Raw genomic sequence first — 72,089 nt, 5'->3', positions numbered from 1 at the left:
ATCGTCATCACCAACACTCCTCTCATCGGAGGGGACTCGTCACCATCAACATCTTCATCAGCACCATCTCATCTCCAAACCCTAGTTCATCACTTGTAACCAATCTCCGTCTCGCGACTCCGATTGGTACTTGTAAGGTTGCTAGTAGTGTTGATTACTCTTTGTAGTTGATGCTAGTTGGATTACTTGGTGGAAGAGTTTATGTTCAGATCCTTGATGCTACTCATTACCTCTCTGGTCATGAATATGATTATGCTTTGTGAGTAGTTACTTTTGTTCCTGAGGACATGGGATAAGTCATGCTAATAGTAGTCATGTGAATTTGGTATTCGTTCGGTAATTTGATAAGTTGTATGTTGTTTTTCCTCTAGTGGTGTTATGTGAACGTCGACTACATAATACTTCACCATTATTTCGGCCTAGAGGAAGGCATTGGGAAGTAGTAAGTAGATGATGGGTTGCTAGAGTGACAAAGCTTAAACCCTAGTTTATGCGTTGCTTCGTAAGGGGCTGATTTGGATCCACTAGTTTAATGCTATGGTTAGAGCTTGTCTTAATTCTTCTTTCATGGTTGCGAATGCTTGCGAGAGAGGTTAATCATAACTGGGATGCTTGTCCAAGTAAGGGCAGTACCCAAGCGCCGGTCCACCCACATATCAAACTATCAAAGTAACGAACGCGAGTCATATGAACATGATGAAAACTAGCTTGACAGAAATTCCCGTGTGTCCTCGGGAGCGTTTTTTCTCCTATAAGACTTTGTCCAGGCTTGTCCTTTGCTACAAAAGGGATTGGGCCACTTTGCTGCACCGTTGCTACTTTTGTTACTTGTTGCTTGCTATGAATCATCTCACCACACAATCACTTGTAACCGACAATTTCAGTGCTTGCGGATATTTCCTTGCTGAAAACCACTTGTCAGATCCTTCTGCTCCTCGTTGGGTTCGACACTCTTACTTATCAAAAGGACTAAGATTGATCCCCTATACTTGTGGGTCATCATACCTCTTAGTCACACGGAGTGACAAATCCCGATCTCGATTCGTACCAACCCAACAGACACTTTCAGAGGTACCCGTAGCGCACCTTTATAGTCACCCAGTTACATTGTGACGTTTGATACACCCAAATCACTCCTACGGTATCCGGGAGTTGCACAATCTCACAGTCGAAGGAAAAGACACTTGACATTAGAAAAGATTTAGCATACGAACAGTACTATCTAGTGCTATGCTTAGGATTGGGTCTTGTCCATCACATAATTCTCCCAATGATGTGATCCCGTTATCAATGACATATAATGCCCATGATCAGGAAACCATGATCATCTATTGATCAACGAGCTAGCCAACTAGAGGCTTGCTAGGGACACATTGTGATCTATTTATTCACACATGTATTATTGTTTCCTGTTAATACAATTATAGCATGAACAATAGACGATTATTATGAACAAGGAAATATGATAATAACCATTTTATTATTGCCTCTAGGGCATATTTCCAACAGTCTCCCACTTGCACTAGAGGCAATAATCTAGTTACATTGTGATGTATCGAACACCCATAACATTATGGTGTTGATGATGTTTTGCTCGAGGAAGAGGCTTAGTCAACGGGTCTGCAATATTAAGATCCGTGTGTACTTTACAAATATCTATCACTCCACTCTGGACATGGTCCTGGATGGAGTTGTAGCGGCGTTTGATGTGCTTGGTCTTCCGGTGAAACCTGGGCTCCTTGGCTATGGCAATGGCTCCAGTGTTATCACAGAAGAGTGTCATTGGACCCGACGCGCTTGGAACCACTCCAAGGTCGGTGATGAGCTCCTTCATCCAAATTCCTTCATGAGCCCCTTCTGAAGCAGCTATGTACTCCGCTTCACATGTAGATGCTGCCACAACTTCTTGCTTGCTGCTGCACCAGCTCACTGCCCCACCATTCAAAACATACACGTATCCGGTCTGTGACTTAGAGTCATCCGAATCTGTGTCGAAGCTAGCATCGATGTAACCCTTTACGACGAGCTCTTCGTCACCTCCATAAACGAGAAACATCTCCTTAGTCCTCTTTAGGTACTTAAGGATATTCTTGACCGCTGTCCAGTGTTCCATACCGGGATCACTTTGGTACCTCCCTACCAAACTTATGGCAAGGTTTATATCAGGTCTGGTACACAGCATGGCATACATTAGAGAGCCTACGGCTGAAGCGTAGGGGACAGTACTCATCTTCTCTCTATCTGTTGCCGTGGTCGGTGACTGAGTCTTACTCAATCTCATACCTTGAAAAACTGGCAAGAACCCCTTCTTTGAGTTTTCCATATTGAACTTCTTCAATATCTTGTAAAGGTATGTACTTTGTGAAACACCTATGAGGCGTCTCGATCTATCTCTATAGATCTTGATGCCTAATATGTATGCAGCTTCTCCATGGTCCTTCATTGAAAAACTCTTGTTCAAATAGGCCTTTATGCTCTCCAACAACTCTATATTATTCCCCATTAATAATATGTCATCCACATACAGTATGAGGAAAGCTACAGAGCTCCCAGTCACTTTCTTGTACAGACAGGCTTCTCCATAAACCTGTATGAACCCAAACGCTTTAATCACCTCATTAAAGCAGATTTTACAACTCCGAGATGCTTGCACCAGCCCATAGATGGAGCACTGGAGCTTGCACACTTTGTTAGCACCCTTAGGGTCAACAAAACCTTCTGGTTGCATCATATAAAACTCTTCCTTTAGATTCCCGTCAAGGAATGTTGTTTTGACGTCCATTTGCCAAATTTCATAATCATAAAAAGCGGCAATTGCTAACATGATTCAGACTGACTTCAGCTTCGCTATGGGAGAGAAAGTCTCTTCGTAGTCAACTCCTTGAATTTTTCGAAAACCCTTTGCGACAAGCCGAGCTTTATAAACGGTCACATTACCGTTTGCATCAATCTTCTTCTTGAAGATCCATTTATTTTCTATGGCTCGCCGATCATCGGGCAAGTCCACTAGAGTCCATACTTTGTTCTCATACATGGATTCTATCTCGGATTTCATAACCTCAAGCCATTTTTTGGAATCCGGGCCCGCCATTGCTTCTTCATAGTTTGAAGGTTCACCGTTGTCTAACAACATGATTTCCATCACAGGGTTTTCGTACCACTCTGGTGCGGAGCGTACCCTTGTGGACCTTCGCGGTTCAGTAGCAACTTGACCTGAAGCTTCATGATCAGCATCATTAACTTCCTCTTCAGTTGGCGTAGGCGCCACATGAACAATTTCCCGTGCTGCGTTACTCTCCGATTCGAGAGGGGGTGTAATTACCTCATAAAGTTCTACTTTCCTCCCACTTACTTCTTTCGAGAGAAACTCTTTCTCTAGAAAGGATCCGTTCTTGGCAACAAAGGTTTTACCTTCGGATCTAAGATAGAAGGTATACCCAATAGTTTCCTTAGGGTATCCTATGAATACACATTTCTCCGCCTTGGGTTCGAGCTTCTCTGGTTGAAGTTTCTTCACATAAGCATCGCAGCCCCAAACTTTAAGAAACGACAACTTAGGTTTCTTGCCAAACCACAGTTCATACGGTGTCGTCTCAACAGATTTAGACGGTGCCCTATTTAAAGTGAATGTTGCAGTTTCTAATGCGTATCCCCAAAATGATAGCGGTAAGTCGGTAAGAGACATCATAGATCGTACCATATCTAATAAAGTGTGATTACGACGTTCGGACACTCCGTTGTGTTGCGGTGTGCCAGGCGTCGTGAGTTGTGAAACGATTCCACACTTCCTTAGGTGTGTGCCAAACTCGTGACTCAAATATTCTCCTCCACGATCAGATCGTAGACACTTAATTTTTCTATCACGTTGATTCTCAACCTCACTCTAAAATTCTTGAACTTTTCAAACGTCTCAGATTTGTGCTTCATCAAGTAGATATACCCATATCTACTCAAATCATCGGTGAGAGTGAGAACATAACGGTAGCCACCGCGAGCTTCAACATTCATTGGACTACACACATCAGTATGTATTATTTCCAATAAGTCGGTCGCTCTCTCCATTATTCCTGAGAATGGAGTCTTAGTCATCTAGCCCATCAGGCACGGTTCGCATGTGTCAAATGATTCAAAGTCAAGAGACTCTAATAGTCCATCAGTACGGAGCTTCTTCATGCGTTTAACACCGATATGACCAAGGCGGCAGTGCCACAAGTATGTGGGACTATCATTATCAACTTTACATCTTTTGGTACTTACACTATGAATATGTGTAACATCACGATCAAGATTCATCAAGAATAAACCATTCACCAGCGGAGCATGACCATAAAACATATCACTCATATAAATAGAACAACCATTATTCTCTGACTTAAATGAGTAGTCGTCTTGCATTAAGCAAGACCCTGATACAATATTCATGCTCAAAGCTGGTACTAAATAACAATTATTAAGGTTTAAAACTAATCCCGACGGTAGATGTAGAGGTAGCGTGCCGACGGCGATCACATCGACCTTGGAGATATTCCCGACGCGCATCGTCACCTCGTCCTTGGCTAGTCTCCGCTTATTCCATAGTTCCTGCTTTGAGTTGCAAATGTGAGCAACAACACCGGTATCAAATACCTAGGAGCTACTACGAGCGCTAGTAAGGTACACATCAATAACATGTATATCACATATACCTTTAAAGCTGTCGGCCTTCTTGTCCGCTAAGTACTTGGAGCAGTTCCGCTTCCAATAACCTTTTCCCTTACAATAGAAGCACTCAGTCTCAGGCTTGGGTCCATTCTTTTTCTTCTTCCCGACACCTGGATTACCGGGCGCGGCAACGGCTTTGCCTTCTTTCTTGAAGTTCTTCCTACCCTTGCCCTTCTTGAAACTGGTGGTCTTGTTGACCATCAACACTTGATGCTCTTTCTTGATTTCTACTTCTGCAGACTTGAGCATCGAGTACAACTCGGGAATGGTCTTCTCCATCCCTTGCATGTTGTAGTTCAGCACAAAACCTTTGTAGCTTGGTGGGAGAGACTGGAGGATTCTGTCAATTATAGCATCATCCGGAAGTTCGACTCCAAGTGAAGTCAGACGACCGTGTAACCGAGACATTTTGTGTATGTGCTCACTGACAGAACTGTTCTCCTCCATCTTACAGCTAAAGAACTTGTCGGAGACTTCATATCTATCGACACGGGCATGAGCTTGAAAAACTAGTTTAAGCTCTTGGAACATCTCATATGCACCGTGTTGCTCAAAACGCCTTTGGAGCCTCGTTTCCAAACTGTATAGCATGCCACACCTAACTAGGGAGTAGTCATCACTTCGCATTTGCCAGACGTTCAGAATGTCCTGGGCTGCTGCGGGAGCGGGAGGGTCACCTAGCGGCACATCAAGGACATAAGCCTTTTTAGCTGCTTCAAGGATGAGCTTCAAGTTGCGGACCCAGTCCGCATAGTTGCTACCATCATCTTTGAGCTTGTTTTTCTTAGGAATGCGTTGAAATTGAGGTTGACGTTGGCCATCTACAATATTTATAAAGACAACTTTTAGACTAAGTTCATGACAATTAAGTTCATTTAATCAAATTAAGTATGAACTCCCACTTAAATCGACATCCCTCTAGTCATCTAAGTGATACATGATCCATGTTGACTAACCCGTGTCCGATCATCACGTGAGACGAACTAGTCATCATGGTGAGCAACTTCATGCTGATCGTATTAAACCATACGACTCATGTTCGACCTTTCGGTCTCTTGTATTTGAGGTCATGTCTATACATGCTAAGCTCGTCGAGTCAACCTAGGTGTTTCGCGTGTGTAAATCTGGCTTACACCCGTTGTATGCGAACGTTAGAATCTATCACACCCGATCATCACGTGGTGCTTCGAGACAATGATCCTTCGCAATGGTGCACACTTAGGGGAATACGTTCTCAAAATTTTAAGAGGGATCATCTTATTATGCTACATCGTTCTAAGCAATAAGATGAAAAACATGATAAACATCACAATGCAATCATATAGTGACATGATATGGCCATTATCATCTTTGCTCTTTCGATCTCCATCTTCAGGCATCGCATGATCATCATTGTCACCGGCGTGACACCATGATCTCCATCATCATGTCTCCTGAAGTCGTCACGCAAAATACTACTATCACTACTACTATAGCTAACCGTTAGCAATGAAGTAAAAGTAGTAAGCACATGGCGTTGCATCTCATACAACAAATTAAGACAACTCCTATGGCTCCAGCCGGTTGTCATACTCATCCACATGCAAGTCGTGAAACCTATTACAATAACATGATCATCTCATACATCATACATGCAACATCACAACTTTGGCCATATCACATCACATGTCAAACCCTGCAAAAACAAGTTAGACGTCCTCTAATTGTTGTTGCGAGTTTTACGTGGCTGATTTGGATTTCTAGCAAGAACGCCTTCTTACCTATGTGACAGCCACAACGATGATATGCCAAAGCTATTTACCCTTCATAAGGACCCTTTTCATCAAATCCAATCCGACTAGAGTAGGAGAGACAGACACCCGCTAGCCACCTTTATGCACGGTGTGCATGTCTGTCGGTGGAACTAGTCTCACGTAAGCGTACGTGTAAGGTCGGTCCGGGTCGCTTCATCCCACAATACCGTCGGAAATGAATAAGACTAGTAGCAGCGAGAAATTGACAAATCATCGCCCACAACCTTTTTGTGTTCTACTCGTGCATAGAATCTACGCATAGAAAACCTGGTTTGGATGCCACTGTTGGGTAGCGTAGCATAAATTCAAAAAAATTCCTACGCATATTCAGATCTTTCTATGGAGAGACCAGCAACGAGAGAGGGGTGAGTGCATATTCATACCTTTGAAGATCGCTAAGCGGAAGCGTTACTAGAACGCGATTGATGGAGTCGTACTCGCGGCGATTCAGATCGCGGTGTGATTCCGATCTAATGTCGAACCACGGCACCTCCGCATTCAACACACATGCAGCCCGGTGACGTCTCCCGCACCTTGATCCAGCAAGGAGGAGGAAGAGGTTGGGGAAGATCTCCAGCAGCATGACGGCGTGGTGTCGATGGAGAGACGAGGTCTCCCAGCAGGGCTTCGCCAAGCACCGTGGGAGGAGGAGGAAGGAGGGGAGCAGGGTTGCGCCGGAGGAGAGAGGAAACGGTGTGCAAAACAGCCCCAAACCCCTCTCTATTCATAGGAGGAGGGGGGTGCCACCCCTAGGGTTTCCCCCCTAGGTGGTGCGGCAGCCCCCCCCCAGATGGGAGGTGCGGCGGCCAGGGTAGGGGAGGGGGTGGCGCACCCCTTAGGTGGGCCTTAGGCCCACCAGCGCCTAGGGTTCCCCCCCCTCCACCTCCTGCGCCTTGGGCCTCTTGTGGGACGTGCACCAGCCCACTTTGGGCTGGTTGCCCTCCCCCTTTTGGCCCATGCTACGTCTTGGGCCTGGTGGACCCCCGGGACCATTTCCGGTGGTCCCGGTGGTCCTGGTACGCTACCGGTGACGCCCGAAACATTTTCGATGTCCAAAACCATCCATCCTATATATCAATCTTTACCTCCGGACCATTCCGGAGCTCCTCGTGACGTCCGGGATCTCATCCGGGACTCCGAACAACTTTCGGTAACCTCGTATAACATTTCCCTATAACCCTAGCGTCATCGAACCTTAAGTGTGTAGACCCTACGGGTTCGGGAAGCATGCAGACATGACCGAGACGCTCTCCGGCCAATAACCATCAGCGGGATCTAGATACCCATGGTGGATCCCACATGTTCCAAGATGATCTCATTGGATGAACCACGATGTCAAGGATTCAATCAATCCCGTATACAATTCCCTTTGCCTGTCGGTATAGAACTTGCCCGAGATTCGATCGTCGGTATACCTATACCTTGTTCAATCTCGTTACGGGTAAGTCTCTTTACTCGTTCTGTAGCACGTCATCTTGTGACTAACTCCTTAGTCACATTGAGCTCATGATGATGTTCTACCGAGTGGGCCCAGAGATACCTCTCCATCACACGGAGTGACAAATCCCGATCTCGATTCATACCAACCCAACAGACACTTTCAGAGGTACCCTAGTGCACCTTTATAGTAACCCAGTTACGTTGTGACGTTTGATACACCCATAGCACTCCTACGGTATCCGGGAGTTGCACAATCTCACGGTCGAAGGAAAAGACACTTGACATTAGAAAAGCTTTAGCATACGAACAATACGATCTAGTGCTATGCTTAGGATTGGGTCTTGTCCATCACATCATTCTCCCAATGATGTGATCCCGTTATCAATGACATCTAATGCCCATGATCAGGAAACCATGATCATCTATTGATCAACGAGCTAGCCAACTAGAGGCTTACTAGGGACACATTGTGATCTATTTATTCACACATGTATTACTGTTTCCTGTTAATACAATTATAGCATGAACAATAGACGATTATCATAAACAAGGAAATATGCTAATAAACATTTTATTATTGCCTCTACGGCATATTTCCAACAAAAACAACGGTGCTTGTGACCAAGGTTGCACGGATTGTTTACCTTACGGATAGTTCGTTAATGCAGTTGTCCCTTGCTTTGAGTTTACACTTTGGGTGGGGCTTGCAACTTAATACCGGAGAGATGTTCTGGATAGATATCTCAAGGTGGATGATTAGTAAGTAGATGCTGATGAATAAACGGTCTACTTGTCTTTGCGTATTGCCCATTACTATTGAAGCTCATACTATCAAGGAGCATAGTTAGCATCGCGATGCGATCATAATTCTATCAATTGCCCAACTGTGATTTGTTTACCCTACCATAGTTGTTTATCGTCTTTTGGGAGAGAGAGACATCACTAGTGAACATCATGTGACTCCGGTCCATATCACCATCATTGTTTACACCTCCATCATTTACCGCTTTCATTTACTTTTCTGTTGCAATCACTATTACCTTCCCGCTTGTGTTTTGACCCTTTGCAAACTACAAGGCCGGAGAGATTGACAACCTCTCTGTACTCGTTGGGAGCAAAGTTATTTGTTGTGTGTGCAGGTTCACGTCTTCTGCTAGACACGGGCAGCGGACACCTACTTGTTGATCCTAGGAGTCCTCCTGGTTCGATAAACCTTACAGTCTTTGTGTGAGGGAAATTTGCCGCTGACTACATCTCCACCTTCCACTTGGGGTCCAACGAGGGGCGAGAAGTATATACATCAACTCGTCATCAACGCTCCAAGCAAAACACATATCATGTGGTGAATAAAAATATAGCCTTGAGTAAATTTACCGATGGATTAAAGATGAAAGAGGGGATGCCTTTCGGGGCATCCCCAAGCTTAGGCTCTTTGGTATCCTTTCATATGACTTGGGGTGCCTTGGGCATCCCCAAGCTTAGGATTTTTCCACTCTTTATTCCATAGTCCATCAAATCTTTACCCAAAACTTGAAAACTTCACAACACAGAACTCAAGAGAAAACTCACGAGATCCATTAGTATAATAAAAACAAATCACCACTTTAGGTACTGTTGTGAACTCATTATTCATTTATATTGATGTAATGTTTATTGTATTCCAACTTCTCCATGGTTCATACCCCCCCCGATACAACCCATAGATTCATCAAAATAAGCAAACAAAAGAAAGAAAACAAAATCTATCAAAAACAGAACAGTCTGTAGCAATCTCATTACTTCGAATACTTCTGTATATCAAAAAATTCTGAAAAAAAATAGGAAAATCTGAGAAATTTGTAAACCAATCTTGTATTAAACATTCACATCAAAATCACCTTCCAGTGAATTTATAAAAATTCCTGGACTTAGAGCGAAAGTTTGTGTTTTTCAGCAAAATCAACTTGCAAACACCATGACTATCCTAAAGGTCTTACTAGGCTCAAACACTAATTAAAACAAGAAAACAAAATTATTACAAAGGTAATAATATGTGCATCACTCAAAAACAGAAACAAAAACAAAAGCAAAACAAATAAAATTGGGTTGCCTCCCAACAAGCGCTATTGTTTAACGCCCCTAGCTAGGCATAATGCAATAGATATAGGTATTATCATCTTTGGTATGCAATCCATACGTAACTCTCATAATAGATTCATAAGGTAATCTTATTTTATTTCTAGGAAAGTGCTCCATGTCTTTCCTTAATGTAAACTGGAATCTAATATTACTTTCTTTCATGTCAATAATTGCACCAATCGTTCTAAGGAAGGGTCTACTAAGGATAATAGGACATGTATGATTGCTTTCTATATCAAGAACAATGAAATCTACGGGCACATAATTCCTATTAGCAACAATAAGAACATCATTAATCCTCCCCGCAAGTTTCTTAATTGTAGAATCCGCTAGATGCAAATTTAGAGAACAATCATCAAATTCATGGAGTCCTAATACATCAATAAAGTTTTTGGAATTGTGGAAACACTAGCACCCAAATCACACAAAGCATGGCACTCATAATCTTTACTTTCAATCTTAATGGTAGGTTCCCACTCATCATGAAGTTTTCTAGGTATAAAGACCTCCAACTCAAGTTTATCTTCAAAAGATTTCATCATGGCATCCACAATATGTTTAGTAAAGGCTTTATTTTGACTATAAGCATGCGGAGAATTCAACATGGATTGCAACAAAGAAACACAATCAATTAAAGAGCAACTATCATAATTAAAATCCTTGAAATCCGAAAGAGTGGGCTCATAGCTATTTAAAGTTTTGACCTCTTCCATCCCACTTTTATCAATCTTATCACTAAGACCTATGAACTCCGAATCATTGGGACGCCTTTTAGCTAAAGTTGACTCATCTACAGTCCCATCTTTTTAAAGATTTATGCTAGAAAACAAAGATTCAATAGGTGTCACACCAATCACTTTTAGATCTTCATCAATGTTATCACGAGAAAACACTTTTTCAAGCCATTCACGCTTAGCACATATTCTAGCGATCCTTTCCTTGCACTCATCAATAGAAATTCTCATAGATTTTAAAGACTCATTAATATCATGCTTGGGTGGAACAGAACTAATTTTCAAAGAATCAATCTCAAGAGAAATTATATCAACGTTCCTAGCCAATTCATCAACCTTGAGGAATTTTTCTTCAATCATAGCATTGAAACCTTTTTGAGAGCTAATGAAATATTTAATATTATTCTCAAGATCAGAGGGCATCTTATTATAATTTCCATAAGAATTGTTGTAGGAATACCATAATTATTAGAGGGGTTACTAGGAAACGACCTAGGATTAAAATTATCTCTATACGCGTTATTGCCAAAATTGTTCCTACAACCAAAATTCACATCCATAGGTTCATTATTATTTCCAATCAAAGAAGACAAAGGCATATCATTGGGATCAATAGGAGCACTCTTACTAGCAAACAATTTCATTAATTCATCCATCTTTCCACTCAAAGTATTTATTTCTTCCATAGCATGCACTTTTTTACTAGTAGGAGATCTTTCGGTATGCCATTGAGAGTAATTTTCCATAATATTATCTAGGAGCTTAGTAGCTTCTCCTAATGTGACTTCCATAAAGGTAACACCCGCGGCTGAATCTAAAAGATTTCTAGAAGGAAAATTCAATCCTGCTTAAAAAAATTGTATAATCATCCATACGCTCACGCCATGCGCGGGGCAATTCCTAATCATTAGTTTCATCCTCTCCCAGGATTGTGCAACATGTTCATGATCAAGTTGCTTAAAATTCATTATATCGTTCCTAAGGGAGATGATCTTAGCGGGCGGAAAGTACTTGGAAATAAAAGCATCTTTACACTTATTCCATGAATCAATATTGTTTTTAGGTAAAGATGAAAACCAAGTTTTGGCACGATCTCATAATGAGAAAGGAAATACTTTAATTTAACAATTTCATTATCCACATCTTTATTCTTTTGGATATCACACAACTCAACGAAAGTATTTAGATGGGATGCGGCATCTTCACTAGGAAGGCCAGAAAATTGATCTTTCACAACAAGATTGAGCAAAGCAACATTAATTTCACAAGATTTCGCACTAGTGGCGGGAGAAATCGGAGTACTAATAAAATCGTTATTAGTAGCAGTGGAAAAATCACATAACTTGGTATTCTCTTGAGTCATCGTGACAGAGCAAGCAATCAAAAAGACGAACAGAAAAAAGGGCGAGTAAAAAGGCAAATCTTTTTGGTATTTTCTGAAAATATTTAGAAGTGGGGGAGAGGAAAACGAGAGGCAAATGGAAAATAAAGTAGATGCAAGAGATGAGTTTGTGTTGGGTACTTGGTAAGCGTGATCTTGCTATGTATCCTCCCCGGCAACGGCGCCAGAAATCCTTCTTGCTACCTCTTGAGCTTGCGTTGGTTTTTCCTTGAAGAGGAAAGGGTGATGCAGCAAAGTAGATAAGGATTTCCCTCGGTTTGTTGAGAACCAAGGTATCAATCCAATAGGAGGAACAAGCAAGGCTCCAATAGTAGTGCCTACACAAATAATCAAACACTTGCACCCAACGCTATAAAGGGGTTGTCAATCCCTTCAGAGTTATTTGCAAGGATGAGATCTGATAGAGATGGGTATACAATAATAATAGATCTGAAAGTAAAACAAAAGTAAATAAATTACAGCAAAGTATATTATGTATTTTTGGTTTATAGATCTGAAAATATAATATGAAAAATAGACCCGGGGGCCATAGGTTTCACTAGAGGCTTCTCTCATAAAGGAAAATAATACGGCGGGTGAACAAATTACTGTTGAGCAATTGATAGAAAAGCGAATAATTATGAAGATATCCAATGCAATGATTATGCATATAGGCATCACGTCCGTGTCAAGTAGACCGAAACGATTCTACATCTACTACTATTACTCCACACATAGACCGACTCCTGCCTGCATCTAGAATATTAAGTTCATGAAGAACAGAGTAACACATTAAGTAAGATGACATGATGTAGAGGGATAAACACAAGCAATACGATGAAAACCCCATCTTTTTATCCTCGATGGCAGCAATAAAATACGTGTCTCGCTACCCTTACTATGTCACTGGGTGAGGACACCGCAAGATTGAACCCAAAACTAAGCACTTCTCCCTTTGCAAGAATTACCAATCTAGTTGGCCAAACCAAACAAATAATTCGAAGAGACTTGCAAAGATATGAAATCATGCATATAAGAATTCAGAAGAGACTCAAATAATATTCATGGATAATCTGAACATAAACTCACAATTCATCCGATCTTAACAAACACACCACAAAAGAGTATTACATCAGATAGATTTCCATGAAGATCATGAAGAACATCGTACTAAAGATCAAAGAGAGAGAAGAAGCCATCTAGCTACTAGCTATGGGCCCGCAGGTCTGTGGTTAACTACTCACACATCATTGGAGGGGCAATGGAGTTGATGTAGATGCCCTCCGTGATAAATTCCCTCTCCGTCAGATTACCGGAAAAGGCTCCCAAATTGGATCTCTCGGGAACAGAGGCTCCCCGCGGCGTAAAAGTATTTTCGTGGCTCTTTTTGGCTATATGGGAATATTTGGGAATTTATAGGCCAAGAATTAGGGTTAGGAGACCTATAGGGGGTCTAGAAGCCAGGGGCGCGGCCACTCCCAGGGCGCGCCATGTAGGCTTGTGGCCTCCCGGCATCTTCCTTGCCCCTACTCCAAGCATGTTGCGTGTCTTGTGGTCCAAGAAAAATCTTTCCAGAGATTTTTTTTCCGTTTGGACTCTGTTTAATATTCCTTATCTGCAATACTCAAAAATGTGGGAAAAAACGGAAACTGACACTAGGCTCTGGATTAATAGGTTAGTCCCCAAAATAATACATAAAAACAACATATAAATGCATATAAAACATCCAAAACAGATAATATAATAGCATGGAACAATAAAAAATTATAGATACGTTGGAGACGTATCAACCATCCTAAGTCTTCACATGAAAGATGGGTATCTTATGTGTGTTAACAAATTATGCGTTTCCTTCCTTGTTTATTGATTTTGCAAGAATCTCACGGTGAAGGACTCATGGGTCACTTTGGACGCGACAAGACACATGCCACACTCTCCAACAAGTATTTTTGGCCAAATATTTTTCGTGATGTTGCACGCTTCACCAACCGATACTCTACATGTCGCAAAGCTAAGTCAAAAGCTCAATCCCATGGTCGTTACATGCCCCTTCATATACATTTTCAACCTTGGGAAAACATTAGCATGGACTTTGTGCTCGGTTTGCCTAGAACAAAGAATGGTCATGATTCCGTGTTTGTTGTTGTGGGCCGTTTTTTCCAAGATGACTCACTTCATTCCATGTCACGAGATAGACGATGCTTCACATGTTGCGAATCTCTTTTGTAGGGACATCTTGAGACTACATGGCGTCCCCAAGACGATTTTGTCAGACTGCAGCGTCAAGTTCCTTAGCTACTTTTGGAAGACTCTATGCGCCAAGCTCAGAATCAAGCTCCTATTCTCTTTGGCCTGTCATCCACAAACTGATGGCCAAATGGAGGTGACGAATCGAACACTATCAACTCTCCTACGCGTGTTGATCAAGAAGACTCTAAAAAAATGGGAAGATTGCATCCTCATCGCCAAGTACGCCTACAACTGTGCAAGACACTTCGCCACCAGCAAGTCTCCTTTTGAAGTGGTCTATGGCTTCAACCCCTTGTCCCTATTGGACATCCTTCCTCTACCGCTTCAAGAGCGAGTGGACATGGACACAAGTACAAGGGCAAGCTGTATCGATAAGTTGCATGAAGATACAAGACACGTGATTGAATGTCAAGTGGAACGCATCACCAACAAGCGCAACATCAACAAACACCCCATGGTGTTCGACACCGGTGATCTTGTGTGGCTACACCTTCGAAAGTACCGCTTCCCCAATGAACGCAAGTCCAAGTTGCTACCCCTAGGGGATGGACCTTTCAAGGTGTTGGCACGCTACAACAACAATGCCTACAAGCTCGACATTCCACGCGACAAGTACAACGTGAGCGACACATTCAACGTCAAGGACCTATCTCCTTTCCATGGTGACGAAGAACTTGATCCAAGGACAAATCTTTCCTAAGGGGGGAGATGATATGGAGCATCCCACGATCATCCCCATGGCAAGTGGTCCCATGACAAGAGCCCGCACACGTGCCATTGAGACCCAGGTGACATCTCTCCTTAATGACTATTCCTTTGATACAAATGGAACGTGGGTGCTACCTCAAGCGAAAACTCTTTGCATGCTCAGGTACCAGGATCAAGGTCTCTAAGACACTATGGGAATGGACTCAAAGACGAACGAGCGAAAGGATCAAAGGAAGGACAAGTCTTCCGGAGGCCAGAACTTCTGGTGCCCGGAACTTCCGACCAATGTGCTACTCTGCAACCGCTGGCCTCGACACCTTTCTATGCAGACCGGAACCCGCCCGGAACTTCCGGCACCTGCTCAACCTCGACACCTCAACCAGCGACATCACTCGGGAAAGCCCTGAACCAGCCCAAAACTTGTCCGGAACGTCCGGCGCCCAAAACTTACGGCCTGACCCAGAACTTCCGGCCTGCGTGCGCGCGGTCACTCGGGCCCGAGAGCCCATGTACCCCTTCGGCCTCAATTTCCAACCTAGACTATAAATACTCTTCCCATACCTTCGCTTTGTGGTTAGCTAATGTTTAGACAACCTTTTGTTGAGCCTAGCTCCATCTATTATTCTCCTCCCACGAAGATGTCCTCCATGTGAGAAGATCCATAGTGATGCCAAGGCCCCTAATATAGGGAAGATCCCCTCGTGGATACAAGGCCCCTCTCGCAGGGAAGACTATTGTTACGTGTATCCTTTTGTTGACTTCGGATCGTGTATCCCCATGTGTTTATGTGGATCTAATGGATGTGTGATTTGAGGATTGTTTTTGAGTTCTTGTGTTTCTCTTGATTTTCCTCTCTTTTCCCCTTCAAGTGTGAAAAGATCGACCACCGCGGGTGTGCCCCGTATCACTACCACCACTCGAGGCCCGCCGTGCATAGTCAAAATCAAGTGATTTAAGGGGATTGTCATCAATTTAACCCTCTTGTAGTCATAGTCCTTCCTAATCCCTTGTACATACTAATCTAACATGCCCTAAATCTATGCCTAAATCGATGTCTCCTCGTTTAATCGATGGGTAAATCGATGTCTGCATCAATACTTGAGAAGGCATGAAGAAATGACTTACAACCATTGAAGCAGGTTGGGCAGAGAGGTGCGTCGTAGAGAGTGGAGAGTGAGCCGCGAGAAAGGGTGAGTGGATTCATGGCGGCGCATCGGTAAACAACAATCGTCTTCCCGTGTCCCCATGCGTATGTAGTGCCATGCATCTATGTGCGGCTGATTGCATCGCCCGGGTCTCGCTCACTCAGAACGACCGATTCGGCCATTCCTCCACAGCCAGACCCAAAGGTGCTTTTAAACGTTCCATCTTGACACACATCTGGTCGTGTCAGTGCCAACATCCACACATGTTCCATGTACGCATCATTGACTTGCACACACCCGTGTAACCGCAAGGGCTGGCTCGGATACCAATTGTATCGTCCCGATCAAACCCACCTATGTGCGGTCGTTGCATCTTGGATCTAGATGGATCCCACACATCAACATTAGTTTTTTCTGCACACGTGAAATCAACTTCAAACTAAACACGCTTAAATTTAATGTTTCTCGGTTCCTAAAAGTATTGATATGAATAGTTTCTCACTTCTATTAAGTTTGGGATATCACAAACGCCCAAATGTATGCAGAGGGATGATGAACATCTCACTACCTCCGACGTGACAAGTAACACATAATTTATCACAATGTAGTGCTAGGGTTATTTTTTAATTTATTGTGTTTTATGTTTAAGATGCAGCGTGCCGTTTAAACTTATGCTGTGAACAACTTATGTGTTTATTTCATATTTCTTGCTCTTTAAAATTTGGAAAACTCTTACCTTCCACCGGTGGATCTAAATAAACTGTCGACCGCTTCCTCGTCCGTCGGATCTTACTCCATCTAACCCCGCGTCAAACGATTTCTGGAACTGGGGCACAGTTTCTGAAACTGGGCAGTTGTTTCAGAGAAACTGTCCAGTCCGTGCCTCCGCCCCGACGACCTCGCGTCGCCGGCCTGCTGTGGCTCGCCGCCCCTTCGCCGTCGGCTGCTGCAGCCCCGCCGCCCCCTCTGCCGTCGGCTTGCTGCGGCCCCGCCGCCCCCTCCGCCACCGGTCCCGTATGCCCCGCCGTGGTGCGCCGCCGCCGGCCGAACCTGCCGCCACCGGAGCCCCAGCCACCGGCGCCGGAGCCCCCAGCCATCGCCGTCGCGTTCCTGCGGCCGGCCGACTCGCGTCGGCCCTGCCTCCCCGCGCCAGACCGGATCCCGGCTGGGGTAGTGCTTCTGCAACTTGACTTTGTTTGCAAAAATTCCTGAAACTCGACCGTCGTTGCAAAAAATTCTTTCATAAAAATACCTATGTTACGGATAGACGAAGAAAAAAAATTCTGCAACAAGCAAATTGTTTTTGAAACTCGACCGTTGTTTCAGGAATTAACGGATTCAAAGTTTATTTCTTCCAACAAAGCAAAAGTTTTTGCAACTCAAACGTCTATTCAGAAAATAACCACTGACCATGCGGCGGGATGCAGACGCGTTAGATCAAACGGGTGTTAGCTCGGACATCCGACGGCTAGCTAGGTGACGGATTATTTTTAGAAATCATCCGTCGGATGCGTAGCGTTCCCCTTAAAATTTTGGACTTCAGTTTTTATCTGTTGGAGAGAGAGACTTTTGTGAAGACCAAAAATCTTCTCCCTCCATTCCTAAAAGGGAAAAGCTAACCATCAGCCGACAGATTATAATGGCCGCATCAGCCACCTCCTCCGCAAGACACACGTCCAAATGACTATGCGGTTCTGCAACAAAGACTATGTTTCTGAAACATATACGATGTTGCAGTGGTCTACTATAGATTTATGTTCTGACCATCCGGCTGCCACCAGCCGCCCATGAACGTTGCAAAAAATTTCCGCAACTTAACTTTTGTTGTAAAAATTCCTGAAACATGACCTTTGTTGCAAAAAATTCCCTCACAAAAATACCTATGCTGCAGAAAGACGAAGAAAAAAAAATCCTGCAACAAGCAAATTGTTTCTGAAACTCGACCATTGTTTCAGGAATTAACGGATCCAAAGTTTATTTCTTGCAATAAAGCGAAGGTTTCTGCAACTCGGCCATCGTTTCAGGAATTATGGGGTGCCTGACCGGAGCAGAACCGACGGACACGAGTAAATCGGAGGACCCTTCAAGTGGTGCACGTGTGGATGCGTTCCTAAAATCAATTTTTGGTCTCGAAATTTGGAGATGCTGTAAGTGAAAGATGAGTGTCCCCTTCCGTGGAACAGAAAGCGAACAGTCTCCGCCTGCCGCTTCCGACTTGCGACTCTCCGGACGTACGCCGCTCCGGGAGGTGGCGAGAAAATGACGCAGGCGGCGGCATCGGCCGACATTGTCCTCCACAATGCGTTTGTCGTCACCATGGACGGCGCCCTCACGGTCCTCCGGGACGGCGCCATCGCCGTCGCGGGCAACCGCATCGCCGCCGTGGGCCCTTCAGCGGACGTCCTTAGCGCCTTCCCGGGCGCTGCGCAGACTCTCAACCTCGCGGGTCGTATCCTCCTTCCCGGTTGGTACCCGCGCGCCTCTGCTTGACGAATCTTTTCCCCTTCCAGAAATTAGTCAGTTTGCAGTGACGCTTGTGTTTGTTGCTTGGTTGATTGGATTGCTAGGGTTTGTGAACACCCACGTGCACACGTCGCAGCAGCTGGCGCGGGGTATCGCCGACGACGTCGACCTGATGACGTGGCTGCACGGGAGGATCTGGCCCTATGAGTCTCACATGACGGAGGAGGACTCCTACGCCTCCACACTCCTCTGCGGCATCGAGCTCATCCGATCTGGGGTGAGCCAATTGTCCACTGGCATCAGTTCCACAGTATATTTCTCTGTTGGTAAACTGGGCCAAAACCGTTAGAGCAACTCTAGCAGACTCGGCAAAACACACAGACACGCAAAATTCCGGCGAGTACGCGGGCTTGGCCCAATTTTCCGGGCAGAACAGAGCCCGCATACTCGCCCGGCCCGCAATTTTTTTTGCCGCGGCCCGCAAACCGCACGCTCTGACCGCTATATCTACGGTTCCGCGGCTCGTTTGCGGGTCGAAACCCTATCCCCCGCCGCCGCCGAGCCCCCGCGATTCCCCACCCTCTTCTCCACATTTCTCGCCGCCAGTGACCACCTCCCCGCCTCTAGCCGCCATGTGGGGCCGCATGTGGAGCTCCGGACGCGGCTCCGGCAGCAGATCCGTCGGCGGAAGCGACCCGGAGTGCGAGCGGCGCGAGGAAGCACGGGCCCGGAGGTGGACCAACCGCGGCATGTCGCCGCCGGCGAGCTTCCGGCGGAGCGAGACGGAGGAGTACGACCGCCGGCGCGCGTCCTTCTCCTCCGCAAGATGTTCGTACGCCGGGAGCTCCTCCTCCGGCGCGGGCCTTCTCCCAGTGAGGAGGGAGTGGTCAGAGGACGAGGAGGAGCCGGACGAGTTCGACTTCGTCCCCGTCAAGGAGGAGCCCGCTCCGCTCGGCCGCCGCGGAGTCGTCGGGCCGGAAGACTCGTCGCCGACGTCGATGCTGTTGCGACCGCCATCTCCGAGCGGAGCGTGCGCGAGGAGGCGTCACGCCGAGGAGCTCGAAGACCTCGAGTGGCAGTAGGCGGTCGCCGCCGACCTCGCCGCCAAGGAGAAGTACGAGGAGTGGCACTGCATCCGCGAGGAGCAGAGGGCAAAGTACATCGACCTCTGCACCTCCGGCGAGGAGGATTGAGCGTCCTTCTCCTCCACGGCGTCGTCCATTTGCCGCGACCTCGCCGCCGTCAGATCCGACCCCCTCTAGTACTAATATTAATGTAGTATGTAGTATGAACTATGTTTGTAGTGTGTTGATCATGATCTATGTAGTATGTGATGAACTACTCGCGTCAACGAGGTGCAATTTCTCCCACGAAAGTGTTTTTTCAAATTATGCAGTTCTAGATACGGTTTCTGTTCGGCCGCGCTAGTTTTCGACCTGCAAACGCGATCTTCGTGAAACCGCAAACGCGTTTTGCGGGTCAAGTTTTTGCGGGGTCTGCTAGAGTTGCTCTTACAACACGCCCAACGAGAAGGGCACCCCGGCTGACCTGACACCTACAAGACCCACACACATCACCGAGGCGACGACACCGTCAAGATTTCCAGCAATGTCATCGTCATCACCTCTCCCCGAGCAAGCGACTCCGACTTCAGCGCGGACGACCCGTCAAGGCCCCTCCGAATGAGCGACACGCGGAAACCATGTTGGCCAAAGCCAAAAATCGGTCGGTGACGACGAAGACGAGGCTACTCCGACCTTGATGGCGAGCATCACAGGGGAATAGGGGCACGTCTGGCGCCGACAGAGTCCGAAATGCCCATCACCTGTCATTGTTGCCGCCGTGTTGCCCCGCAACGCCGCAGCTCCGACTTCACGCTCAGGAGCAGCCCGATTGTCGAGGAACAAAGACCAACGACAACCCTGCACAACTTGCCACCATCATCGTCGCCACACAAGTTGCGACGTCAAAACCTCGACACTGCTAGTCGGGCACCTGCCGACTGCAGCGCCGTGAGCGTCTAGCCCATGAAGAGCGGAAACCGGATCCCATGACCTTCAAGATGACGCCCCAAAGGGGGGAAGCGACGATGCCGACGCCGACGCCCAGCCCGACAGGGCTTTAGGTTTTCACCCGAAGACCTGGAACCGAGGGTGTGCAGGGGATGGACTCCTCGGCGGCGCCTCCAAGGAGGTGTAACGACGTCCGCGGACGTCGCCGTCGCCGGCCAGCAAGCTTTCGCCTGAAGCATCATCCAACACGACACCCCCACGCGTCGCACCTCCGCTAGCCCGCACACCTCCCACAAAGCCGCTGCGCCGACAACACGCGGGAACCACCGCAAACCGACGCCGCGCCACCGCCAACCCTCGTCGCCGGCAGCCGCAGACGAGCCGGAACCGATCGAGAAGCAACCGGATCTGGCACCGCCTCCATGCAGCACCGCAACAACCCCCATGAGTCAGCAAGAAGGTGACCCACGTGGAGACGAAGGACCCGAAGACATGGAAAGGGGGGGGGGGGAGCCACCCCACCCCCACTCGCCGGGCCGCAGCCCCAGATCCTGCCAACAACGCCACCGCGGCCGCCACCCGCCGGAGACGCAGTCTCGGGGCCCCACTCGCCGGAGCAGCAGCGCCGCACAAGGAGGTCAACCAACCCCGCCACGAGCTCCCGCAAGGCGCCAGATCTGCGCCGCCGGAAGCCCCACGCACCGAGCCGCGCCCCGCGCCGAAGCCCTGCGCGCCCAAGCTGCGCCCCGCCCCGCGCGCCCTCCCGCGATGCCCCGAACGCAGCAGCCCACGCTAGTACGCGCACTCGCGCGAGCGCCGCGTCAAGCTCCTGCCGGAGCGGACAGCCCGCGCCGCCCCCGTCCAAGCTGGAGGAGGGAAGGACCCCGCCGCTGCCGAGCCGCGCAGGCTTCGGCCGGCGACGCGCCGGCGGCGGCGAGGGCAGGAGAGGCCGGTGGGAACTCGCTGGCGGCAGCTACGGTTGGCTCCTGGGCCGCTCGCGGGAGCGACCAGGGGAGCGCCTCCGATGTGCCGGTTTGACGCAGCTATAGTCTAGCAAATTCAGCCTCAGACAGACTGACTGATGATACACACTATATATGTTTGCTCAAGCCTGGAATCCTTAATTCCGCCACCCGGTTGCGTTTGCATTGGTGGAGATGTTACGGAAAACACAGTGAGAATTGAGCAATTTATACAGTATATTCCGTAAGGATTTATTGATACGTGCAAGTACAAGTGCAAGTAGGTGCCCAGCATTTTGCATCTTGGGTTGGTTGATTCCGAATGTTTCTTTTACATGAGGAAATTAGGATTTTGGTACTTGTACAGCTCTAATGCTCTATGGTGACTGGTGAGGCATATTATCTTTTCAGGTGTTGTGAGGTTATGCATCATAGAGGCATGTTTGTCATGGAGGAAATATAGAGTTGGGTCCATCTGCAGACCAAGCTTGGTCTGCCTCTTGATTGTACAGTCGCTGCATACAAACTGCAAGGAACACTCTGTTATTTCTTAGTGTCGCATTGTGCTATTTGGACCAAGCTTGATACCATGTGAACCAAGTGTGGTTTCATTCCACCAGCAAAATGTATGTGGTCTGTGGTGTCTTCTCTAAGAACTCGCCAAATCTTTTAATAGCATTGGCTTCCACTCCCACGTGTGGATGAGAACCCAGGGCAGGGGTGACCTTGTAGTTGTCTGATACTCCTATCCCATTTGACCAGATGGAACCATTCTTAGGGCTCCCAACTATCCTTTCGAGTTTTGAGGCCTTTGGGGTGCCTCGAGGTAGACACGATCCATTTGTTACTGGATGATTCTCACTCCTTCCTTATCCCCGACAGTGTGAGAGATGTCTTTAGTACCGTTTTCATATCTTATATGAAAGAATGTCGTTGTTTGTAAGTTGAATCATGCATATTATGTGTACAGATCAAATTCAACAGCTTTTTTAGATGAGTTTTTTGAAATATATGTTCATAGTATAAATCTTTACATGTTACTTATTGTTGCTGCTGAAACAAATTTATGCATGTTGATATGTCCTTTTTGCTTCTTTTTGTTACTTAGAATCTCGTAGAAAGAGTGAAGAATATATTATTTGCATCCTAAAATCCTAACAAATTTGGAGCACTCAGCCATCTAACGATTGCTTACTGTCTGATCTGTATGCCGTTCATATGTTGAAGTGGATTCTCTACTCTGTTAGATCCAGGGTTTCGATTATTTAGTAGTTGATCAAAACACACAAGTTTTTTGTTATCCTCAGATCTAGAAGTCTCATTTTTCTTGTATTCCTCCTATGGCACTGGAATATAAAAATGGTGGCTAGAAACCAATTTCTAAGCTGAATAAAGTTCAGTTTGTTGTGCTATTAATTGTAAAAATCCTGATTTATGGCTTCAGGCTTGGTTAATCTGGTAGTATGCTGTTTGAATATCTTCACAGATTATAATTGGTTACTTGTGTATGTTTGGGGTAAAGTTCACTAGCACTTCTGTTCATTTTATTGTTACATCATGTATATTTTTTGATGGCTTATGGATTGATCTACATTCCGAAGGTGTGAACTAAAGATGGAGATATTTCTTAAGAGTTAGGCATGCCTTAGGCGGATCTGGGCAAAACCTTTTAATTCTGTGTATTGTTAAAATCAGTGTTTAATCTTTATATTGTGTTCACCTAGAGCTAATTTAGAAACAACGAGGAAGTGAGCCTAGCTCACTTGGCTAGTGGAGTGGATGTACAACCCAGCCACCCAAGTTCAAGTCCCCACGGGCGCGAATTTGGGTTCTTATTATTTCAAAAAAAAACTCGCTGTGGGGGGGTTCCCTTACAGTTTTCCTTCAAAAATTTTTTAGAAACAACGTCACATATGTTCTTTATGGTATGGTCAGCCTGTACTCAACTTCCTGAATAGATATGCTCAAACCAGCAGCAACCTGATGAATTCTACTGTCTTAATGCACCTAAACATTTTTTTTATTTGTCATTCAATGGCAGGTAACATGCTTTGCCGAAGCGGGTGGTCAGTATGTTTCAGAAATGGCTCGGGCGGTGGAATTGCTGGGATTGCGTGCATGCTTGACAAAGTCAACAATGGACTGTGGTGATGGGTTACCTCCAAACTGGAGTTCTTGTTCCACTGGCGACTGCATTCAGGTTTGTCCTTTCCATCGGGATCACTTTCTTGAACATTGTCACCTGATGCAGTTCTTTTGCTTTAACTCAATTTATATCCTGGACTCCAGCCTTTCCATGGAACACATAACACTTTTTGTTCTCTTATTACCCCCTAGTTTGATCATATCCAGCATCTGATGTGTTTATCGAGTTGTTAAGTTTATCTCCTCTATTAGTTAGCATTATTTTCTAGTACAGCCCTATTTATGGCACATCTGATGCATGTCGTAAGCAGAAATCAGTTAAGCAAAATTAGCTCCTTATGTACTGCTATATTCTTTCCCTTAACCGGCTGTTCTAATTTAATTTCTCCCCTAACCTGAGCCCTCATTCGCTTACTGCAGTTCTTTCTCGAATTGTTTCTGTCCGACCTATTGGATGTTTATCCCTGTTATGTACCAGTGCACATGACACATGTTGCATTTTCAATAGCAACAACTTATAGAGCAGATTCCATTGTGTCGATATCTGCACATTGCAGTACACGAGTCCTCAAGTAAGAACAGAGTTACTCTAAGAGCATGTGGTATATTTGATACTACTATGTTTATTGCTGAAGTTAGACAAGCGTTGTATAACACCCCTCCTTGTAAGAAGGAATGTTACCACCAGAACACAAAGAAAGCCTAACATGCTCGTGGGAAAAATCCGGCAGCACCTCCTTTGTACCGTCGGACATCAACAACAGGCAATTGAATAAACAGAGTACATATAACTCAAGCAGAAGCATTCAACAAGCTCATATGAGCCATATAGAGCAAAGTGATGAAGCCACAAACCGTCATGCTACACCAGAAGAAGAAACCATACGTTCCAAGCACACATGAGTACTAGGTGGGAACTAGCAAATTCCAGTAAAGTAAACGTAGTAGTCAAGGGAACAAACCGAAGCAAAGTTCATACACAACCAGACAAGCTCATATGACCCATATAGAGCAAAGTGGTGAAGCCACAAACCGTTATGCTACACCAGAAGAAGAAATCATACGTTCCAAGCACACATGAGTACTAGGTGGGAACTAGCAAACCAACCCACCTTGTAAAGTAAACATAATGGTCATGGGAACAAATCGAAGCAAAGTTCATACACAATCAGTAGATCCTAGCTATCAAGAGTCATGAACCAAATTATGAGGGTTGTGTCGTGGTATTTGTGCGGCAGATGCCAGGGGGTGGCTTAGATTGTGGTTTGGGGCCGACGGACGCCGGCGGCGTCTGGGAATGGGTGAAGGCGCAAGACACATAACACCGATCTATACAGGTTCAGGGCCCTCCGGTGAGGTAAAAACCCTAGTCCTGCCGGTGTGACTATAGGTGATCACAATACAAGGGTGTTCCTCGACCTGTTCGTGAGGAAGGAGATGGAGCTCTCGCTGTCGGTCTCGTTGCCTCTGTGGGGTGTTTTAGTATTCAGATGCTGGCCAGCCCCTCTCTGGGGGCTGGGGTTCGGCTTTATAGGCTAGCCGGAGGTGTACAGTAGTGGGGGAAAGGAAGGGGTGGGGCCCGGTTGCCAGCCTCTCCAGTTGGCCGCGGGGCCCGCCGGCTATCGAGTCTTGTCCGGCGCGGGGAGTGGGTAGGAGCAGGTTTGCTACAGGGCCGCCTCGCCTGGTCAGCCTCGGAGTGACCAGTGGCCCTGTAGCCTTGCCCTGCTCGCATCATGACGCCTTGTAGCATCGTCGGGCCTGTCAACGTGCACTTTAGCCACGTGTGCTCCTGCGTCGTGGGTCTGATCTGGTCGTCGTACGCTGGTACGGGCGCTGACCCGCTGACCGTCGTCGGGGCCAGCCGGACGGGCCGGTTGTCGCCAGCCGTCCAGCAACGCGACGGCCAGACGGGCCGCCTGTCGCCAGCTGGCTCCCAAATGTCTTCGAGTGGGGTTTCCCCCGCTTTGGTATACCGAGGGGCCATTACCCCGTCAGTAGCCCCCGAAGCCGTTGCGGTCCGGAGGCCTCCGGACGAGGGGGGCCAGCGGCTTCCCCCTCCCCGCCGGAAATCGGTCATTGTTGGAGTTGACGAGCCTGTCGGCTCATGTCTTATCGCGGGTCGGCTGGCGTGGCAGCCGGCTGAGGGCTAGCCGGAAGCCGCGGCGCCTGGGGTCTCGCGACGACGCTTCGGGTTCGACGCCGGTCGGCGCGTGCCACATGTGACCCGGTCGTGGGCGGCGTCCCGCCACTATGCGTGCGACGGGCCGCCGCCGCAGGCCTAGCCCGCCATGCCTTGGGCGGGATCTTCTGCGGTCTCGGGCCGCCGGTTGGATGCCTCGGGCGATTAATGCGTGCAAGCGTTGTGGGTTAGTGGGGGGCGTGGGCGTAACTGATCCCACGCTCCCACGTCTTCCCGGGGCTTTAAAAGGGGGAAGAGGAGAGGCCGAGGCTGCCATTGCCTTCCCACTCGTCTCCCACCTTCCGCCAGTGTTGATCCGGAGCTTGCAGCTGTTCGTCCTTCCTCCTCGCGTCCGCAGCGCCCTCGCCACCTCACCTTCGTCCCCGCCCCTGCAGCGCTCGCTGCCGTCGTTCCTCCCTTGCGCCCGTAGTCCTACGGTCGGTCCGCTAGGGGGCCGCATCTCCAACTTCTTCTTCGCCCCACCGTCGACGAACGCCGAGATGTCCGCGCCACCCGCCGACTCGTGGGAGGGCTCCGTGATCACGGAAGCCCACATCGAGTACCTTCGGCGGACGCGCAGGATCTCGTTGGCCGAGCGGGTGGAGGTGCGCGTGCTGGGGGATGAGTGCGTGCCGGAGCCGCGCGTCGGCGATTGCGGAGTGTTCGGGACACACTTCATCGTCGGCTTTGGGTTGCCGGCGAGCCGCTTCATGCGCCAGTTTCTGGAATTCTACGGGCTCCAGATGCATCATCTTGGGCCCAACTCGGTGTTGTACTTCGCGTGCTTCACCACGTTGTGCGAGGGATACTTGGGCTTCTGGCCCTTCTCTTGTTCCGGCTATTTTTCCACTTCCGCGCGCAGAAGAACGAGGAGGTGCCGTACTCCCGCGGCGGCGCGGTGGTGTACGCCGGGCAGAACGCGCTCTTCCCGAAAATGAGGTTGATCGATTCCTTCAAGAAATGGCAGCGGTCCTTCTACATCCGCAGCGTCGGGGAAGGGCGAGACTGGGTCAACCTCCCGCCGTTCATCGACGAGCCTCTGACCAGCGCGAACTGGGACCTCAAGGTACGTAAAGATGAGGTTATGACGGTTATGGGCCGGGTGAAGCAGCTCAAGACCACTCTGGGGTTGATGCCTGCGGACCTGGGGGCGGCCTTCATCTCCTGCCGGGTGCTGCCACTGCAGGAGCAGCCGCATCGAATCTGTGACATGGGTCTTCGGAAGGACCCCTGCCGGCTGTCGATCGTCGAGCCAGCGTCGGGCAAGATCGCCGCAGAGTGAACACCATTACCCGATTTGGGTTGGATGTGGAGGGGTGGTGGTCTGGCATGGAGCCATTCTGCCGCAGCAACCGTGCTCCACCGGTAAGTTTCGCCCGACTGAAGTTGCGTTTGGCTTCTTGTCGTGGTGACTAACGCTCGGTCGTGCTTCGTTCAGCTTTTCAGCCGGCATCTGACGACGGACGGTCCGAACCCGCAAGTCTTTGCGCCGGACCGAGAGGACTCCGACCCCGAGGACTACAGTCGGACGGGGACGACTCCGCGCCCCTGGGGACTCGAAAGTGCCGGAGGCGGAGGAAGATGTGAGGCGGAGGCGCCGCCAGCGGGGCCGGAACATCTGGTGAGTCCCGCACCAACATGACTTTGAAAGATTGGACTGATGATGATGACGATGATGTGTGCATCGTGGACGCGCCGCCTGCGTCAACGGAGCCGCCCCGGCGTCGTTGGCGAGGGGGGAGCGAGGAGCTCCTGGTTGGGAGCCATCCGGCTGCGGGGCAGCCGACCCGTTGCCAGACGATGGAGGAGCGGTGCAGGGAGAAGTGGTCGGTTGAAGGGCCGCCAATCGCCCTGGTCGGCCACGCTGCTGCCAGGCACTCATTCGCCGGCGCGGAGGGCGCCAAGGCGCGGTGGCCATCCGCTTCCCCTCGTTTCGGGGTAAGTCTCTTCCAGAGCTCGTGCTCTCTTTTCTGTTCTGCTTCTGATTTGCCATACTGAGCTCGTGCCCTTTTCTTTCTTCTTGGCAGCGAGGCCATTGAACTCCCGCCGTTGGCCCAGTCGGTTCCCAGGGTTGAGGGTGCTGCGAAACTGGCCGCGGAGCACTCGGCGACGGCGCGGCTCGACAGGGAGCGCGTCGTCGAACTTCGTGCGGCCAAGACGGCTGCCACAACGACCGGTTTGAGCGGCCCTTCAGCCAGGGCGGCAGCGGCACCATGACGCCGGTGACCCCCAAGGCTTGTGCCTCAGAGGTCTAGCTGGTGCGCACGGAGGCGCATCGGGAGCCGGCCTCGGAGATGGAGGTGCCGCGGGCTGCGTACCCGATGGTGGAGGAGGTGTCGAGTTCGGAGTCCGACCAAGAGCGCCGGGCCGAGTCTGAGATCAGGGCCGGTGACGACCGGGCCCTGGTCACCTTGTCAGCGCGTCCGTCAGCCATCTTGCCATCCTCGACGCTGGCGACCTGTCGGCTGCCATAACGGGCATCCGACTGGCCAGTCTTGCGCTTGCCCTGATTCGGCTGGGATCGGCCGGCTGCCGGGGCGGCAGCCGGTTTGGCCAAGGTTGGCTTGCCGGCCATGTCGACGAGCACCGAGAGCTTCATGGAAGACTCGGCCATGTCGTACTCATCGACGACGGCCATTAGCTGCGCCAGGGTCGCCGGTTCCCGGCGCATGAGCTTGTGCTTGAGGAGGTGCCGTCTCGACAGCCGTCGATGAAGTACTGGATCGCCTGTACTTCATGGACGCTCTCGTAGGAGTTGCGGAGCTCGGTCCACCGCGTGAGGTAGTCGCGGAGAAGCCATGTCGGGCTCTGTACGCATAGGGCGAGCTGGTGGGGCCGGTCAGGGCGGTTGTATGTGCCGGTGAAGTTGCGCACAAACGCCTGCTGGAAGTCCAGCTAGCCGTTGACGCTGTCGGCCGGTAGGCTGTTAAGCCAGGTCCTGACCGAGCCGAGTAGCATGAGGGGTGCGTAGCGTACTGCCACGTGCTTGTTGCTGCCGTCGATGCCGACGACGGTGGTGTAGTCGGTCAACCAATCCTCATGCTTGGTCGAGCCGTTGTACTTGGGGGTGTCGCGCGCCAAGGTGAAGCCCTTGGGGATGGTTCCTTCAGGATGCGCGCCCCGAAGCAGGGCGGGCCGGCAGTGCTCTCCTCGACGGCGTAAGACTCCGTGAGGCGTTCCAGGCGAAAATAGGCGTCCTGGTCGTCCAGCTAACGTGGGCCGGCACATTCGGCCACCGGGCGACGAGCCGCCGGCCGCCCAGTCGCGGTCTTCGCGGTGGTTGCTTCATGCCGGCTGCCCGGCCGCCCAGTCGCGGTCTCCGCGGTGGTTGCTTCGTGCCGGCTGGTAGTTGCCCTGGCCATTCGGCTCGTTTGTGCGGCTGTTGACAACCGACAGGCTGCGGTCTCGCCGACCGCAACTGCCCGTATGTCGACTGCCGCGGCGATGGTTTGCATTGACATGCGAAGATGCCTGGTGCGTGTCCCGCCGGCCAGTCGCGGGCCGGCGAGGGTCAACGAGGTCGTTGTTGGTCCTCGAGCGAGAACCGGACGGGTCGCGGAACGACTGGGCCGGCTGCTCCTGCTGCGCGTTGGCAGCCTCCACAATAACGCGAATGCACTCCTGCTGCGCCTCGCGGGCCGGCCCCTCGAGCTCTCCTAACTCGCTAAGGGCAGCCCGCGCGGCTCTAATGTTCTTGACGGGGGTGTCATGGACGGGGCGGCCGCTGGTGCAAGCGAGATAATCATAGCAAATACATAAACGAGAATGACAAATAGGGCATACATCTGCCATCTGACATAGTATAATATAAGGTTTACATCCACACAATTATTCAGACAAGTTAATCCCGCTACGGACTACATGAAACAAGGAAAAGACTATGATATCCCGCATGCTGGCCCACGATCACGACCACGGCCTCAGTCCTCCGGATAGTTCACGTACAGTCGGTCGTTCTCCTCATCGCACTGCCACGCCAGCTGCGTGCCATCTGGATCTCCTGCGTCGGGCGTACTTGTACCTGTTGGGGTGTTGTAGTAAACTGTGAGCCACGGGGACTCAGCAATCGGATGACCTTGGTACCGAAACTAGTCAAGTTATTAGGTGAGGAAGGTTTAGTGTATAGGTTGCAGCATCCTAAGCATATATGGTGGCTAACTTACGAAGATCAGAGTTATTGTATTGGTGGTCTACGCGAGCGGTCGAAGTCTAGGTGATCACTAAGTGATCCTGAACACCTACTTACGTCAAACATAACCCCACCGTGTTCCCGATCAAAGAGAGGTCTTCGAAGGAGACAGTCACGGTTACGCACACAGTTGACAGTTTTATTAGAGTTAATTCAAGTTATCTAGAACCGGATGTTAACAAATTATCCATGTTTGCCACATAACCGCGGGCACGGCTTTCCGAAAGATTAAACCCTGCAAGGGTGCTCCAACTAGTCCATCACAAACGGTCACGGGCCGCAAAGTAATCCTCTATCACGAATCTCGTGATCTCGTCGGATTCCTTAGAGGAAAACCTCAACTTTAAGGAGACACAAAGTTTCACCGGGATTCCTATACGCAAGATATATCGCTAAGGTAAGACAAATCTAGCAGGACTTCTCGTCGTGTCGACTACCCCGATAAGAGCCGCGTATCTCAGTCTCAGGACACGACAGATGAGCTAGACGTCGGGTTGGCTAAACCACTGGGTGACCAGGGGGCCCCGGACATCGCTCAGGTGGGACCAACACTCATGAGGAGCATGTTAGACCTTTCAGCCTGAGCATTGATAGTTGTGGATGACACTAGGAGAGTTGGGACAATTTTCGTTGGTTTATTTCTCACACAATGCCATGCCAACCTGAGAGGTTGGAGATACATATTTATAGGCTGCTAGCCAGCCAAGCATATGCTAAGATGCTAGTCTAAGATGCTAGTCTAAGATGCTGCTAAGATGCTAGTCCAAGATGCTATCCTAACTGCCAGTCCTTGATGGTCAAGGATTCTATCCTAACAGCCACAAGGACCATGTGCTGCAGCCCCACAAAGGACTATGTGCTGCAGCCCCACAAAGACCATAGTACATAGACTTATCCATCATTCTCCCCCTAAGTCTTGTACGTCGTCTTGTGGGAGAGTCGAATCATCCCAATCCTGGAGCAGAGTTCGAGGAACTTGATCCTCCCAAGAGGCTTGGTGAGCAGGTCTGCGAGCTGGTCTGTGGTGTTGATGTAGCTCGCCTCGATGCTCCCTTCTTCCAAGCAGCTGCGGATGAAGTGATACCTCAATCGGATGTGCTTGCTCCGTTCGTGGAAAACGGGGTTCTTTGCCAGAGCCAGGGCGGACTTGCTGTCCACCAGGAGCTGCACCGTTCTGGTGTCTCGGACGAGGAGATCACCAAGCAGTCGAGCGAGCCAGAGCGCCTGAGTGCAGGCGGTGGAGGCCGCTATATACTCGGCCTCACAGCTGGACAGGGCCACCACCTGCTGCTTGACCGATTGCCAGCTCACGAGACACTTGCCGAGGAAGAAGAGGATCCCGCTCGTGCTCTTGCTGGTGTCGATGTCGCCGGCGTGGTCGCTGTCGCTGTACCCGACGAAGTGTGCCGCCCCCGGACACCTAGGGTAGTGGAGGCCGTGGTCGAGGGTCCCTGCCACGTAGCGGACGATCCTCTTCACTGCCTGCTGGTGCTCCGACGTCGGTCGCTCCATGAACCGACTGACATAGCCGACGGAGAATGCCAAGTCCGGCCGTGTGTGAGCAAGGTAGCGAAGGCTCCCCACAAGGCGTCGGTACTGCGTAGCGTCCACTTCCTCCGTCGTGCTGTCGCGGCTCAGTTTCAGCCTCTCCTCCATCGGAGTGAGAGCTGGGTGGCAGTCGGTGAGCCCAGCTAGCTCAACGATGCGCTTGGCGTAGGCGGACTGTCGAAGCGCGATCCCGGAGTGATCCTGGTGCACCTCGATCCCTAGATAGAAGGAGAGGAGCCCCAGATCACTCATCTGGAAGGTGGCCTTCATGTCTTCCTTGAACGCCGCCACCTCTGCATCTTTGATGCCGGTGATCACCAAGTCGTCAACATAGACGCCCACCAGCAGGGCATTTCCTCCGCTGCCCCGTCGGTAGACGGCCGCCTCATGCGGGCTTTGCTCGAAGCCCATCTTCTTTAGCGTGGAGTCCAGCTTGGCGTTCCACGCCCTAGGTGCCTGCTGTAGGCCGTAGAGGGCCTTACGCAGGCGGAGTACCTTGCCCTCCTGGCCAGGGATCGCAAATCCCGGTGGTTGATGCACATAGACTTCCTCCTTCAAGTCGCCATTGAGGAATGCCGACTTGACATCCATGTGATGGACACGCCAGCCCTCCTGGGCAGCTAGCGCAAGGAGAAGTCGCACGGACTCCATCCGTGCCACGGGAGCGAAAGCGTCGTCGAAGTCGACTCCTTCCTGCTGCAAGAAGCCTCGAGCCACCAAGCGAGCCTTGTGCTTGATGATGGCGCCGGCTCCATCCCTCTTCAGCTTGAACACCCACTTAAGGGTGATTGCGCGGTGACCACGAGGGAGGTCAGCGAGCTCCCAGGTGCGGTTCTGCTCGACCGCATCCATCTCCAACTGCATCGCGGCGCGCCATGCCGCGTCTTTCTCGGCCTCTGCAAAAGACCGAGGTTCGCCGTCCTCACACGCGAGTTGTAGTTGTGCCTCCAGGTCGCGTGGCACCAGTCCCGGCACCGGCTGGTCGCCGAGTAGATTATCCATCGTACGATACCGTAGCGGTTCGCCGCTATGATACGCGTCGATGCGCTCCTCGTCGTGAGTGAGCGGGGAAGCGAACTTCATCGGGTTGTGCTCTGCGTGAGCTGGTGCTGATGAAGACGAGTCCGGAGTGGTGACTGTCGGGGCTGGAGTATGCGGCGTCGCCGGTTGTGGTGCCGTCGGCGTAGCAGGCACCGGAGTCGATGTAGTTTTGGGGGCTGGGGTAGACGTGCTCGGCGAAGAGGAGCTGCTTGCTCCCCCAGCTTCCTTGAAGTGGACGTACTCGACAATGAAGTCGTCATACGTCGGCGTCGAGCCGTCGTCCACCGCCTTGTCCCATTTCCACCCTCGCCCTTCGTTGAACACGACGTCTCGCGCCGTGCGCACACGCTGTGTCTTTGGGTCGAGGATGCGGTAGGCCTTTGAGCCCTCCGCATAGCCGATGAAGACTCCCGGAGTACTCCTGTCGTCGAGCTTGCCGATGTGGCCGAGCTCTTTGGCGAACGCAAGGCAGCCAAAGACCCGCAAGTGAGAGACCGCCGGCTTCCGCCCATGCCAGGCCTCGTACGGCGTCCTGCCGTCGAGTGCCTTAGTAGGCGAGCGGTTGAGGATGTAGACGGCCGTTAGCACCGCCTCTCCCCAGAAAACAGCCAGCATCCCTCTCTGCTTGAGGAGAGCCCGAGCCATCCCCACAACCGTCTGGTTGCGGCGCTCGACGACGCCGTTTTGCTGCGGGCTGTACGGCGCGGAGTAGTGGCGCTGGATGCCCTCATCAGCGCAGTACGACGCGAATTCAGCCGCCGTGAATTCGCCACCGTTGTCAGTGCGCAACACGCGCAGTTTGCGGCCGCTCTCCGCCTCCACAGCAACCTGCGCACGCCTGATGGCGTCCGGCGCCTCTCCCTTACTGCCGAGGACCATCACCCACATGTAGCGAGAGAGGTCGTCGACGAGCAGCAGGAAGTAGCGTCGACCTCCTGGTGTGGCTGGCGTCACCGGGCCGCACAGATCTCCGTGCACGAGCTCCAGTCTCTCCTTGGCCCGAAAACTCGCCTGTTGGGGAAAGGGGAGTCGTCTCTGCTTCGTCAGCACACAGATGTCGCAGAACTGCTCCACATGGTCGAGGCATGGCAGGCCTCGCACCATCTCCTTGGCACTTAGACGCTTCAGGGCCTCAAAATGAAGGTGCCCAAAGCGCTCATGCCATTGCCACGCCTCGTCGTCCCGACGGACAGCGAGACAGACCGGTTGTGCCACCTGCACATCAAGGACGTAGAGTCGATTTTCACCTCTGGGTACCTTGGCGAGAAGGCGGCGCTGGCGATCCCAGATGCGTAGGACCCCATGCTCAATCAGCACGCGTGAGCCGTTCTCATCCAGCTGTCCCAAGCTGATGATGGAGTTCCTTAGCGCGGGGATGTAGTAGACACCGGTGAGCAGCCGGTGCTCTCCCGTCTTGGTGGTGAAGATGACGGAGCCGACGCCCTTAATTTCCACAGCTGAGGCATCCCCAAACTTGACGGAGCCTCGCGCGTCGGAGTCGAGCTCGGCGAAGAATTCCCTTCGACCGGTCATGTGGTGGGTGGCGCCGGTATCGAGGCACCACCCCGCAGTCTTGTCCTTCCCGGAGCCATCGCCGAGAAGAGCGTGTGCTTTTGGCTCGTCGAGGTGGAGGGGAGCCTTTGCGACTGGTGTCGCTGAAGGTAGCTCGATGCTTGCATGCGCCATGAACAGAGCCGTCTCCTCCTCCGCCGCCTGTGCGACGTGAGCCTGGCCTTGTCGTGGTTGGCGACACTCATTGGCCCAATGGCCAAGCCGGTCACAGTTGTGGCAGCTGTTGTCCTGTGCCGGCTTGGGCTTGCCAGCGACGCCGTCCTTGGCGCCTCCGCGGGCGTCACCTTCGGCACGTCCTTGTGCCTTGCCGCCCCTTCGCGCCTTGCGCTGCTTGCCGCGCTTGCGGCCGCCCGTCGTGGAAGAAGGCTCCCCCTTCTTCTTGTCACCAAGGCTGGCATCCCACTGCTCCCGAGTTAGGAGCAGCTTCCCGCCGGTGGTGATGGGCCCCGAGGGAGGCTGTGGCTCGTCGGTGTCGACGACCTTGAGGCGACCTATCGCCTCCTCGATCGTCATCGTGGAGAGGTCCAGCAAAGACTCGATCGAGCGAGCCATCTGCTTGTACTTCTCGGGAATGCACCGGAAAAGCTTCTCGACAGCTCTCTCCTCGGTGTAGGTGGCATCGCCGAACTTCACCATCTTCTGCAGTAGAGTGTTGAGACGGAGAGCAAAGTCATCAACGTCCTCACCTGGCTTGAAAGCCAGGCTCTCCCACTCCTTACGAAGTGCCTGCAGTGTGGACTTGCGAGCACGGTCGCTGCCGATGCGTGCCGCGTCGATGGCGTCCCAAGCCTCCTTGGCAGTCCGCTTGTTGGAAAGCGAGAACTGCATCTCGGGCGGGACTGCGGCGACGAGGGCGTCCAACGCCCGTCGATCTTCTTGGTGGTCGACGTTGCTGTCCTGGACTGCCTCCCACAGCCGCCGCACCTGGAGCCTGATCTTCATGATCGCGGCCCACTCGACGTAGTTGGTTTTAGTGAGGGTAGGCCACCCAACACTGGGACCAACATCCCTGACCACAGTCCGGACCTCGTAGAGGCCGCGGTCCTGGTCGTTGCAGCCGCCGTCGCCGTGCGCACCTGCACCTGGAGCGCGGGCGTGCTCGGCTGCCCACTGCGCTGTCCGCTCTTGCGCCACTTTGGCACGGTCTGCGTCGGCACCGTCGTCCGCAGGCGCGGAGCCGTTGGAGCTGCCGGAGCCGACGCGGAGTGCCTTGGCACCCGCTGTAGCCTCACGTGCTGCCTCCGCTGCTGCTGCTGCTTCTACCTCCGCCCTGGCTGCTTCTACCTCCGCTCTGGCTGCTGCCAGCTCCGCTGCAGCCAGCCTTGACACCCTTGCTGCCGCAGCAGCTGCTGCTACAGCTGCTCGCTCACGCTCCTCTGCCACGGCGCGCTCGGCCTCCTGCTGGCGCCGTATGCTCGAGGTAGCCGTGTGCTGAGAGCGACCTGCAGACATGGCTCGCTGCAGGGGGGCTGTTGCGTGAAGAGGAGGCTGTTGCTGACGAGCTGCTGCTCGACAGTCCGGAGGGAGGGAGGTAACTAGGGGCAGTCGGAGCAGCAGCTGCTACCGGCTTAGGCTGCTCAGCTCCCGGTGAGAGAGGTGAGCAGGAAATGCTCAGGGTGCAAGATAACCTGGCTCTGATACCACTTGTTAGACCTTTCAGCCTGAGCATTGATGTTGTGGATGACACTAGGAGAGTTGGGACAATTTTCGTTGGTTTATTTCTCACACAATGCCATGCCAACCTGAGAGGTTGGAGATACATATTTATAGGCTGCTAGCCAGCCAAGCATATGCTAAGATGCTAGTCTAAGATGCTAGTCTAAGATGCTGCTAAGATGCTAGTCCAAGATGCTATCCTAACTGCCAGTCCTTGATGGTCAAGGATTCTATCCTAACAGCCACAAGGACCATGTGCTGCAGCCCCACAAAGGACTATGTGCTGCAGCCCCACAAAGACCATAGTACATAGACTTATCCATCATTCTCCCCCTAAGTCTTGTACGTCGTCTTGTGGGAGAGTCGAATCATCCCAATCCTGGAGCAGAGTTCGAGGAACTTGATCCTCCCAAGAGGCTTGGTGAGCAGGTCTGCGAGCTGGTCTGTGGTGTTGATGTAGCTCGCCTCGATGCTCCCTTCTTCCAAGCAGCTGCGGATGAAGTGATACCTCAATCGGATGTGCTTGCTCCGTTCGTGGAAAACGGGGTTCTTTGCCAGAGCCAGGGCGGACTTGCTGTCCACCAGGAGCTGCACCGTTCTGGTGTCTCGGACGAGGAGATCACCAAGCAGTCGAGCGAGCCAGAGCGCCTGAGTGCAGGCGGTGGAGGCCGCTATATACTCGGCCTCACAGCTGGACAGGGCCACCACCTGCTGCTTGACCGATTGCCAGCTCACGAGACACTTGCCGAGGAAGAAGAGGATCCCGCTCGTGCTCTTGCTGGTGTCGATGTCGCCGGCGTGGTCGCTGTCGCTGTACCCGACGAAGTGTGCCGCCCCCGGACACCTAGGGTAGTGGAGGCCGTGGTCGAGGGTCCCTGCCACGTAGCGGACGATCCTCTTCACTGCCTGCTGGTGCTCCGACGTCGGTCGCTCCATGAACCGACTGACATAGCCGACGGAGAATGCCAAGTCCGGCATTGTGTGAGAAATAAACCAACGAAAATTGTCCCAACTCTCCTAGTGTCATCCACAACTATCAATGCTCAGGCTGAAAGGTCTAACAGAGCACTGGCCCGGGTTGTTGATTAAATCTTCGGGGTAGCTATTCCCTATGCAAATTTTTATTAGGTGATTAGCAAATTTAAAACCAATGTTGGGTCCTGCCGGACAAGTCTTAACACTACACGATTTATCAAGGGGGTCCTCATAACAACCCCGAACGTGTTAGGAGCGATCAGTTATGGAATCAAACAACGGTAACCGAAAATAAGGCGGCAATAACGGAACAAATCACTCGGCAAAAGGCTAGGCCTTCCGTCATTTACCAAGTATATAGGTGCATTAATTAAATAGCAGTTTAATCATAATGATATCAAGATACTCATGTTATCACATGAGACAGCTGGCACTTGCAACTAGCAAAGCTATACATTAGAAGCTGAGCAAGCCTACTTAGCCAAACAACATCAGCTAGGAGGGGAAGGTGTTTGGGTTTCATGTCAATGTCAGGAGGCAATTACATCAAGTGGTAGGCAACGAGCATATATCGAAGGAAGCGTGATTCTAAGCATAACAAAGCTAGATACGGTATCAAGGTCACGGTCATCTTGCTTGTGATGTCTTCAGCTTGGAACTGCTCTTGATCGTCCTGCACGTATTCTCCAGAATCCACGTAGTCGCTCTCCGATCCCGGTGCTATCCAAGATAAAAATAACAACCAATGAACACCAACACAACATGATGCAACAATCAATATGATGCATGAGATGAGAAGGAAGCATGCATCACTATTCTAATCACTTTCATATGCATGGGATGAGAAGATAAACTTCTGGACAGAACTTCACACTAGGCTATCTTGACATGCATGAGGATGGCATGAACAGGTGCATCACGAGAAAACGATGCAAAAACATATAAAGAACGTAGGGAACGGAGCTACGGATCAAACGGAAACTACGAAACAAGATATGGAGTCCTACGGTTCAAATCCACCACAAGCACACTCCAATGGCACTCTTCTGGTGTTTCCAGGTTGCCACATGATCAAACAAACAAATATAGGTGGAGTGGTGCAAAGAAACTCACCACACCACCAACAATACTCACACAAGCGTCAAAACAACTAAACCATGCAATCTGATCTAAACAGCATCATAGCAGTTTGTCTACAACATTCAAAGTACCTACAGCCACCCAAATGAGCCAAACAAGATATGTGGCAAAAGCCATTCAAAAGCTCTACAAGCCTGAGCAAGAAGCTACTGCAAAGGCATCACACATGAGAAGATCTATGGACACAAACTTGGACAAAAATAACAGATTTCTGGGACTTAGTGAAAATCTCAGATTTTCACCAGCTGCTTATGCTCTGAAGCATTTTGACAGTCTCCAAAATGATATCTACAGAAAGTGAAAGTGCATGAAATTTAACAGAGAGCTAGACAAACCCAAAAGCTCACAAACCTTTGCATGGGCTGATTCCCAACACATGAGCTTGTGCAACCACATCAACAAGGGAGAAAATAACAGCAGTTTCTCAGACTTAGTGAAAATCTGAGATTTTCACAACGCTGACTATTTCAGCCAAATGTCAACTTTGACAAGGCACAACAAGTGCATACAAACTCATATGTATAAAACAAAGACTCCATGTTGTAGAGGGGTTCACCCACTACTGCCACATCAAGGATTCATCCTCATAGGCCCAACACACCACATGACACTAAGCTCTAATCACGGCATCAAGACAGAAAAATGACCGTTTATGAAGTTGCTCTAAAGTGAAATCTGATTCCACCAGTGGATTCCTGGGATGATTCTACCCCAAATCCATATATAATACATGGGTACTTGCATGGAACATGTAGGCACAAAGCTAGCTCGAAAATCAACCTAGAAATCACTATAAGCATATACTCCCTCCTTCCATCTATATAAGGCCTAACCCCAAATTTCATTTTTCCATCTATATAAGGCCAAACGAGGTAACCGATGCGTCTTCCATTTAATTCCCTCTCACAGGTTGCGCGCTCCACTTTTGTTGGCCAATGCATGAAGTCCTAGAGGAGTTATTGTTGAGCTGCATGCAGAAAAAGGGGAGAGGGGGTTGCATGCGAGGGATTAATCTCGGCACCCCAAAAAACTTGCATGCGATTTGGTTGGCCAAGTGCTATTCCCAACATTTTCTCCTCTTTTTATTCAACAACCTTGGTATGAGAGATTCAGAACTTAGGCCCTACATAGATGGAAGGAGGGAGTAAGGGCATTATGACATGTGATTCAAGCATACATGGCATCTCTATACCTACCTATGCACACACACAAGGTCATACACCACCTCAACAACATAAGGGCAAGCATGAGGGGTTTGTCCTCATGCACAAGTGCATAGGTGCACTCATGCTCACACACACACATGCATGAACACCTCACCCAAATATATACTCACACACACACACCACCAAGGGGTGCATCAAGAGGGGCTGCTCTCTTGCACATATGCATGTGCAACCATATGCACACACACACCCTCATAGGTGCACATCTACTCATGTGCACGCTCACACACTTACACACATGCATATCCACACACACATGCATACACTCACAACACTACCACATACATACACTCACACACCCTAGGGGTTCAAAAGAACACCCCATGTTTACTAAGGCAACCATGAGCACAATTGCTCATGTGTGTGTGACACACACACACACATACACACTTGCACACACTAGTGCATATGCTCTCATGCACACATACACACAAAACACCCACATACACACGCCTCACTACACACACACACATACACTAAACATGTGCACCTCCACACTACTCACCACATATACCACAAGCTAAAATAAAAGGCGGGGTGAAATCCACTGGTTGTGATGTGAACACAATCTACTTGCTGCCCAAGCAAAGCCAAGTGAAACCACCATGCAAAACAACAAAAACAATATAAAGGGGGTGCACTGGGTCGAACCCAGGACCTCTCTGATATGCAGCAACACCACCTACCACTGGGCTAGCACACATACTTCGACAGAGAAGGGTAAACAAGCAGGCTAAGCTCTGGTGTCGAGCCACTGTGCAAAACAAATAACCAAAAGCAAAAGGGGGCTCCTCTGGGACTCGAACCCACGACCACAGCCCCAACCAAACTACCCCCTACCACTACGCTACACGATCGGATCTTAACAGAGAGGGGGGCGTTGCTCTTTTGAGCATCCCTCTCTGTTCCTTCTATAGATCGACGGCGACCGGAACAGGGGATGGTCACCGGTGATGCTACGGCCAAAATTGGCATGGGGGATCTTGCTGGGAGGAAGAGGGATCTCTCGGGGATCCATTCCCGTGCCAATCGCAGCAGGAGGAGGCCTGCTACGGCGGCGCACCAGTGCTCTGCACCACGGCGGCGACGGCGACAGAAGCGGCGGTGCTACGCATCTCTAGCGACTATACGCGAGGGAAGAGGAAGGAGAGGATGAGCTGCTCACCCTGGAGTGCTCGGGGAAGACCTGCTACGACATAGAGGAAGAAGAGGAAGCAGAGGCGCGGGATCGACGGCATTCTGCTCTGGCCTGACGGAGTCGCCGTGGAGGCAGCGCCAGAGAGGGGGATCCACCCCTCTAGCGATGGGAACGGAACGGCGGGAGGTGCTCCATGCTCGCGGACGCCTCGGACGCCGTGGGGAGAGGCTGCCGACGACGAGAGGGACGCGGATTCGACGGCGGCGATCCTCTGAACCTCACTGACACTTACCTGTCGAGGGGGAGGAAGAGGGAGATGGAGGAAGGAGAAGGAGGTGGGGGCGGCTAGGAGGAACCCTAGACGGTCCAGACGTCGAGGGGGGAATTAAATAGGCCGGATGGGACGGCCTCGATGTCCGTGAGGGGAACGGCGAGCGCGCTCTCCTCTCGGGACTGACGGAAAGTAGAGATAGACGAAGACGCCGTCAGGAAGAAGAGGGACGGGGAGATGGGCCTGCGCGCTAGGGAAAGAGGGAGATGGGCCAGAGGAGGAGAGGAAGCCCATCCAGTGGCGCCAAATAGAGAGAAGGATTTATGACCCAAAGAAATAAACAAATGCACAGCAAGAATAAAACTCCTAGGGAAATCTAGGTCTCCAAAAAATAAAAATAAAATAACCCTGGTCATAAGGGAATCATGACCCAAATAAATAAAATACAAAGATGATTTTTGGAGCAGTAAAATATTTACAAAACAGAATTAATTTAATCTGTTTTGTGAATAAAACCCCATAAGCAAAGTTTTAAAAAAATACCCTAGTCACATCTCCACATCCACAAGAGAAGGCACTAAATAATCTACATTTTAAAATCAGGAAAGGAGCAAGTAAAACTTGAGCTCAAGAAAATAAAGAAGGGGTTTCCTTTGAACTCTAGTTTGAAAACTACATAGTTGAAACCCAAGCTTTGCACACCACATCAACATGTCACATGCACTCATCACACCACACATATGGATCAACAACAACAACAAGGCATGGCATGGCATGAATGCAAAGAGAGGTATGATGCAAAGGGGAAGACATGAAATGCCCACATGAAATGACAACTCTCATAGCATGACCACATGGATCCAAACAGGAAAGGTTTCCAAATATGGCAAGTTACATCTGGGGCATTACAGCTGGCCATCTCCTGGCCGAAGGCGGCGCCGTGGCGCCGCACTTCCCCCAGCCGGCTAGGCCCGGGGGCAGCCGGAGTGAGGCCGTGGGCCGCGTTGAACTCGCGTCGAGCGGCCTCGAATTCGCGCTGGTAGCCTCCAATGCTTCCGCCTCCGCGAGCAGGCGCCAGCGGTGGCTTTCCAGTTCCGCGGTTCGGGATGGGCGCGTGCAGTGTGTCCACTGCAGTGTGAAGCGGGGTCCGGTACGCTGACGTACCGCCCAACGAGATGGCGGCCATTACCTCCACGCGGGTGCAAAGGTCGTCATGGTTGGTGGAGAGGTCGTCGTCGTCGGACGCCGGCAGTTCGTCGCAGCTGACCACCTCGGCGGGGTACTCGTCGGGGACGACCGCGACGTAGACGCGGTGTGAGCCGAAGGGGACGATGGAGCCACCGACGGGGAAGTCCGCGTCTTTGAGGCGGTGGGTGTTGTCGTTGACGTAGTTGAGTGCGCCGCAGCGCACGACCAAGCCATGCACCACGCGCTCGCCAGAAGAGTGAAAGGTCCCGCCCGGAATGTTACTCCGGTCGGCGTCGCTGCCAGCCCCACGGTGGGCGCCAATTGTCGTGGTATTTCCGCGGTAGATGCCAAGGGGTGGCTTAGATCGTGGTTTGGGGCCGACGGGCGCCGGCGGCGTCTGGGAACGGGTGAAGGCGCAAGACACATGACGCCGATCTATCCAGGTTCTGGGTTCTCCGGTGAGGTAAAACCCCTAGTCCTGCCGGTGTGACTATAGGTGATCACAACACAAGGGTGCTCCTCGAGCTGTTCGTGAGGAAGGAGATGGAGCTCTTGCTACTGGTCTCGTTGTCTCTGATGGGTGTATTACGTGGGGTGTTTTATTATTCAGGTGCTGGCCAGCCCTCAATCTGGGGGCTGGGGTTCGGCTTTATAGGCTAGCCGGAGGTGTACAATAGTGGGGGAAAGGAAGGGGCGGGGCTCGGCTGCCAACCTCTCCGGCTGGCTCCAGCGCAGGGCCCGTCGGCCAGGCGCCACAGTGGTCAGCACGCCGGTCGTCAGGGAGTGACCGGTGGCCTTGTAGCCTTGCCCTGCTCGCATCATGATGCCCTGTAGCCTCGCCGGACCTGTCAACGTGCACTGTACCCATGCGTGCTCCTGCCTCGTGGGTCTGGTCTTATCGTCGTACGCTGGTACGGGCGGATGGGACGGGCGCTGGCCTGCTGGCCGCCATCGGGGACAACCGGACGGGCCGGCTGTTGCGAGCCGGCCAGCAATGCGACGGCCAGACGGGCTGCCTGTCGCCAGCCGGCCCCCAAATGTCTTGAAGTGGGGTTTCCTCCGCTTTGGTATATCCAGGGGCCATTACCCTGTTAGGTTGTCATGATCAAGCTAGGTAAATGAATGGGGTGTGAAATTTGTGAGTGAACACCTATGGGAGCTACACCCTTCGACTACTTGCGAAGCCTCACATCGATGTACCTGAAACAAAGCCCACCCACTAGAGGTGAGTCCAAAGACTCAGCAAGTACACAACAGAACATGTAATAAAATAGATAGTAAGATCATGAAGATGAACCCTGCTTGAACCGGTGAAGCTTATACTCGAATCCCTCATGCTTGGAATGGCATGAGAATGCATGAAGAAATATCGTGATTTTCAAAATTTGTTAAAAATTTCAAAAAATGTACACTTTCATTTTTTTCAAATTTTCAAAAAATGTTTGGATATTTTTAAAATTTAGTTTCTTCAAAAAAATATTCAGATTTTCAAAATTTGTTTAAATTTTTAAAAACTTCAAACTTTAAAAAAAACTTGGGAATTTAAAAAATGTTTAAATTTTCAAAACAATATCTTTTCCATGTTTCAAATAATTGTTCACATTTTTGAAATGTTTTGTTGACTTATTTGAAAATACTGGTTGCTACAGTATCACCCACCGTGTCTAAACAAATGCAAGCTACCAAACAGATTCTCAGCTTAACATGTCTGAACACATACACCACTACCAAACAACACCAAATGTATGTACTCAGCGTGTGTACAGTCAACATGTATCAAAGGAGAACAACCATGCTAGGTTGGGAATGCTAGCAAACACACCCTATAGCATTAGTAGGTTATAGGGAAATTGAATTTTCATGTTTTTTTGTTTGACAAAACCCATCATGAGTGAATCTTCCTCTTCCAAGGAGTGATCCTCGCTTTGCGAGCTTATGGTCCTTCGGGTCCATCCTCACTTTATGGTCCTCTCATTTTGTGAGGGTTGAAAAGGAGTTCGGGTGAGACGTCGCCCCTATTCAATTTGCCAGTAGTAGCTCAGAGCCAAGTCCTCGGTCTTATCTGGTTGCATCATTTCTTCATGCATTCTCATGCCATTCAAAGCATCGGAGGTTCGAGTATTACATTCACCGAATCAAGCATGGTTCATCTTCATGATCCAATGGAAAATCCATGTACATGAGAAGTCTGCAAGGAACATTCACTGGTGTTACACGCCGGTACCTAATGGAAAATGCGTGTACATGTGAAGTCTGCAAGGAACAAACAATTGCTGAATTTGGAAAATCAGAGAAGGCATGATTCAAGTAGGCTACAGGGTATGGCAAAATTGGAGGTACCAATGCCCAATGGAAATGGAGAAGGAATAATAAGGTTACCAAAAATGGTTGCCTTTTCTATCATCCGTTGCTCATTTTTTTCCTTGCTTTTCCTGTGCTACAGCTATTGGGGATTGATCGTTACCCAAATAAGGTTAATTCTTATTTGACTGGTTTATTTATATTTGCACAAGTTAAGACCCATCTAAATCCAAATGTACATGTGTTTATTCTTGGCACACTTGGCTGTTATGTGATGTGAATGACTTTTCTTTCACGCAGTCACAGAAAGATCTATATGAAAAGCATCATAACACAGCTGATGGGCGAATCAGGATATGGTTTGGGTTGAGACAGATCATGAATGCCACAGATCGGTTACTGCTTGAAACAAGGGATGCTGCACAGGAACTGAATACTGGAATCCATATGGTATTAAAGTAGATTATTTGTGCCACAAACTTTACCTTCTCCCCCCCCTCCTTGCCCCTTCTGTGCACAAGCCGCAGGTCTTTATTAATCTTCACAGGGATTACAATAGGATAGAATAATTTTATTAAGAAAATCAGGCATTTTATCAAAGCAAAGAAAGGAAAGTCACTCACAAATGCATGGCACAAATGCATTGTGCCACACACTTCTCTCCTTATAAATTGGAGTTTGGAACCGTGGAATGACAATGAGTTATTTTGTCTCGTTTCAGATATTGTTGTATCATTTAATTAATTTATTGAAATAAAACCTGGATTCTATATTTAATGATGCTTGGAGGACTGCCTGGAGTTGTGCATGTATATGATTTAGGCTCCTGAATTCTCTTGCTAATTTAACTGAAATTTGTTCCAATAGTGTTTTGTGAGGAACCGAACCCAAAATCAGTATACTATTTTACTGATTCCAGTACTCCCTCCGATCCATATTAATTGTCGCTGATTTAGTGAGTAGAAGTTTTTGCTTACCTAACTACTCTACACTATATACACTTTTGCTTATTATTATTTTTGCAGCATATTGCGGAAATACCATATGAAAATCAGCTTGTAATGCGGACGAAGAAAATTGATCATGGGACAGTTACATATTTAGAGAAAATTGATTTTCTGAGGAGCAATTTGCTGGCTGCCCATTCTGTTTGGTTGAATGAGTCTGAGGTAAGTAAGCTTGTCCACAATCGAATGTTACCTTTCACATTATGTACCCTCTGAGAACGAATGGTAATTATGGAATACCAAAAATTTAAATTTAGGTTAAACTGTATGGCTTTTAACTGTGCGAAGGTTGCCCCAGTGTACATTCAATTATGCCAGAAGTCTTCACTGTACATAATCAGCATATAACCTGGTGCTGAAACTATACACTTCTTTTTACTAATGTTAATTTGTTTGTCTAAATTATTTACCTTGCAGTGTCTAGCTTCTGTTATGCTTGTGATACTGGGATGCAAAATGTAACTTTGGCTAACTTTTCATTAAAGTTTCTCACTTGCAGATAAGTCATTTTTCAAACGCTGGTGTCAAGGTTTCTCATTGCCCAGCATCTGCCATGAGAATGCTGGGGTTTGCTCCTATTAGGGAAATGCTGGATTCTGGTGTTTGTGTCTCTCTCGGTACCGATGGAGCACCAAGCAATAACAGAATGAGCATTGGTCTGCTTAATAAACTATAATCACAAACTTTTTTACGAGTGTGTTTAGCTTTGCTCTTAGTTTTCTTCTTCACCTATGTTGTTTGGCACCCAGCAGTAGCGAGGATTCTGTCAGAGTTTTGCATCTTAATATTTTATATTAAATGCACTCCGTAGTGGATCCTAGGGCATACCCATTTGTTCTGTAAAGAAATAGCCGTGCCATATTTTTCTGTTATCATGGTCCTTGTCCAGTATCTATTGAACATGCATGGTTTTGATGATAGTTTTACTGATTTGATGCCTAATGTGGCTCACTCGATAATTTACAAGATTACCTTGTGCTGTACAGTTGATGAGATGTACCTAGCCTCCCTTATTAACAAAGGGCGTGAGGCCTACATCAGTGGTACAACAGACCCAACCGTGCTTCCTTCTGAGACTGTGCTGACGATGGCTACTATTAATGGTGCAAAAGCGGTTCTGTGGGATAATGAAATAGGTTCTCTGGAGGTTGGCAAAAAGGTGCTGCCGTCAGCTGCTAAGTTATTCATATGTGGTGCTTGATAATACTTGTTTATGTATTCTTTTGAAACTGGATTTGTGTCTACAGTTCAATCATCTTAAATGAAAACCCATTACATTCTGTGCGGACATTCCAGATTATGATTTCCTAGTATAATCAAATGGTCTGGATCTATCGATTTCTTATTTATTTGAAGTAATATCAATATCTTGTTGACACTTGAGGTTTTTCTTTGGTTTTGCAGGCGGACCTGATTGTGGTGAATCCATTTAAGTGGTCCATGGTTCCGTTACATGACAGGTATGCATCACTGCTATTTTTTTAAGAGCAAATTACCGCGTTTTTATAGTGAGTTCACACCGACTTTTATTTTTACTCATTAACCAAGGATCCTTTGTGTGCAATCCCTGTCTTGAAGGTTGCAATAGCTATTGTTCATATTCATTAAATGACGTATTGTTTATTCTAACTGTTTACATACATGATTCTCATAATACATGTAGCTTCGTTACTAAAATATATTTCTAGCTTTGTAGCCTGAAAGTGCATAGGAGCACCTGCGGGCGCACTCCCCTGATATCTGACCACTTAATGTGCATAGAGATATGTACCACTATATTAGAATGACCGTATTCTTCAGTTTTAGTTCAATGTATGGGAGGTATTCTCTGCATAGTCAGTCCCTGTCATGGCCCACTTGCAACACGCATTTGTTCCAGCGCCCAACAACCAACTACCAAGGCTGTGTTTACTCATCTAATGGGCCCACCATGAATCAATGCATTCACCGTTTCTTCCATCGACCCGATCACATCTTCCTCCTCTTTTCTTCTTCTTTCAACTTCACCGTCTCCAACGTCAACAGCCAGCCATCCCGCACCAGGTTCCAGGAGCTATATGTCACAACGAGCTTGTAGAGGAGGGATTTGGCGGTGGCTGGTGGCGAGCCTGGTCTCAGTGTGCGAACATGCATGCAGTGAAGAGCGGCAGTGGGGGCACGCCGAGCTCGTGTCCCGGCCAGGGAACCGTGTTCGGACACCGCTGGTGGTAGCCGACTTGTACCGCAGGGCATGGCTCCACCTCCACGTATTCTCGCACAAGGAGACCTTGACGGCGTAGAAGCTGCCTGGCTGAGAATTGGGTCTGGTTCTCCGGCGGGTTATACACGGGCCCGATCTCATGGACGACGCAACACTGCTCGAGCATTGTGCGGTGATGCTCCTCATGGACGTGGGAGAGCACGTCCGCCACCAGAGGGTAAGCTGACTTGACGGCGTACTTTCAGGCGGACGTCCAGCTGCTTTGTACCATAATGTTTCCCGTGGCGACATTAAATGCCGAAGCACACGTACGTACTGTTGCCTTGTGCGCCTGCATCGGGTATTCAGCTGCAACAATCCTTTGTAGCCTTCGTCCACTTCCCTTTGTAGCCTACCTACAATGCAATATGTAAATTTCAGCAGCATATTATTGCAAGGAAACCGAAGTACTCCACATATTCAACATTACAATTTTATTGTAAATAATACTCCCTCTGTAAAGCAATATAAGACGTTTTAGAGCACTAAAGTAGTGATCTAAAACGTCTTATATTACTTTACAGAGGTAGTATTTGACAATAAGAATCGAATTTAAAATCATGGTATTTAACTTTTTCTGTTATGCAGCATTGCCAACATTGTTTATTGCATGCGGTCAGAAAATATTGAATCTGTTATGTGCAATGGCCAATGGATTATGAAGGATCAGAAGATTATGAATGTAAATGAGGTAATTTTCTCCTTATCTTTGCCTAATTAATATTGAGATGAAGGAAGAGAAGTACTACTACCTAGATTATTTCACTTTGCCAACAGGCTAGGAAAGTTGTGCATAGTTGCAGTTTTATTCCACATTTTCTCTTTAGATGCGACTCAGTTCGAAAAAATACTTCTTTATTTTCCTGGAATGGTACTCTGCATCTCCTTGCATACTTGTATTACACACTGTGGTATAGTTATTAATGCAATGGAGCAAGAGGCCCTTTTCATTAAAGAAGTCCAGTTAAAAAAACTCGTTGACATAATTTATTATAGCCGAGGAGATTCGACAATCGATGTTGTGCTGGCTCCTTAGCATATCACCAAGTAGTTGGACTAGAAAAGAGCAGTATTGGAATGTTCATGTGCTGGAATAACTGCAAATTTGTAATGGTTGTGAAAATGGAAGTGATAACAAATTTCATCCCTAAAGATCATATGCTTTGCTCAAGCAATATTTGAATCCCATAATCATAGCTAAGATACATCATTGATGGTGCTTCCGCTGCTTCTAATATATCCTTCTGTGGTCCAGGAGGAGGTAATTTCTTCGGCAGTAAAAAGAGCAACTGCCCTCCTAGCGCGAGCTGGCATCAATCTCCCTGAAAGGATGAACTACTTGTGATTTAATCATGCTAGTTCTTCATGCATAACCTTTCGTGGGGTTATTCAATGCTAGTTCATCTCCCCGAAACTGTTATTTTTGCATTTTTTAGTGGGTTCATTTCGAGGACCTACTAGTTGGTCTTTTCTTCACTGGCAATGAACAACTCAACCTGAAGCATGCATGATACTTCCTCCGTTCTTAAATACTCCCTCCGTCCCAAAGTAAGTGTCGCAAATTTAGTAGTAAGTTAGTACAAATTTTGTACTAAAGCAGAGACACTTATTTTGGGACGGAGGGAGTATAAGTCTTTCTAGAGATTCAACTATATACCACATATGGGTGTATATAGACATAATTTAGAGTATATATTCATTCATTTTGCTCCGTATGTAGTCCGTAGCAGAATTTCTTAGAAGACTTATATTTAGGAACGGAGGGAGTAGTATATTAGTATCAGGGGATATCAACAACTCAACCTGAAGCATGCATGATTCCAATCTGCATGTTCTGAACGTATTAGTATCAATGCATATTACTAGCAGGCTCTCATAAATAATATAGGAGATGGATGACCGAACACTAATTGAAATGCACAAAGAAATAATCAGTTCTGCATTGAAGAAAACAGTCATCAGCTTCAAGTCTTGTATGATAACTTCCACGGAATCGGAAACTTATTCTCACATCTAATAGGCGAAGTTGTTTCTCATAGTAAATTAAGTTTATGCTTCTGATTATTTGTAAACACAGCACAAGAATTGTGCTAACAATTTTAAAATCCTTACAGACGAGGAAAGTGACCCCTGGCAATGAACATTTACTTCATGTCTCATTTTACATTGGGTCTTATTTTCGTTTTCAATGAAAACAGAACCTGCGGGCGTTGTTCCTAAATATTCAATTTTTTTGAAAGACCGAGGTAACTTTTCTGTAGATTGACACCATTGTCCGTAAGAAACTAGATGATTCGTTGCACCCATAGCACAAAAATCAAATGCAGTTGAGAAGTGGGGCTAAGTCTATGAAAATGCAATCGAAGAGAATGAAAAGGGATTCATGGTGGATATTGTATTTGAAGAATATTGTATGGGGACTGCTACGCGCCAGCATAAAATATCCGTCGGCTCGCGAGCCGTCAGATCTGACACGTGGAATGGCCTCTTCATTTTTGTAACTTATGTCTTGTTACAGTTTTTTCTGCAATTAGGGTATTGTTGCATTTTTTTTTGCAACGAAGGTCCTCTTGCAGTTTTTTTTGCAACTGAGGTCTTGTTGCAAATTCTTTTTTGCAACTGAGATTATGTTGCAGAAACGTTGCATCGTTGTGCTGTTGTATTCTAAGGATCCAGATCCATGAATGGAGTCGTTGCATCAGAGCATCAGAAAATGCAACAACATGCTAGTTGATGGTCATAAGTCAGGTGGTATGCATAGAAGAGGGCGGACGCAAGCGTGAGATCTGCTATAACGTTTCCAATATTTGAAGACAACGTTGCCCCCTCCCACGCCTCACATCTCATGGGTAGCTCTTGTGGCTCAGGAGGCGATCGTTGTCGCCTGACCAAACACCCTTGTCTCCATGCTCCTCTCCCTTGCGGTCGCCTTCGGTCGGCCCACGACGGCGACTGGGCACTCCTCGCCATCTCCTCCCTTCCCCTGCCCCTTAGGCGTTATTCCTCCCTCGTCTAGTGAATTGGGCCAGATCTTGCCCGGACGTCCTTCCCCTGTCCTGGCCGGTCGTGGAATTGCTTGGTGGCGCTTGGTGGCGACACGACCATCGACAGTCGTGTGGGCGTGGGGGTGGCGCGGGCTGCTGTCGTTGGGTCCTGGAAGCGCAGATCTGTGCATAAGGCGGGCAACCTTGGGTGGGTGTCTCGGCCGTTTTCGATTGCCCGATCCACCAGCTCTGGCGGACTGCCTTCAATCTGATAAAGTCTGTGGGCATGGGCCTTGTCCTGTTGGTAGCTCGTGTGGTTTCTTATCTGGATGCCTAGTAGGTCAGATCTAGGGTTTTGTGTCCGTACGGGTGAAAGGTTTCGACTTTGGGTGATGTGGGTGGCGGAGCTACACCGGTGCGGCAGCAGGGGCAGTGTGATGCATGCTTGCGGTCCACCACCACGTGTGTCGTGGGCGAGGGTGGATCCCCTTGGTTTATGGAGCGATGACTCCGAATGATGGACAACACGACACTATTTTGACGGGTGTCACTGTGCGGGTGCTTGTGTGTTGCCTCAGCCGTGCGGGTGGCGAGGTGGTTCATTCCAGGGGTGTCCATCTTGCGGGCGTGGTCTTCGTTGCCATGCGGCCTGTTTCGGGCGTTGTCTGCAACTTTCCTTAGCTGGCCATGGCTGTTGAATTTGGTCGGTGGGGCTTGAGTCCCGAGTGAAAGCTCTGCCCGACTATGCCGGTGCCGGTGATAGCGATGATGTGTGGCATTGTCCTCCTTGGAGGTGTCATCGTGGGTAACCCCATTCATCATGAGCTCTTGGTGAAAACCATCGTTCACGGTGGCGACGTTGTGGCGGCGTGTCCTCCTTGGAGGCTTGGTCTAGTGAGCAAGGTTGTTGGTTCCTGGGGTGGATTTTGTGAGCGACATATTCTTCTCATCGTGTGTCGGGTCCTTGCCTCGACGGTGGTGCTCTCGTGCGGGGGTAGGTTCGATGAGGTGATTGTGCTAGAAGACCTTCCTTTGGCATCCTGGCCCTAGTCCCCGTTCGCATTCTAGGGTGATGAACACTCCATCGTCCGACGATGCGACGCCTCTCGAGCTGGGGGCTCCTTCCGGTGATGGAACAGGGTGGCGCTACTCTGCTGGGCGCCTAGGTGTTGACATTGTTATAACCCCCTCTGTCAGTTGATCTCCTTCTCGATCCGGCTCCATTCGCAACATTCGGCACCCTCTGTCCATGGGCGTTGTTCGTCTATCACTAGGAAAGACATTGGGCACCCATAGAGATTAATGAGGGCTCCAATGTTTCACTTTCTTACTTTTTGAGCTTTGTTGGTACCTTTGGGCACCCATGTATCTTCCTCGAGTTCTTTGTATTGTACCGTTGGATGTAAGAGCTTCATTAATTTAAAGTCGGATGCCAACCTCTTTTTCTAAAAAAAGTTAGCGTTGCACTCTGATGTACGTTATTGTATGTGAAGTCAATGTTGCAACTCAACTCCCATATCATGGGTCGTTCGGTTGATTCCGGGCTTGTTGGCACACCTAGGGCCATGGCATCGTGTAGCCCACGAGCCCTTTGTGAGTTTGGGTGTGTTCGGGTTTGAGCCAAACTGAGCGCGGGTAGTAGGAACGACCGGGTGAGAGTACCTAAGAGTTAAGGCCGACTTGGGGGGCTCGTTGGTCGGTTATTTCTGGATCTCCTCGCAATGCTGAAAGTCGGGTCGTTGACTCGTTGCGCCCATGGTAAAATGCGACAATGAAATACAAAAAAATAAATCGCATGTCATAGTATTACATCGCAGATCTAGTGCTTTACAATACAAAACTGCTCGGCTCATAGTTAGCCTACAATATTCTACTGTTGTGGAGTCCATCCACTCATAGGCAAGAGTCGCAATATTCTACTGTTGTGGAGTCCATTCATTCATAGGCAAGAGTCGCAATATTCTACTGTTGTGGAGTCCATCCACTCATAGACAAGAGTCGCAATATTTTACTGTTGTGGAGTCCATCCACTCATAGGCAAAAGTCGAGTAGAACGTCGTAACTCTACTTCGTACCTTTTCTTCGATATGATCAACCTGCAACATGATACGTTGCATGCAAAAGTGTCAATACATTGAATGTATTGGTAAGCTTCATCAGGATTGGCTTGTTGGAAGAATAAACATGCAATTTGGTGTGGCTGATTTTCCTTTTGCACGAAATAGTTTTTCCCTACCCTTCTAACAGTAGTCTACTTTAAAAGCTGGACATACGCATCATGCACCCGTCCTGGAAAAATTGCTCCACACAATTATCCAATAAAGCGTTTGAGTATGTGGGTTCCAGCGCCCTGCACTTGCCCTAAGCCAATCTCGAGAGACCATGGTACAACCTCAGTCCTATGAGATTGTGTCCATGCCCCCCCCCCCCATTGGATCAACCCATTCATTTAATTTAGAAGAGGTGATGAGATCAAGTTGACAATTCTTTAATGAGTTCCTCAAAATTTGTACGTAACCGGGAACACGACTAATCATGATCAAATTATTACACATTGCAGAGATTTAGGTACTTTACCCGTGATTCCCGATCACACCCTCTTGCTACCAAACTTCACTCGTGAGGTAGCTAGGTAGATCAAGACGAGACTTTTGAGAAGTAGTAGTCCTATAAAAAGGCAACCCATTACAACCTACATGCAGTAACTACATTTGTTGAGCATGCCTGGGAGGGTTCTCACATCTTAATTGGTCAAGATTGAGCCCATATTGTCTCACAGTTACACATGGAAGCTACTCAAATTTACAGTGGTACAGTTCCTTTGAGCCTAGGCGGTCTCCCACACAACTGTCGACCACCAAGCAACACCGAAGCATCGCCGAGATGATTCATTAATTAAGTTGTAATTAAGTAGTCATCCATAAAGTAACATTTTGATGTGATCCCAATCCATGTAATAGCATCTAAACAACTATTCATTGGTTACAAGGATAAAATGGACCTAAATTTCTTCTACCGGGTTTTGTCAAGCATAAAATAGAAATCCTACAGGAAATTCCTAGTTGAAAACAACTAAAATGCATGAAAACATAGGTTATGATCAAGGGTTACACTTTCCTGGTATTGACGATTCTTCGGTCTCATAACCTTAACCAAGCTACTCTTTGCTCTCCGTACAACCTAACGTAAGTACAAATCAATCATAAACAACCATACAATACAATAAAACATACCACAAGTGTTGTGAATGGTGTTAGTGTCATTGTGTTGTGAGATCATGTGTGAGGTTAACTCATATGAGATTCTGAAACAACATAGTGGTTGTTACTTGGAATACATGTGACATAGTTCGCATGCAAGTTTTCAAAATAAGGATCCATCACATAAGTAGTATGTGTTGCAATGTTGTGCTTGTCAGATTGTGCAAAGGAATCTTGCAACATGAGTCATGGCTTATGGATCTTGGATAGCCAAGTCCATGTTCAAGTTTGAATGTCAATTGAACTTGTTGACCTTTCTAGCGGTTTGAGGACACACTAGGTTGGCCGAAATAATAAGCTGATCTGGCTTTCCAATACAAGTTGGGTTTGAATCAAGGTTCCTCTTATTCAAATTAAATTAAGCTCACAAGTTGATTTGGTTCCCCTAAGTTAAACTGAATCATGAATAATTTCATAATTGATCATGACAGTCCTACTCAATTATATTTAATGCTTTCCCTAAAGTCAAATACAAATCCAATATAATTACTAAGGTTTATTTATTTGATCCAAGTTTAACTTAAGTCAAATATAACTCCAAGGTCTTTTACTAAGTGCAAATATTTTTCAAACTTTACTTAAGTTTGAACTAAATTCAAATTAAACCTAATTCCCTAAGTTAATTATTACTCCAAAATATTTACTAGGTTCATTTTAAATCACTAAGTCACATTGCAAAATTTTTATTGAAATAAAACCTATGGTATTTAAGGTTATAACCAAATTGGTTTGAATTTAATTCAAATTAATTAAATTTCCTAAAGTCAAATAATATCCCGAAAATATTTACTAAAGTTCATTTTTAGTTTCTCAAGTTAGTTGCAACATAGTTATCCTAATAAACATTTTAGTTTCAAATATTGTTTGAATTATAGTTTCTGCTAAACTATATTCAAATTCAATTTTAAGTTATTTTATAATTATACTGGAGTAGCCAAGTTGAAACTATATTCCACTAGCTTTACTTTGTAAAAGATCAATTTCTTTGGAATTATAAATTGCAAGTTATGACCTATTCAAACTAAAATTAATTATGTTTTAGTTGTCATTTTAATATTTTTAAAAGTTAATTAGTTTTGGACTAGGTGAAAGTGTATTTCATAAGGGTCATTTTGCAAAAAGAATCACTCAATTGGGATTTATAGATAAAAAGTTGTGATGGTTTGAATGTCAAGGAGATTTTTCTACAAAGGTGTCATTTTAATTAAATTAACAATATCCAAGTGGATAATGTTTTGGATAATGTGGGCCACAAGGCATAATCCTATTGGCTTGTACCGATTCGGGTTTAAGTGAGTGTTGTGTGCCGTTAGATATAAACATGGGCTCCAGATTAGAACTAGGGCTTGGGTTTCGGTGGCTCATCGAAAAATAGTCGAAAACAATGAGGAACGATAGCGGACGACGGCGCTTGGCTTGGGATTCGACATTGCGGATGATAAAGTGGATCTTAGGCAATGCGAAGGGCACGGACGGGCTTGGTTGTCGTCGTGGGGTCTTGTGGTGGCTTCGGGTGCTGTTGTGGACGACGGGAATGACGACTATTGATATGTCTCCAACGTATCTATGATTTTTAATTGTTCCATGCTATTATATTATCAATCCGGGATACTTTATATGCAATAGTAATATTATTTTATATCATTTTTGGGAACTAGCCTATTAACCTAGTGCCTAGTGTGAGTTTCTGTTTTTTGCCTATTTTTGTTTTCTAGGAAATATGTACCAAACGAAGTCCAAACGCTATGAAATTTTTTGATGATTTTTTTCTAGACAAAAGATACCCAAGAAGCTTCAGGAGGAGTCAGGAAGGGAGACGAGGAGAGGACAAGGCAACATGGCGTCTGTGTGTGTGTGTGTGTGGGGGGGGGTAAGCGCGCCATGATGCCTTGTGGGCCCTAGTGGCTCCGTATGACCTAATCCCATGTCCATATATTCTCTAAAATGGGGAAACCAACAGAGAGCCACCCGAAAACACTTTTTTCGCCGTCGCAAGCCTCGGTTCTGAGAGGATGTCATTTGGAGACCTTTTTGGTACTCTGTCGGAGGGGCAATGGACCATGGAGTCCATCTACATCAACCTCGTTACCTCCATGATGATGCGTGAGTAGTCCACCATAGACCTACGGGTCCATAGCTAGTACCTAGGTGGCTTCTCCTTTCTATTTTATCTTCAATACCATGTTCACCGCGATCCTCGCGGTGATCTATCCTATGTAATATTCTTTTGTGGTGTGTTTGTTGGGATCCGATGAAGTGTGGGTATATGATCAGAATATTCATTGAAAGTAAATGATTCTTTTTTAAATTCTATTATGCATGATTGTTATAGCTCCATATTTCTTTTCGATCTGTTGATTTGGTTTGGCCAACTAGATTGATTTATCTTCAGCAGGAGTGGGGTGTTGTAATGGGCTCAATTTAGTGGTGCTCTATATCCGAGTGACGGAAGGGAACAAGACACATATTTGTATTTTTTCCATTCAGGATAAAACGACGGGATCTAAACATATTGCTTGCCTTATTTTTTCTACATCATGTCACCTTGCTCGAAGCATTACTCCATTTGTCATGAACTTAATACCATAGATGCATGCAAGAGTCGGTCAATTGGTGGAATAAAAGTAGTAGATGCATAATTGTTTCGGTGTACTTGTTTATCGACGTGATTCCTATATACATGATCATTACCGTGAATAATATGTCATAACTATGCACAATTCTAACAATTACCCAATAATGATTTTTCTACCCACCCTGTGCTATATTCAAGACAGAGAAGCCTCTAGTGAACACTATGCCCCCGGGTCTACTTAAACATAAATACAAAAAACCTAAAAGTACTTTCCTACAATTCTTTACTTCTATTTTATTTAGCCTTTACATTATCTATCTCTATAAGAATTTAATACTTGCAAGTAATGAGTTCAAGGGGCTTGACAACCCTCTTTCCCGAGCTGGGTGCAAGTGTCTGGTTTTGTGTGTGTTGGTACCATTGAAGGGAGTTTGCTTTGTTCTTTTATTGGTTCGATAACCTTGGTTATCACTAAGGGAAATACTTATCTCTATTGTATTGCATGTCCTCTCCTCTTTGGGGGAAATCCCAATGCAACTCACAAGTAGCAGGAAGAATTTCACACGCCGTTGCGGGGGAAACATCATCAAACTCTCGTCAAGTCCCTACACATAAATTATCTTTCACTTGTTTGACTTTTTATTTGCTGTTAGATTTTACTTTATATAAAAATCAAAAATACAGATATATTTCTATTTTCTTCCTTGCTCAGTTATCTAGTTTACTAGTTTGCTTTCTTTGCTTGAAGTTGTTATCATGTCTAAATTTGTTATTGCTAAAGGTGAAAATAAGGATAATGATCCTAGTAAGAAGGATCCCGCTGTTAAGCTAGAACCTAAAACTTTTGTAAGGGGAAGTGGGAGTATTATTGGAAAATGTTTTATTCAAGAGTTCTTTACTTGTACGCGAGCCTTGGTAAACAATGATGAGCCTATTCTTAAAAGAACTAATAGTTATGCTCAAGTTATTTCGGCCCTTATTGTCAGTCTTGAAAGAAGATTCATTCGTACTCATCCTAGTTTGCAAAGATGGTGCTTGGAATTACACGTGATCAATTATCCTAGAGCTAAAAAGGTAGCTACAATTGCCCTCATGCATGAATTTGATTACATAATCCACGAAGCTATAAAAATATTTGATCATTATGAGGTGAATTATGAGTCTCCTATTATAGATGACATTATTTTTGATGAAGATCTTATGCAGAGATATAGGTCTATAGACCATCTTGCTTTTGAAGAAAATGCTAGAAAGGAAGTACCTAAGCTTTACTTGATCCAACAAGTATTTAATGGCATCAATAAACGATATTCTTCGATTCTTCAAGGTAATAAGGATGGTTATGATGAGGAATGTCTTGATAGAGCTAAGGTACTTATAGATGATGCATTTTTAATTGTTTATGAAAGGTCCCTTGATGACCAAATTTCTGAAAAGTCAAATTTGGAAAAGATAAAAGTTATGAAGGATAGTGTGTTCCATTACTTGAGTTCTCCTAGTAGAAAGTTTATTGGGGAAAAAGGAGAATCAGTAATAAGTGCTTATGATGATATTATATATAAGAATGTGATGGACAACATGAAGGAGTTAGATGTCAAGGATGACAATACTTCATAATATACATTATGCCTAGCTAGGGGCATAAAAACAATAGCGCTTGTTGTAGGCAACCCAATAGTTATCTAAATTTTCCTTTCAAAAAAAAAGTTATCTTAATTTTTTGTTTTACTTTCTATTTTGTGGTGTTTACATGATTATTGCTACTATAATGATTGTGTTTTTATTTTTAAATTAGTGTTTGTTCCATGCAAAGCCTTTGGGATGATTTGGAAGATAGTAGAATTGATGTTGTGCGAAAACAGAAACTTTTGCGTCTAGTGCAAAATTTCTCCGATTATGCTAGAACATATTTTTAATCTTAATCTTTTTACACAGTATTGATATACAAACAATTTTCGGAGTTACAATATATGGTTTTAGTATGGATCATTATAGACTGTTCTATTTTAGACAAATTCTGTTTTTTGTTTGTATATTTTTCTTGTTTCAATGATGCTATGGATTGTATCACAGGGTATAAGCCATGGAAAATTTAGAATACAATACTTATTACATAATAATTAAATATAAATCAATTTATAATAGTACCTAAAGTATTTTATGTGTCTATTATACTAACAGACTCAAGAGGTTTTGTTGAGTTTTGTGTGCTGAAGTTTTCAAGTTTTGGTTGAGAGAACGATGGATGAAGGAATAAGGAGCGGCAAGAACCTAAGCTTGAGGATGCACAAGGCACCCCAAGGTAATATTCAAAGAACACCCCAACATCTAAGCTTGGGGATGCCCCAGAAGGTATCCTCTCTTTCGTCTCCAATCTATCGGTATGTCACTTGGAGCTATATTTTTATCCATGAGATGATATGTGTTTTTCTTAGACTATTTAATATATTTTATTTTTCCTTTAGTTCGCCACAATAATTGTTTGCTGGACACACATATTTGAGAGAGACACGCGGTCATCATAATTTTATAGAATACTCTATATGCTTCAGTTATATCTTTTGAGTTAGGTAGTTGCTCTAGTGCTTCACTTACACCTTGTTTGGCTCCCGTCATCCGGGTCAGATTTAACGGATTTCATTTTCGAATTCCACCCCAACTTGTTTGGCTATCTCAGAATTTAACATTGGATTTAATTTAGGAAGTCCAGCAAACATGTACCCTAGCTAGACCTAAATCCCTCCACGACCCCTCAATTTTTCTAGATTTGATGACCCAATGCCTCTCTCTCGATCCCGTCTCAACCGTTTCTCCACCCCGCCGCACCCTCTCCTCCCTGCCATCACCCATCCGCTCCTCCACCCATCACCACCCTCTCCTCTTGTAAGGTCGCTCCATATCGATCCCGACAAGTTCACTCGCCTCGGTCCTGGTCCCCGTACTATGCCCAGATCACCCCGTCCTGGTCCATCTTCGGTCAAGTCGCCCTATACTGCCCCTCTTCTCCGGAAAGGTCGCAAGTACAACCCAACATCAAGGTTACGTTTCCCTCTCGCCGCCGGTAAGGTGATGATCCACAAGTATCGGGGATCAATTGTAGTCCTTTCGATAAGTAAGAGTGTCGAACACAACGAGCAGCAGAAGGAAATGATAAGCAGTTTTCAGCAAGGTAATCTCTACAAGTGTTGTGAGTAACAATTATAGATAGTTTTACACCAAGATAATTCAAAACAAGTGTGCATAAAGAAAGCCCAATCCTTTTTATAGGAAATGACATGCCCGAAAGTACTATTATATGAAGCAAGCGCTCCCGAGGATACATGGAATTTTTTGTCTAGTCACGTTCATCATGTTGATTTGATTCATGTTCATTACTTTGATAATTTGATATGTGGGTGGACCGGTGCTAAGGTGTTGTTCTTACTTGAACAAGAAAACCACTTATGATTACCCCCTCTCGCAAGAATCCACAACTAAGAAAGAAGAATTAAGACAAATATAACAATAGCATGAAAATAACGCGTAAACTAGGGTTTAAGCTTCTGTCACTCTAGCAACTCATCATCTACTTATTACTCCACAATGCCTTCCCTTAGGACCATAATATGGTAAAGTGTCATGCAGTCGACGTTCACACGACACCACTAAGAGAAGGAACAACATACATATCTTCAAAATATGCCAACTTCACATGCTTACTTATAACAAGACTTCTCCCATGTCCCGAGGTACAAAAGTAAATACTCAAACATCATCAACATGTTCAATATCAAAGGTGTAATATGATGATTAAGGATTTGAACATAATATGTTTCACCAAGTAAATCAACAAGCATCAACTACGAGATGTAAGTAACACTACTAGTAACCCACAAGTACCAATGTGAGGTTTCGAGACAAAGATTGAGTATAAGAGATGAACTAGGGTTTGAGATGAGATGGTTCTGGTGAAGATCTTGATGAAGATTGGTCCTCCCATGAAGGAGGAAGCGTTAGTGATGACGATGGCTTCGATCTCCCCCTCCCGGAGAGATATTTCCCCGATAGAATCTCTCTATCGGAGAGCAAAAGGGCCTCTGCCAAGGTCTCCGTCTCGAGACGGCGATGCTTCATCCTGAAAGTATCCTCTTGATTTTTTCTAGTTCAAAACACACCTTATAGGAGAATAGGGGTGCGAGGGCACCTGCATGGCCCCCACAAGATAACAGGCATGCTCCGTGTGTGTGTGCGTGGGGGGGGGGGAGCGCCCTATTGGCTTGTGGCCAGCAGGTGCCCCCCTCTCGTATAATTTGGGCCAAATAATTCTTATATATTCCAAAATAATTCTCTGTGAAGTTTGAGGTCATTCAGATTCCAATGAATTTTCACCTTTTTATCTTGGTTTTTGAGGTCCATTATTCCAATTCCCGACAATTTCCTTCTTTATGATGTACCTTGTAAATTCAGAGAGAAAAGGCATAGGAGTTGTATCATGAACTGGAATGACCAGGAATAAGATACATATCAATAATAAATCATGATGCAAAATGAACATATCAACTCCTCCACCTTAGACCTCGCTTGCCCTCAAGCGAAAGCCGACCTCGATAATAATTACTACATAATTTGTGAGGGAGGTGTCGATAAAGACAAAATATGGACATGAAATCATCATGAATATTAACATAGCAACAAGCTTTTCATCATATAACTTCTCATGAACAAGTAACAATCTATTCACAACATTGAAGTATTAAGCATAAACATTATCCACAATTAACGAACTATGTTCTTAGTCATTGAGAAAATCACAATTCATCATATTTCAAAGAAGTCTATGTAAGAGATTTCATTTTAGCAAGTTCACATACTCAACTATCATTTAGTCTTCTATGATTTCTCACACTCATTGCATATTTTTGAAGCTAATCTTTCCACCAATCACATATGAAGATAGGGGCTTTATTGTTTTTTCCACCCAACTCATTTGCGTCAAGGATAATGTCAACAATAATGAATCATGATCACCTACATCCAATTGGATATATATATATATATATATATATATATATATATATATATATATATATATATATATATATATATGGATCTTCCCAAACACATGATGCTTGACAACTAGAGACTTAATAGGTAGGAAAAGGGACACACATTATGAACTCTTGCATAAAAGTAAATACATGAAAGTAAAAGATAGGCTCTTCACAGAGGAAAGCAGAGGTTGTCATGCACTTTTCATTTTTATATGTGCACGCTCTTAATGGAAAGGAACGTCACTTTATATTGCCCCTTATGATAGCAAAGTTTATTATGTAGTTTGTCGCTTTTATTTCTTTGCCATCACAAGATCGTAAAAATCTTATTTTCCCTTACAATAAAAGATCGTACATGTTTAGCAACAATTTTTATTGCTTTTTGCACCAACGACAACTTACTTGAAGGATCTTATTCAATCCATAGGTAGGTATGGTGGACTCTGATGCCAAGAAACTAGGTTTAAGGGTTACAGATTGATGCATGAGAGTAAAGCAAGAAAGCTCGAACTAATCTTTATTATATAACTCTCACACATGATTACAAGGATAGATAGATCTCAGAGCAAACACTCTAAGCAAAGAAAAACTGAAATTTTATTTCTATAAATCACGACATAACTAAGGATTGAACTGGGATAGATAATAGTGATAACAGTGATGGTGATACGATATGGGTGTACCTCCCCCAAGCTTGGAACAAGCTAATGGTGGTGCCCATACCCATGTACTCACACACCCTTCTTGGGTGATGGAGGTGGTGAGGTAGTGGGCTTATACTCCGTCTTCCATGGCATAAGTTCCGTGTTGAAGAAAGAAGAGCTTGTATCTGGATTACTGAAACTTGCAACTATACTCATCCTCTTGAAACGAGATTCATACTCACAGTTTTGGTTTTGTAGATCATAAATTTGAGCCTGAAGATCCTGGTGCCTATCATGGAGCTTGAAGATCATCTCCACAATTTCCTTGTTATCCTTCTTATTGTCACGAATAAAATATGTGATAATAGACTGATTGGCGCTGAGCCCACGCTTCACGAGCCCGTCGCACTTGAAGATTTCCTGTTCCACTACTACAAGCCTAGCCTTCTCGCTTCCCTCCTTCTTTGGCCCTTGTACATCCCGGATGTGAAGCACCCCCTCACGCATATCAATGGTTGAGGGTGTTTCATCACCTCCAAAATGTAAGGGTTGATGACCTTCTCATAGAACTTGTCCTTGGAGGAGCTTGATGGCGTCATGGTGATCTAGATCTGTTAGAAAAACAGCTCGAAACAAAAACATAGGAGAAACTTGTGATGTGGTGGTCAAAACAGACTGGAGTATATATAATGACTTTTTCTAGGTCAAAATACATGTCCAGGAAGAAAGGGAGTCCAGGAGGCACACGAGGGCCCCACAAGCTATCAAGGCACGCCTTGTTGCCTTATGGATCCCCCGTGGTCTCCCGTGACTCATTTTTATTTTTATATTTTTTCTAAAATACCAGAACCAATAGAACATATTTTTTTTTGGATTTTTTGGAGTTGGTTTACTTGCAGTATCACATACCTACCCCCTTTTCAACTTTGTGGAGTGTTCGAGAAGGTATGTGTTATGTGTTTTTCCGATGTCATCACTTGAATAATATCAGTTTCAACATTAAAGAGCGTACCTGAAATATAATGTTTAATTCTTTACCCATTTACCACCGTACGATTTGTGCCCTCAAAGTTGTTGATGTTGATAGCACCAGAGCGATAAACCTCTTCAACGATACATGGTCCTTCCTGTTTCGAGAGAAGCTTACTTGCAAAAAATATGAAACAAGAATTGTAAAAAAGAACAAGGTCTCCTACATTGAATTCTCATTTTTGTATTCTCCTATCATGCCATATTTTAACTTTTTCTTTAGACATCTTGTCATTTTCATAAGTTTGTGTCCTCCATTTGTCTAACGAGCTAATATCAAATAACCTCTTTTCACCCGCAAGTTTGAAATCATAGTTAAGTCCGTTAATTGCCCAATAAGCTTTATGTTCTAACTCAAGAGGTAAATGCAAAGCTTTTCCATAGACCATTTTATATGGGGACATTTCCATAGGGCTTTTATAAGCAGTTCTATATGCCCATAGAGCATCATCAAGTTTCTTAGACTGATTCTTTCTAGATCTATTAACAGTCTTTTGCAAGATTAATTTTATTTATCGGTTACTCAATTAAACTTGACCGCTAGACCAAGGATGATAAGGTGATGCAACTCTATGATTGACATCATATTTAGTTAGAAGTTTACGAAAAGCACAATGAATAAAATGTGAACCACCATGAGTCATTAAATATCCAGGGGCTCTAACCCTCGGGAAAATAATATCTTTAAGCATTTTAATAGAAGTGTTATGATCAGCACTACTAGTTGGAATAGCTTCTACACACTTAGTAATGTAATAAACATCAACTACAATATGAGCATACCCATTAGAGGAAGAATAAGGTCCCATAAAGTCAAAACCCCAAATATAAAATGGTTCAATAGCGAGTGAATAATTCATAGGAATTTACTCATGTCTCCCAATGTTACCAATTCTTTGCGTTTATCACAAGAGAATAAATACTTACACGCATCTTTGAAAAAAGTTGGCAAATAGAAACCAGATTGTAATACCTTGTGTGCAGCTCTCTCACCAGCATGGTGCCCTACGTAAGCCTCGGAATGAAACTTTCGTAGGATCTGTCCCAGTTCATGATCATGTACACAATGTCTAGTAACACCATCTACTCATTCTTTATAAAGATGTGGGTCATCCCAAAAGTAATGTCTTATATCATAAAAGAACTTTTTCTTTTTTTTGGTAGGTGAAACTAGGTTGTATATATTTAGCAACAATGTGATCAGCATAATCCGCATACCAAGAAGTACTATGGGAAGCATTTATAACAACTAATTGATCATCAGGAAAATTATCATCAATAGTTAGTGGGTCATCAAGAACATTTTCCATTCTAGACAAATTACGTACTATAGGGTTTTGAGCTCCCTTCCTATCAATAATATGCAAATAAAACTCTTGAAGTAAAAGCACCCACCTAATCAGTCTAGGCTTAGCATCTTTATTTTCCATAAGGTATTTAATAGCAGCATGATCAATGTGAATAGTAACATTGTAATCTACAATATAAGGTCTAAGCTTATCACATGCAAAGACAATTGCTAAAAATTCCTTCTCAATAGTAGCATAATTTCTTTGGGCGTTGTCTAAAGTTTTACTAGCATAACGGTTAACATTCAATCTCTTTTCTACTCCTTGTCCTAGAACAGCACCAAAACATAATCACTAGCATTGCATACAATTTACAATGGGATATTCCAATCAGCTGCTTGAACAATAGATGCATAAATTAAGGCTTTCTTAAGTATTTCAAAGGCTTCTACACAATCCTCATAAAAAATGGAATATCTTCTTGAAGAAGATTAGTTAATGGCCTAGAAACCTTTAATGAAACACCTATTGAAGCCAGCATGACCAAGAAAACTTCTTATACCTTTAACATCTTTAGGACATGACATTTTCTCTATTGCATCAACTTTAGCTTTGTATACCTTAATACCTCTTTCATAAAGTTTATGCCCAAGTACTATACCTTCATTCACCATAAAGTGGCACTTCTCTGAGTTCATGAATATATTAGTTTCTTCACATCTCTGCAAAATTTGATCAAGATTGCTCAAGCAATCATCAAAAGAAGCCCCGTAAACGTAAAAATCATCCATGAATACCTCAACAATCTTTTCACAGGAGTCATGTCTATAAGCATCAGTTCCAAAAGGACATGTGAAAGTAGTTTTCTCTTGATCCTCCTTTGGCACTGGTATTTGAGAAAATCCAGAATATCCATCAAGAAAGCAAAAGTGTGTGTGCTTACATAATCTTTATAACATTTGATCAATAAAAGGAAATGGGTAATGATCTTTTCTAGTAGCTTTGTTTAATTTCCTGAAATCAAGTACCATCCTATAACGAGTTACGATTCTTTGTGGGATAAGTTCATTTTTATAATTGGGAACAAAAGTTATACCTCCTTTCTTAGGAATACAATGAACATGACTTACCCAACTACTATCAACAATAGAATGAATTATACCTGCCTCTAGAAGTTTTAATATTTCAGTTCTTAGCACTTCCTTCTTCTTAGGGTTTAAGCGGCGTTGATGATCAACGACATGTTTAGCATCTGGTTCCATATTAATCTTGCACTGACATAGAGTGGGACTCATGCCCTTCAGATCATCAAGAGTATATCCAATAGCAGCTTAGTGCTTCCTCAGAGTTTTAAGTAATCTATTTTCTTCATGCTCTGAAAGGTTAGTGATACGTCCATTTTGCATCATGATTTCCTATTTATATTTATGTTTTTGTTGGTCATTATTCCACTTTGTCATACAATTCTTATGCCCTTTCTCTCTGAATTTACAAGGTACATCACAAAGAGGGAAATTGTCGGCAAGTGGAATTCTGGACGTGAAAACCAAGAAAAGGGGTGAAAATTCACTAGACTCCAAATGACGTGAAACTTAACGGAGAATTTTTATGGAATATACAAGGATTATTGGGCCCAAAATACACCATAGGGGCTACCTGCTGGCTACAAGCCAATAGGGCGCCCCTAGTTTGCTTGTGGGGCCCACACCGGTGCCCTGCCCCCTATTCTCCTATAAGGTGTGTTTTGAACTAGAAAAATATCAAGGGGATACTTTTGGGACGAAGTGCCACCGTCTTGAGGCAAAAACCTGAGCAAAGGCCCTTTTGCTCTCCAATAGAGAGATTCATCTAGGGAAACTTCCCTTCGGGAGGGGAAAATCGAAGCCATTGTCGTCACCAACGCTTCCTCCTTCATGGGAGGATCAATCTTCATTAACATATTCACCAGAGCCGTCTCATCTCAAACCCCAGTTTATCTTTTTATCTCAAAACCTCACATTGGTACCCGTGGGTTACTAGTAGTGTTACTTATATCTCGTAGTTGATGCTAGTTTGTTTACTTGGTGGAATATCTTATGTTCAGATCCTTAATCATCATCATTATACCTTTGATCTTGAACATGTTGATTATGTGTGAGTAGTTAATTTTTTTCCCGAGGACATGGGAGACGTCTTGTTATAAGTAATCATGTGAAGTTGGTATTCGTTCGATATTTTGATGATATGTATGTTGTTCCTTCTCTTAGCCGTGTCATGTGAACGTTGACTACATGGCACTTCACCATATTATGGGCCTAAGGGAAGACATTGTGGAGTAATAAGTAGATGATCGGTTCCTAGAGTGACAAAAGCTTAAACCCTAGTTCATGCATTATTTCATAAGGCACTGTTTTGGATCCGCATGTTTCATGCTATGGTTAGATTATCTTGATTCTTCTTTCATAGTTGCGGATGCTTGTGAGAGGGGTTAATTATAAGTGGGTTTATTGTTCAACTAAGAACAACACCGTAGCACCAGTCCACCCACATATCAAATTATCAAAGTAACAAATGCAAATCAACTCAACATGATGAACATGACTAGACATAAATTCCCACGTGTCACCGAGAGTGCTTGCTTCATATAAGAGTACCCTCAGGCATGTCCTTTGCTATAAAAAGGATTGGGATATCTTGTTGCACACTTTCTACTATTGTTACTTGTCACTTGTTACAAGTTATCTTTCTACAAAACTATCTATCATTGTTACTCATACCACTTGCAGAGAATACCTTGCTAAAACTACTTATGATTTCCTTCTGCTCCTCATTGGGTTCGACAACCTTACTTATAAAAAGGAATATGATTTATCCCCTATACTTGTGGGTCATCAAGACTCTTTTCTAGTGCCATTTTCGGGGAGTGAACCACCTTTAGTGAGTGGAATTTGGTAAGGAAACATTTTTGGTACATGGTGAAATTTACCGTTGCTTGTTACTATGGACAATCACCCTTTGAGTGGTTTGTTCGGGGCATCTTTGCCTCAAATGGAAGTGGGAAATCTTGCTCCTCCACCATCTGAACGTACTTAAAATATCTATTATGTGATTCCTTCGGGTATGTTAGAGAAAGGGACGGTACAACTCACCCTGATTACCACTTGATATATGTAGATGCGATTTTTGGATTATTTAAGCTTACAGGTTTATCCGAGGACAAAGTCTAGAAGAAGGTTTTTCCTTTCTGTTTGGAGGGAAAAGCATTGATGTGGTATAAGCTATTGGGTGATATTGGATCATGGGCTGAAATCACTTGAAGCTGGAATTTCATCAGAAGTTTTATCCTATGCATCTAGTTCATCGTTATGGGAACTTTATATATAATTTTTGGCCTCGTGAAGGATAAATCATCACTCAATCTTGGGGAGGCTTAAATCTATGATGCACACTTTCCCCAACCATGAGCTCTCAAGAGAAATGATTGTACAAAACTTTTATGCTCGACTTTCTCATGATGATCAATTAATACTCGATTCTTCTTCTACCGGTTCCTAGATGAAGATAACTATTGAGTTCAAATGGGATCTTTTGGAAATAATTAAATGCAACTTTGAAGATTGGGAACTTGATAAAGGTAAAGAGTCAGGTATAAATATTGAGTTTGATTGTGTTAAATCTTTTATGGAAACTGATACTATTCATAAGTTTAGCAATAAATATGGGCTTGACTCTGAGATACTAGCTTCTTTGTGTGAATCATTTTCTACTCATGTTGATCTCCCTAAGGAGAAGTGGTTTAAATTTCATCCACCCATTGAAGAATTATTAGAGGAAACCATTAAGGTTGAGGAATAAATAATTGTTAGCCATGTTGATCCACTTGTTCCTCCTGCTTACATTGAGAAACCACCTTTTCCTATTAGGATTAAGGAACATGCTAGAGCTTATATTGTGGTTAATAAAAGTAATATCAGGACACCTAAATTCTGGTTAATAAATGTTAGGATTAAGGATTCATGCTATAGTGATCAATGTAATTAAGTTACACTAAACCATGAGGTTAAGCTAATGCTTTTGCTAAACAATGTGTGATCACTATGAATCATATGTCATTTAAATTTCCTTTTGAAATTCAAAATTCAAATAATAAGTGGATTAAATATTTTGACAGACATAAAAACTAAAATCATGGTTCCTTTGCAAATATTCATATAATGATTATCAAATAGGAACCATTTTTTGCTAGGTATTTAAACGCCCTAAATTTTTTAAAACACATGCCAAATCAATTATTAAATGCCCTTTTGGTTTAAATAAATTCCAAATAAATTATAAAGGCTCCCAAACTTTTTATGGCGGTGCTATATATTGCAAGATGAATAATGGACCAAGTGCCATAATTTTGCAAAAGATTTTTGTTACTAAAATAAAACAAACATAAACAAACAAAAAAAGGAAAGGTAAATGGAAAAGAAATAAATGAAAAGGGGCCTATGTGCATTATGCACTTAGGCCCGTCGACCCAGCCCACCTAGCCCCCATCGTCCCCTTGTGTTCACGAGAGGGGACGTGGGTGCGGCGATGCCCGCCACCGGCCGCCCCCATCGCTGTGGCGCACATCCGGCACCTCCCCGACGCCTACAAGCCCCCTCCCCCCCGCACGCCACCGGAAGCCTAGCTGAACCCCAGATCCCCGTCACCCTCTCCCTCTCCTCCCTCATGCTGCTCTACTTTCCCTCGCAACCATGGTTGCTTCGACCGTCACCGTAGCCTGCTCACTAGCATAGCCACCAAACCTCCCACGCACGACCGATGTGTCCAGCAGCTCCACCGGCCTCGTCTCCTTCCTCCCCGACGACGAGATCGAGCCCGGAGCCATCGCAACTCGCCATCGCCCCCTTCTTCCTCCTCGGATTGCCGCCGCTCCTCGTCGTCGATCCGTCTGCCTCAACCCTCCCGTGAGCCTGCTTTTCTCCTCTACAAGGCCGAGGTGAGCCACCCATTGATTCCCCTCTGCCCCCGTATTATTCGAGCCATAGCGCCGCTCCCCGCCGTCGCCGGAGCTCCGCTGCCACTGCCTAGCTCTGTGTCGTCGATGTAGTGCCCCTCATGCTAGAATGAGCATGCCATCATGCTTGTAGCCACGCATAGGCGCTTAATTTCTTCTCGTCCTCGAGTAGATAAATGATAACACAATAATTTCTGTGGTGACATGCTAACACACATATAAGAACTCCAAAGTAAAGCAAGTAAGATATGCAATTCAAGTCAAGACAATAACATGTAAGAGTTTATATCTAGTATTGAATTTAGCAAAGTAAGAACATAAAGGTGCAAGAGCTCTCGCTGTCCGTGACTCGAATGTCTCCATATGGTGTTTGCATGCAAAAAGTGGGAGATGGGTTGAGATCATATTTTTTTATTGAGAACTCAATCTACTAAACCTCACACTTGGTCTCCTTCGGAATCTTATTTTGACTCATCCCCAGACCACTAGTCAGGCACAAGTCAAAATGATCCTCTCCCTTTCGACTTTGAGCACTCATGCAATGGATGAGTGTAAGCAAGATATGTTGGCACTTAGGATGGCAAATAGAATAATGATGGGGAATCAAGACAAAAAGATGTGAAAGGCTCACATCAATGAAGACAACCATAGGCGAGAGAAAGCCAAATGATAGATATGATGTGAGGAGTAGGGATTTCCATGTAACACATGCACATATGAGCTAAGGTAAGCTCTCTAATGGAACTAGTGGGGGTGCATCCAACTTGTTTGCTCATGAACACCTAGAGCTCATTTGAGGAGGCTCATCATTGGAATATGCAAACCAAGTTCTATAGTGTAAGGGTCCCCACATAGTTATGCATGAATGATAATCTCTATGTAGTACAAATATAGAAATGGAGTACGAGTGTGGATCTTTCAAAAGGAATAGTAGTGTTGCCCCCTTCTCTCTTTTTATTTTTTATTTTTTATGGCCTCTTTGGCTTTTATTTTTATCTCTTAGTTGTCCTCTTTGGGATCTTTTTTGTCCTCTATGGGATATTTTCCTCACTTAAGGGCAACACTCTATGTTTTACATGAATAAAAAGAAGATCATCACACTTTATAAGAAGTATTCAACATAAAGAGAAGTGAAAACTATCATGATGTATGCAAATGTATGCCTCTGAGCCAGCGTAGCAGGATATGCAATGATACTAGCGCGTCATGTAGCAATAATTGGGGCAAGGCCCAACTATCATGCGGCTCTACGATCAAGCAAAAGCATGGATGGCATGAAGATCAAGTCATGAGATGGTGGATGTTGCATGATAATGTATCTCAGAAAGGCTATGGAAATGTCTTAATAGGTAGGTATGGTGGCTGTTTTGAGGAGAGATATAATGAGGCTTATGTATGACGGAGCGTATCATGTCGTGGGTTTGGATGCACCGGCGGGGTTTGCACCAAATCTCAATGTGAGAAAGGGCAATGCACGGTGCCGAAGAGGCTAACAAAATATGGATGGTGGAAGTGCTAACAATCGAATACTCACATTAGTCCGAAGAACTCATACACTTATTATCGATAGCTCTCTATCTAGTTAGGAAATTCACAAAGAGACAAGTTCCTCGAGGAGGAGTGTTTGGGGGCGCATCCTCGACTCATGGTAACGTGAGGGTACTCTATATATTCCAACCCCTCCACAGGTTAGCGATCAATTTAGTAGCTAGAGTTCACAACTATTTTTTAGTTTTTGAAAAACACACAGATCTCCCAAAATACGACACCTATCATTTATAGGCTTAAGCTCTTGGCACCAATAGTCCAAACATTACTCAAATCAATACCTCAAAACTATTGCAAGATACTACTATACTTAAATAGCACCCTCAGTTACCTACTCATGCAAGACACACAACTCAGTGCAACAAGCCAACTCTCTAAACAAGATAAGCATGATAACTCAAGAGAGTTCCAAGAGCAACCTAAATAAAAGCTCTTAGAAAGATATAGCATGAAAACTAAGAGCTAAGCATGACAGTAGCTATGAAAAGATAGAGAACACACAAAAAAGATAAGCATGAAAACCTATGTTGTGTTCTAGAGTGGAATGGAGTGTGTTTATCTCCCAAACAAGGTAGGCTAGGTTCCGACTTGTTATGAACTACAAGCAAAACTAAAACAAACTAAAAAGTAAATAGCGGGACGCTCCAAGCATAGCACATAACATATGAAGTGATAAAAATATAACATGGAGATGGACGAACTGATGATTGTTGATAGAGAAGGGGATGCATGGGGGCGTCCCCAAGATTAGACGCTTGAGTATCCTGGAATATTTCTTGGGGTGCATGGGGGCATCCCCAAGCTTGAGCGCTTGACACTCCGGCATCTTCTTTCATGATCTCCCATCGCATACTTGAAAACTCCCTTCATACGAAACTCATTATAAGCTGATTAGAGTGGTTAGTACCCTGAATAAAATAATTCATTACCTGCTGAAAATAAAGATTTTCATGAAAAGCTACTGTTTCTCATGGTTGCCAAAAGGTTTTTGCAAATAAAAAGTAAGCTTAGGATTTGCAAAATTATAAAAACGCAAAACGTGGCAGAATTTGTGAAAAATAGAACAACAGGTAGTACATAATTTATTCGGGCCACTTCTGCAACTCAAATAAAAAAACTCAGAACAGATGCCACAAAGGCAATTATATAGAGCATGCTGAAACAAAATTCAGATCAAAAATATGATCTGGTTATTTTTGGCAAATTTTTCTGTCAAGCATA

General features: G+C 46.2%; 1 protein-coding gene across 3 annotated transcripts; it reads left to right on the top strand.

Moving 5' to 3' along the window:
- The first annotated feature begins 18,412 nt into the window (after positions 1-18,412).
- Positions 18,413-49,026, top strand: LOC123452032 (5-methylthioadenosine/S-adenosylhomocysteine deaminase-like). 3 transcript variants are annotated; one of them, XM_045128603.1, is made up of 10 exons: positions 18,413-18,734; positions 18,838-19,010; positions 23,749-23,907; positions 44,577-44,726; positions 45,302-45,445; positions 45,783-45,939; positions 46,270-46,442; positions 46,688-46,743; positions 48,111-48,213; positions 48,778-49,026. In XM_045128603.1, exons 1-10 carry the CDS (start codon positions 18,530-18,532, stop codon positions 48,865-48,867), a joined length of 1,410 nt encoding a protein of 469 aa, XP_044984538.1. In that variant the 5' UTR covers positions 18,413-18,529; the 3' UTR covers positions 48,868-49,026. The 3 variants fall into 3 exon arrangements, with proteins under 3 accessions (XP_044984538.1, XP_044984539.1, XP_044984541.1); XM_045128604.1 differs by lacking the exon at positions 44,577-44,726; XM_045128606.1 differs by lacking the exon at positions 18,838-19,010 and having other exon boundaries at positions 18,462-18,734.
- The last annotated feature ends 23,063 nt before the right edge of the window (positions 49,027-72,089 follow it).

Source organism: Hordeum vulgare, chromosome 5H, assembly GCF_904849725.1.
Source record: "Hordeum vulgare subsp. vulgare chromosome 5H, MorexV3_pseudomolecules_assembly, whole genome shotgun sequence".
NCBI lineage: Eukaryota > Viridiplantae > Streptophyta > Magnoliopsida > Poales > Poaceae > Hordeum > Hordeum vulgare.
This window is presented reverse-complemented; position numbering and strand designations above follow the sequence as displayed.

Excerpts from the sequence above, each read along its gene's own strand:
- LOC123452032 (XM_045128603.1), top strand. The coding sequence starts at position 18,530 with ATGACGCAGGCGGCGGCATCGGCCGACATTGTCCTCCACAATGCGTTT. Across the intron at positions 46,443-46,687 it reads CTCTGGAGGTTGGCAAAAAG|GCGGACCTGATTGTGGTGAA; the intron begins GTGCTGCCGTCA and ends TTGGTTTTGCAG. Across the intron at positions 48,214-48,777 it reads AGATTATGAATGTAAATGAG|GAGGAGGTAATTTCTTCGGC; the intron begins GTAATTTTCTCC and ends TCTGTGGTCCAG.